We start from the raw sequence: 68,408 nt of genomic DNA on the forward strand, positions 1-68,408 counted from the left end.
TGAAATAAATTAAATGTTAAGAGTTGAAAAAAATAGTTTTTTATTCACTTTTCATATAAAATCACTTCATTTACAAAGTTTACTTAAAAAAATATAAAAAATATTTTTAACCAAGAATCAATTTCTTTAAAAAATTACTCCCTCTAAAAATTTTGGAGCATAGGGATTTCTACCAAACTTTCCCTTGCTTCTTTCTCTTCAAGAAAACGTCGAGTAGCCCCAGGATCGAATCTCGCCCGTCCATTTCGCATCATGCGGCACCCGACACCTTCCCACCCAGCGTCGGTAAATACCACCCTCCTCCCGGCCCCTTCCACCCCATTTTCCACTCCCAAAAATCCCCTTCACATTTCCCCCCACCCCTCGCCGCCGGCGCCGTCTCCTCCTCCGCCGCCAGCCATGGCCGCCGCGGGTCCCGGGATCTACTCCGAGATCGGGAAGAAGGCCAGAGGTCGGGGCTCCTTCTTAATTATTCCTGCCTTGGGGGATTCGGGGGTTTTCTTCTGCTGATGTTGGGTTGTTTCTGGGGATTGGGGGTGTTTGTTGGTGCTGGTTTCAGCTTCTGGGTTGCTAATGCTTGTTCTTTCCGTTGTTTCTTGGTGGGTTTTGCAGATCTCCTGTACAAGGACTACCACACGGACCAGAAGTTCACGCTCACCACCTACGCCTCGAACGGAGCTGTGAGTGCTCGCTTTGTGCCTTACTCTGCGTGTGCTTGTCAAGTTCTCTTGTTATTTTGGCGTTGGTTTAGTGTGATTTAGTAGATGCTCATTTGTGGTGTGCTACTTTGGTGGACAATGGATTGCGGTTTAGGCCCTGTACGATCGAGTTTCCAAGGCACGATTTGTGTAGTCATTGAATCTGTGGTTATGGTTAGGTTTTGGTTTCCAAAGAACGATTCGTGCAGGAACGCGGTGTGGTTGGTATGACATTTTCAGTTATGCGTGTTGTTCCCGTATGAATCTTGGCTTCGGTGGGCTGTGATTTAGGGGTAGAGAGTGTGGATTGGCTTGTGTTCAGTGACTCCTGTTTTATAAGTATTTAGAGTGGATTGGCTTGTCCAATGGCTTTTGGTTTAGATGTTGGGAGTGGATTAGCTTGTCTGCGGGTTAGTTTCAGGAAGTGGATTAGCTTGTTCAATGACCAGCGAGTGATTCCATCTGTGATAGCATCTTTGTACTTGCAATCTGTGGATGGCAAACGGGGTGTGTTTGTCACTGTTACTAAGTGTATTGTCCGGTAGGGTGTAGCCCATGAGTCATACGTCACAAGTGCTAGTGCTGCAATGACATGTTCAGTTGAATAGTGTAGTCTTTATTGAACAGATATCGTAACTGGTATTCTATTTCAAAGCTACTTTTGCTCATCAGTGCTTGGCTTACTCATTTCTTATGTTGTTCCAACGAATTCACGCTGGATTTCCTCACTAATTCAGTAGGTATGATCATATGTAGGATGTGGCTAGGTTGTTAACATAGAGGAATGTGGCACGACTATTGCCTTATGATTATTTAGGAACCATGTTTTGGGTGACATTTTAGCCTAGCTAGTTAGATGGAGAATCCATAAATTGGCTTATATGAGGGTTGAAATTTCTCGTGAGTTGTAACATGTCCTTGGTTGTTGACCTGTTTGATATGTCACTGCTGCTTTTTACAGAACATAAGCACATTGCCTGTGTGTGGGTTATATGTCGTTTGTGGATTGAAACCATAGAATCACTAATGATTTGCTTCCATGTGTACTGGTTTTGCTCTTTTCACTTAGACTTGATTTTTTTAGTATGAGCTGTATGTGCCTCCACTCTCCAGTTACTTATTTAGATGCATGTATAGCACATGTGATGCGCCTTATGGTACTGTACTACATATATGTATCTGTCTTTCTATCTTTGTCCATTTCTGATGATTACATCTGTTTTTACTGTCAGTTGTTTATTGGTCTTATGAATCTGGTATGCTTGATGATGGATAGCTGTTTTTTTTTTAAAAAAAATCTTATCCTGACTTGGTGCTATCATGCTGATTTAAGATGCTTTCAGTTCTTATGTTGTTAGGGCATGTTTGTTTCCACTACATATTATGGAAATAAGCTTTTATAAGCTGAAGTAGAAACAAACAAGCAGTTTTTATAAGCTGGATTCTACAATATGATTGCTAGATTATCACAATCCCACAATCCACTCTCCATCAGCTTTCCTCAGCTTTTGATTTGCAAAAGACCAAACTGTCCATTAGGATTGAAGTGGAATTACCCACCACTGCCCCTCCTTTACCTCCGTACTCGCGCGACACCGCCAGACGTCGCCGCCACCACTCTCTTCTTCACTGCCCCCTTTGCACCACCCGCTCCCTCAACTCCCTCCTCGCCGCCCTCTGCTCCTCCCCGATATTCCTCTGCATCGCCCCCTCTGTCCTCCTCACCTCTGCACTCTGCCGTGCCAGTCAGCCCTCAGTCGCTGCCGACCTCCTCCGCTACATGCCCGCCTTCCTCCTCGACCCGGATCCGAGCGCTGTTGTCATTTCCCCGCCGGCCGAGCTCGGGCGCAAGCCATCTTCCCCAACCTCGGCTACCGTGTGAGCTTGACCATCTCCTCACTGTCGACCGGCCACTCTATAGCTCCTCCGCTGCCACGGATCCCTCGGTGATCTCCTCGGAGGCGCCTTGATGCTCAAGCCCTTCTCCTAATGCTCTCCCCGTGACTCCTTATCCTCTCAGCCGTTGCCGCCGCACAGCTCAAGGCCGTCGTGCCACCCTTGCCGCCGTCGGCTGAACTCCAGCGGTCCCAAAGTGATACCTTGGACGGATTCTTATTGCGTGCCGGAGCCCCTTCTGATTTCCGATTGTCGAGCTGCATCGCCAATCACCGTCGGCGGGCTCGAGTAGAGTCGCCATGGCCGCCTCTTGTCGATTTTGACCGGGGTCAACAAGGGGGACCTGCTGGAATTTGCGTAATTTGATAAATGTGTTGTAATTGGTTAAATCCATAATTAAAAAGCCTAAAATTATGAATTCAATTTTGTATGAATGATGTATCGTTTGTAATTTAATTATGCATTTTCGTATTTTACAAATAAACTACAAGTTCGATCGAATGAGAAACATGTCACGAAATGATAAACATGGCACTCAAGGCAAATGAGGGCATTTCAGACTTTTGACATGCACAAACAGCAATCGAACCTATCCAGAATCTAGGTTACCAAACAACTCTCAGTTTTTGAACCCTTAGCTTTCCACAATCCGGCTTTTCAGAATCCAAAAGCTGCTTTTCAGAATCCACAGCTAAAACAAATAAGCTCTTAGTTGTCATGCTGCAAGCCTGCAACTGCATAGCATGTCTTAATCCATATAGATCTTTGTCTCAGTTGCGATATTCCTTTGCCAGTATTCTCTTTGGAAGAGTGAATGTACTATTGTGTCTGATCTTTTTACCAAGGCTGTGATAAGTTATGGTCACTTTTGTCTTGTGTAGGCCATTACTGCTGCAAGCACGAGGAAAAATGAAGCTATCTTTAGCGAAATCCAGAGCCAGCTGAAGAACAATAATGTGACTGTGGATGTTAAAGCAACTTCGGACTCAAATGCAAGTTCAAACCTCTGTTAACTTGTCTATCACCATGTCTTTACACTGCCTGAAACAGTTGCCATCATTTCTGTATCAGTGACTCAGTAGTCTTCCCTTTTACCAGGTGACAACTACATTCACAGTTCATGATCTGGGCATGCCAGACTTGAAGGCAATTTTATGCATTCCTTTCCCATACCAGAAATCTGCCAAGGTATATGTCTTTTCTTTTCCATATCCAGCAACTTTTTAGCACTGAATTCACACCCCATCTGATCCCTCTCTGTGTTTTTAGGCTGAACTCCAGTACTTGCACCCTCATGCTGGTATCACTACCAGTGTTGGCCTGAATGCAAACCCTGTTATTAACCTTTCTGGTGTATTCGGAACTAAAGCTCTTGCGGTGGGTGCTGACGCTGCGTTTGATACTTCAACTGGGGACTTCACCAAATACAATGCTGGACTGAGCTTCACTAGTGATGAAGACTTCGTTGCTGCAGTGACTCTGTAAGTCGTTTCTTCTAATGCTTAACGTTTCCTGTTTGGAGCTGTTATTTACTTCCCAGGGATCCCATTTGCCCATAGCAGTCTTTCTAGGGGATTTCTAAAACAGAATAATTGTGAGGGTCTAGAACATGTATGGTTTCTGCTTCTTATATTATCTTCTGTATTTTGTAGATGCCAACTTAGCTTCATTTGTAGCACAGATTGTGACAAATGTACAACAAATATTTTAGGTTACGACACTAAGCTGATTTTTGCATTTCAGGAACAACAAAGGAGACAGCCTTGCTGCTTCCTACTACCACTCGGTGAATCCATCCACAGCTGTCGGAGGAGAGCTGGCTTACAGCTTCTCGAGCAATGAGAACACCCTCACCTTCGGGACAAAGCATGCCCTGGACCCTCTCACCATTGTGAAGGCGCGCTTCAACAACTACGGCATGGCAAGTGCGCTCGTCCAGCACGAGTGGAGGCCCAAGTCATTCATCACCGTCTCCACGGAGGTCGACACCAAGGCCATTGAGAAGAGCTCCAAGGTCGGGCTCTCCCTGGTCCTCAAGCCCTGAGGTCACCAACTCTTGGTTTAGGATGTTAGCTTTTGATATCAGCTGCTGAAGTCCAGTAAACAAGCATGGACTAAACTTGTAGGCATAACTTTGGTACCGTGGCATCTTGATCCCACAAACTTAATCTTTGCCTCTTTACCCTGTTCCAAACTGCCTGAGGGGTTCCTGTTACCAATTAATTCATACGACTACTGTTTTTGCTATACACGGGCTTATTGAAGATTCGAGTCCTGAAATCTAGTCAAGTTGCCTATCATTGAATGATATTTTTCTTTGGCTCACTTGTTCAATCTGCAAAAAGTTCAATTTGATTCAAATCACATTTTTCCGGATCCTGGAATTATTTGAATGCTTCTTGATTCACAAAAGTTACAGTTGTCTCGTGCCTGTGTTGCTGTTGAAATTACAGCTCCATGTTTTTACTGATCAACCATAATGGCTCTCGCAACTTATGTATGAAGATGATCACTCCCTGTTGATCATAATTTGACTCAGTAAGTCAAGCTTAGGTTACAGAATACATACTAGGTACAAGCCTGAGCTGATACCAAACAAACAGAACACGCAGTGGGATTTATCATGGATTAACATCTCTTTGCTGGTCGATGAAGTTTGCGAAAGGAAAAACTCGGTACTAGCAATTGGAAGTAACTCGAGGTTGAACTTAATTTACATACGACGGCATTGTGCCCTCTAACACAATTCCACAGTATTGTAGAGGTGACATGTTTCCAAAATCACTCCAATTATCCACTCTCGCCATCGTCGTAGCACGCGATTTCTCCATGAAATCAAGCGTTCCAAGCGTGGCCACTGCCTGGCGAGAACAGATCACACATGTCCGGACCGTCTCCCTGGAAAAAGTTTTGGTATTCATAGGCTTCTCCTGGATGAGCACCAGGCTCTCTGATGACCCCTCCTGCCTCTTCTGCATCAGAGTTCTTCTCAACCAGCTGCCTGAACACGGATGACTTCAGCAGCAGGCTGAGCGCAGTGGATGAGCCTCTCTTCCTCATGCCGCCGGGAGAGATCACAGGGGCCTCTTGATTGCTGCTACTGCCCGGCGGCGCATTGTGGTCTAGGAGAAATGGATTGCTTCTTGGGAGCATCTGGGTTTCTGCTGGGAGGAGTTGCTCGGTCGGAGTGGTTTGCATCACAAGAGCTTCAGGGTTGAAAGTGACTGGAGCGCTGGGCTTCAGCCATGTGATGTATGATCTCAGGTCGAAGTTGGTGACTGCGTTTACGCCTTTGTACTCTATCGCGGCGATGTCGTATGCACGGGCAGCCTCCTCTTGAGTGCCTGGAACAATTTCATTTGGATGCGAAATTATGCCTTGTTGTGTCAAATGCAGATATTTTGTTGGTCTACTCACTGTAGGTTCCTAGGTAGAGATACTTGTTTCCGAAAACCCGCCCAATTCTTGCTTCCCATCTTCCATTTTGATGATGCCTGAATCATTTTGCATTGGCTTGAACATTCGATGTGCAAATGTATATTTGGAACTGTTGATGGAAAATTCGAAGCATTTTCTGTCAAAATATACCTGGCAACCCCTCGGTACTTGGACACTCCTCTTGAAAAGCCACTACTCTTCCTGTCACCAGAACAAAAATATCCGAGTTTAGTAAAGTGTCATGATATGAAGTGGAGAACTATTAGATTCTAGCAGTGTTAATACGCACCTCCTCAATGATGCAAGGTACTCTTCCTTTGTAAGGTTCTCCATTATCTTCAACTCCTTTTCATAATCCATGACCTGAGACATAAAGTGAACCAAATCGCTAACATTGACATGCAAATGGCAAGACTACTTCACTAGTCCGTTATAATTGCGCATTGTTGTTTGCAGACTGAAGCAGCTTGCCATACCGGGAAGTTTGTGTAGGTTGTTGGTCCCCAGTACTTGAGAGCAGCAAGGTCGTAAGCCCTTGCAGCTGCCTCCTCTTCATGGTATGCTCCCAGATATACTGTTACGCATCAAACAACATATCCATCACTGATCATCTGTTGTCCAACTATTTTTTAAAAAAAAGAAAGGGACATCTGATGTTTCGGAATACCTACCCTGCTTGCCCTTCTTCCTCTGTGTTGGATTCCAGGAGTTCTTGTCCCACAGATGCGCTTCAAAACGACCCGTCCATCGATGCCTGCGTATCAAGACGCTCTTGTCATCTGATCAGGTTCTCTTATTCCGAGCTGGTCTATCAAGAAAATACGCAGTCACACGTGTTGGTTCAGTGCTTCTGTTACCTGCTAACTCCACGAAACCTGGAGCTCCTCTTGACGGTGATGCTCGGCAACGGCTTGCCAATGCCGCTGCCGTTGGCACCGCCATTGATCGGTGCGAGCAGGGCCGGCTCCCTTCTCCTCCTCCTCACGACCTGGCACGCCTCGCCGCCGTCCGACGCGTTGATCATCACGGCAGGAGCTGACCACGAGTAGCTCTCGATCTCGTTCTTGACTATCGTCATGTTCTCCATGGCTTCGGCTCCTCCCTGCTCAATGACAGCCTCGAATGTACTAGATGCAGCACCGAACGAACGGTAGAAGCATTGAAGCTGCAGCTGCGAGTGCGAGGTGAGACGCCACTACATGCCCGCGTGCTTATATACAGATGCACTACTGCTTCGGCTGGTGGCAGGTTTTTGTTTGCTGGTAGGAGTAGGACAAGACGTTGATGATTTTCATGGAGTTGCGAGTCACGCTCCGTCTGTCTTTACTATGTGGGTTTCGTCAGTATTCCTGTTTGGAAACTTTGATTTTAACTGCGGTGGTTTTTTGTCTGATGGCGGCTGAGGAATGCTTTATCTTCGTGAAATCAAGTGTGCTTTTTTACGTTTCCTTTGACAGCATATTTGCGTTTCAAACAAGAAGCCATGCATTATTCCCAGGTGAGTCCAAAACACGACTTGGCGCCATGTCCTGGAAAGACAAGACAGCAGCAGCGATCTGAGAAACCTGTGCTGCGCTTTGGCTGGGCTAAGCTTGTCTGCTTTCGTGTCCCCGAAAAGGTGACGTACTGACATCTTGTACGGTTCACTGGACTAGCAAGTTGTCTCACGGTAATAAGTATGGCTAGACTGTTATAATATTTTATTATAATAATTTTTATTAAATTAGTCTCTTTAGTTTTTTACGAGTTAGTATTATTTAGTTATAAAATATATAAAATTAGAAGAAAAAAATAAAAATTATGTTACTAGAAAATAAAATTATTTATATTCCAAATTTGTACCGAATTGTATACACGTATTCGTTAATTCATATATGTTTTGATCAACTGTTAAAATCGTGCGTTAGGTATAGGCAGTTTAACTAAAATCAGAATAGATTTGCCTTGCTTGCGTGTTATGACTTGCCTGCTGTCTGCTTGATATGACGTACTTGAGCTACACGGTGCTTCTTAATCTATTATCTTAGTAAGAATTTTGAAAAAAAAATTATTATGAATTTTAGCTATTGATTAATTGTATTTTACATAGACTCTATATTTAGGTATTTGATTTTTATAATAATTTAATTTTTTATAAGACTATATTTGATATAGATCCTTATATTTTCTATTATAACCCCAATTTTAATTATTATTTATTTTATTTTATTTGAATTTTTATTTAGATATTTGGCTTTCCAAACTGTATGGAAATCGAACTGCTAATTTTTTATAATTTTTAATTCCGAATTTAGGTATTTAGTAATCATATTTCATATTGACTTTTTGTTTCTGAATTTAGCTATTTATTAATCGTATTTGATATATACTCTTTGGTTTAATCTAGACCGTTAGATATTTATAATAATGAGTGATCTAACTTTTTTTCTGATTAACGAGATAATTTTGTGACCTTAAGAATAAACGTGACTTACTTTCTCTATCAAATAGATAGTTTGAGCTGGACAAGTACGAACTGTCTTGATTAGCCTGATGGCATGTCCCGGCTTCAAGTCATGAGCGTACGAATGAGACCAACTAGGCAACTCCGTCGGCCGTTGCAGCGCAGCGGGTGCCTGAACCGTCTGCCGCGCCGACCCTCCGCAGTCACGTGCGTCAGTGCATCCGTAGCGTTCCCAGTGCCGTTGGATCTGAAAACGGGCGCCCGAGATCTAACGTGCAGTCTCGGTTGCAGCTGCAAACTACGAGAATTCGCTGCGGACCACGACGACCTTGGCTAAGGTTGACCATCCCCGCCTTGCCTGCGGGCACAGGCAGCCTTCGCCGGATCCGGCGGCCCGAGTGCGCGCCTCGAGACAGGCAGGACGACGCTAACGCAGCTTCCTATCCGGCTGCCGTCTTCCTTTCGCGATGGCTAGACAGGTCGCGCCACGGCCACGAGCGCCGCCGCCGGCCCCCACGGCAGCAAGATCCATCCCTCGCCCATCCGTGCCGTCGACGCCGTCCGCGTCGTCGCCAGGCGCCCAGGCGAGCGGACCCTCCCGTCATGCCCTGATGGTGCAAGCCACCTCCCGAGCTAACGTGGCCGTCAACCTTCGCTCGCATTGACCAGACGCGAAAATGGTCAGCCTAAAAATAATCATAGTATAGTTGAAAACATCAATGGATAAATGAGTATTAAATGAGAGTGAACGTGCGTGCACAAGTGCATGCAAAATTGCACAAGTGAGAGAGCTGAGACCACAGTGCTCTCAGCCCTCTCACTTCCTACACAGATCGTTCCACTTAGTAAATCTGCAAATGAAGTTACAGGTTGTTTCACAAAGTAAATCTGCAAATGAAATTCTCTCTTTAATGAACCGATCGCGATCTCCAATACAAGGGAACATTAGTACATAACAGTAGCAGCCTATAAGATCCTTTCTGGAGGGTACAGAGAATGCCAAGACGGGCAAATTATTCAGAACAACTCGTTTTCAGTTCCTGATTACTCCGGCCTCGCCCGCTTCTCTCCCTCTTTTATTCTTGATGCCAGTTCTTCTTTTCTTCTGCTAGCGAAGCGATCCTCCAGATATTTATGTCGCGGAAGGAAGAGACCAGTTCTTGGGCACGGGTCCGATGTCATATATGATCTCCCTGTGGCAAGACCAAACAAGTTTGATGGCCTCTGGTGTTCCGATCCCAGCACCTCTTGGGTCCCCAGCCGGCCCAAACCTGAAATGCAAAGGAATTAAGATGTTACTTTGGTCATCACTCATATACAGATGGTAATCACAGATGTTGTCAGACTGATATTGGGTCTTGAGCTCACCAGTGGTTCTGCGGAGCGCCAGTGGTTCTTGCTCGAATTCCGGCATATGTTGTCCCGTTAACAGATCTCCCAAGTACTTCCTGAAAATAGAGATAAGAATAAAAAGTCACTCAGCAAGCTGAGGTCATTTAAGTGTTTGATAATTGAGACTAAAGGATTGTGCAAATATAGTGTAGAAGTACTGGTCATCCAACTGGTTTGCTGATGACTTGAGAGTTGGGGAATCCCAACTCTATCTAACTTGTTTCGTGCCAGAAATGGAGAATTTCAAGATAATCAAGCAAGCAAATGAATATAAATGACAACACCCAACCAACTTGCCTGCAGGAATAAAGGGTCGTTTGAAACTACTGCAGCTGTCAGATGTGCATTCATTCTTTCACAGGCTTCTAATACTAATTCAAGCTGATCCTCAGAGTATTCTGTGACCACCTGGATTATGAACTCAGAATAGGTCAGTGTATTACCAGAGAATTACAACTTAAAACCATGTACACTAGTAGAATACATCCGTGCCGTAGAAACGTAGTTACCTCCCAACTATGCATAAGTCAGTAAGTTGATGAGTAAGGATGACAATAAAGATTGTTTTAGTGTGACAACTATTCACGGAGGTTAGAATGAATGTAGGCAAACACTATAGGTAGATTTCTGAAGTCCATAACCAAGAATAGTATTTTTTTTGAAGTATGCTTTTTCATAGTCACAGCCTCATGGTGATGGGATAAGTCTCTGTGCTGCGTCTCTGTACTGCGTCTCTGTGCTGCATATGGTCTTTGTGGGGCTGCTTCAGATGGTACTTGGCTGGTCTTTGTGGTCCTTTCTAGAGCTACAGCATCTAGGACAGCATCTTAGCATCTACGACAGCTAGGACAGCATCTAGGACAACATCTTAGCATCTAGGATAGCTATGACAGCATCTTAGCATCTAGGACAGCATCTTAGTATCTAGGACAGCTAAGACAGCATCTAGGACAGCATCTTAGCATATGCTTGGCTGGCTAGCAGCCTATAAATATGTATCCTCAACCCCTCAGGTTGGCATAGCATTTGTGTGAGAAATAAACCAGAAAAATTGCCCCAACTCCTAGTGTCATCCTCTCTCGATGAGAGTAAGAATTCAGCTACTACCAAGAGTAAGAATTCAACGACTAACAAGTGGTATCAGAGCCGTAGTATCCTGTAGCCTGAGCATCTCCTGCTCACCTCCTTTCCCAGCCGCGCAACAGCCCCAGCTGGGAGCAGCAGCAGCTCCGGCCGCTCCTGCTCACTTCTCTCCCTCTGCGCAGACGAGCAGCAGCTCATCTGAAGCAGCCCTCTCCCCACGCAGCAGCCCCCGGGTAGCGCGTCATGTCCGCAGGGCAGTCTCAGCGCTCGGTCGCCTCGAGCACGCGGCGTCGGCAGGAGGCCGAACTTGCCGCGGCAGAGGAACGCGAGCGAGCGGCGGCAGAGACCGCTGCGGCGGCGGCAAGGGCGTCGAGGCTGGCAGCGGCGGAGCTGGCAGCAGTCAGAGCGGAGGCGGAAGCAGCGGCGGCGGCGGATGCAGCGCGTGCGGCGGCAGCAGAGGTCGAGGCTCTGCGCGGCAGCATCAGCAGCTCCGTTTCTGCTGACAACAGCGCCGACGCGGACCTCGAGTTGCTGGGGAGGGAGGCAGCGCGAGCGCGGGCGGCGCAGTGGGCAGCCGGGCACGCCCACGAGCGCGGCGGCAGCCCAGACAGACGCGGACGCGCCGGCGGCGCTCCTGGAGGAGGCGCGCACGGCGGTGGCGCTCCTGGAGGAGGCGCGCACGCCGGTGGCGCTCCTGGAGGAGGCGAGCACGGCGGTGGCGCTCCTGGAGGGGGCGAGCACGGCAACGGTGGCGGACGGGCCGATGAAGAGCGCGGCCTTCACAGGCAGCGTGGCTCTCTCTCCCCGGATCGGTACCGTGGTTACCACGGGCTCCAGGCCGTTGTCAGGGACGTCGGCTCCGGCGGTGGGTGGCCTACCCTCACTAAGACCAACTATGTCGAGTGGGCTGCGGTGATGATGGTAAAGCTCCAGGTGCGGCACATGTGAGAGGCAGTCCGGTACGGCGACGTCGACTACGACCAGGATCGACGGGCGCTGGATGCCCTCATCGCTGCAGTCCCGTCCGAGATGCAGTTCTCGCTTACCAATAAGCGGACTGCCAAAGAGGCTTGGGACGCCATCGCTGCGGCACGCATCGGCAGCGACCGCGCCCGCAAGTCCACACTGCAGGCACTTCGCAAGGAGTGGGAGAACCTGGCCTTCAAGCCAGGTGAGGACGTTGATGACTTTGCTCTCCGTCTCAACACTCTGTTGCAGAAGATGGTGCAGTTCGGCGATGACACCTACGGCGAGGAGAGAGCTGTCGAAAAGCTCTTCCGTTGCGTCCCCGAGAAGTACAAGCAGATGGCTCGCTCGATCGAGTCCCTGCTGGATCTCTCCACGATGTCGATCGAGGAGGCGATAGGTCGACTCAAGGTCGTCGACAGCGATGAGCCATAGTCTCTCTCGGGGCCCATCACCACTGGCGGGAAGCTCCTTCTCACTCGGGAGCAGTGGGCTGCCTGCCAAGGTGACCGGAAGAAGGGGGAGCCTTCTTCCGCGACAGGTGGCCGCAAGCGTGGCAAGCCGCGCAAGGCGCGCAGAGACGCCCAGGCCGGGGCGCGAGGACGTGCCGAGGGTGATGCCCGCGGAGGCGCCCAGGGCGGCGCCGCTGGCAAGTACAAGCCAGCACGAGACGACACCTGCCGCAACTGCGGCCAGCTTGGCCATTGGGCCAAGGACTGTCGACAGCCACGACGCGGCCAGGCCCATGTCGCACAGGCAGAGGAGGAGGAGCCGGCTCTGTTCATGGCACATGCAAGCATCGAGCTACCTCCAACGGCACCGACCGCAGCGGCTCTCCTCCACCTTGACGAGCCAAAAGCACACGCCCTCCTCGGCGACGGCTCCGGCAACGACAAGACTGACGGGTGGTGCCTCGACACCGGCGCCACCCATCACATGACCGGTCAACGGGAGTTCTTCACCGAGCTTGACTCTAGCGTCCGAGGCTCCGTCAAGTTTGGGGATGCCTCCGGCGTGGAGATCAATGGCGTCGGCTCCGTCATCTTCACCGCCGTGTCTGGTGAGCACAGGCTGCTCACCGGAGTCTACTACATCACCGCGTTGAGGAACTCTATCATCAGCTTGGGACAGCTGGATGAGAACGGTTCGCGCGTGGTGGTTAAGGATGGAGTCATGGGGATTTGGGATCGCCGTCGTCGCCTTCTTGCCAAGGTAACCAGAAGCGCAAATCGACTCTACGTCCTTAACGTGCAGGTGGCACAACCCCTCTGTCTCGCTACTCGTCGGGATGACGAGGCGTGGCAGTGGCACGAGCGCTTCGGGCAACTTCACTTCGAGGCCCTGAAGCGGCTCAGTGCCACGGAGATGGTGCGAGGCCTGCCGTGCCTCGACCATGTGGAGCTGCCCTGCGACGTCTGCGTATTGACGAAGCAGAGGCGACTCCCCTTTCCCCAGCGGGCGAGCTTTCGAGCCAAGGAGAGGCTCGAGCTTGTGCACGGGGACTTGTGTGGTCCGGTGACACCGGCCACACCGGGAGGACGACGCTACTTCCTGCTGCTCGTCGACGACCTCTCCCGCTACATGTGGGTGATGGTCCTCGGCAGCAAGAGAGAGGCTGCGGACGCCATCAGGCGTGCGCAGGCTGCTGCAGAGGCGGAGTGCGGCCGCAAGCTGCGCATGCTGCGCACCGACAACGGCGGCGAATTCACGGCGGCTGAATTCGCGTCGTACTGCACTGATAAGGGCATTCAGCGCCACTACTCCGCGCCGTACAGCCCGCAGCAGAACGGCGTCGTCGAGCGACGCAACCAGACGGTTGTGGGGATGGCTCGGGCCCTTCTCAAACAGAGGGGGATGCCGGCTGTCTTCTGGGGAGAGGCGGTGGTGTCGGCCGTCTACATCCTCAACCGCTCGCCTACCAAGGCGCTCGACGGCAGGACGCCGTACGAGGCTTGGCATGGGCGCAAGCCGGCGGTCTCCCACTTGCGAGTCTTCGGCTGCCTCGCGTTCGCCAAGGAGCTTGGCCACATCAGCAAGCTCGACGACAGGAGCACTCCGGGAGTGTTCATCGGCTACGCGGAGGGCTCGAAGGCCTACCGCATCCTCGACCCGAAGACACAGCGTGTGCGCACGGCGCGCGACGTTGTGTTCAACGAAGGGCGAGGATGGGCGTGGGACAAGGCGGTGGACGACGGCTCTGCTCCAACGTACGACGACTTCACTGTCGAGTACGTCCACTTCGAGGAAGCTGGGGGAGTAGGCAGCTCTTCTTCGACGAGCACGTCTACCCCAGTCCCCGAGCCTTCACCGACCCCGGCGCCTGCTACTCCGACAGCACCACACTCTCCAGCTAGGACCTCGGCTGCGATGAGTTCTTCGCTGGCTCCACCACAGCTGGCACCAGCACCGACAGGCACCTCTCCGGGCACGTCTACTCCAACACCAGCTCGTGTCGAGCACAGCCCGGTTGAGCTCGCTACTCCGCTCTCTCACGACGAGGAGCGCATCGACGCGTACCACGACGGGGAGCCGTTGCGGTACCGTACGATAGAGAACCTTCTCGGCGACCAGCCGGTGCCGGGACTGGTGCCTCACGACCTGGAGGCGCAGTTGCACCTTGCGTGTGACAACAGCGAGCCTCGGTCGTTTGCAGAGGCCGAGAGACACGCGGCATGGCGCGCCGCGATGCAGTTGGAGATGGATGCGGTTGAGAAGAACCGCACCTGGGAGCTTGCTGACCTTCCTCGTGGTCACCACGCGATCACCCTTAAGTGGGTGTACAAGCTGAAAAGGGATGAAGCCGGCGCCATCGTCAAGCACAAGGCCCGCTTGGTGGCACGAGGCTTCGTGCAACAGGAGGGGGTCGACTTCGACGACGCCTTCGCTCCCGTGGCACGGATGGAGTCCGTGCGACTCCTCCTTGCGCTAGCTGCCCAGGAGGGCTGGCGTGTTCATCACATGGACGTCAAGTCGACGTTCCTTAACGGCGACTTGAAGGAGGAGGTCTACGTGCACCAGCCGCCGGGATTTACGATCCCCGGCAAGGAGGGCAAGGTGCTCCGCCTGCGCAAGGCCCTCTACGGCTTGCGGCAGGCGCCGAGGGCATGGAATGCCAAGTTGGATTCCACGCTAAAGGGGATGGGCTTCGAGCAAAGCCCGCACGAGGCGGCCATCTACCGACGGGACAGTGGAGGAAATGCTCTGCTGGTGGGTGTCTACGTCGACGACTTGGTGATCACCGGCACCAAGGATGCGGAGGTGGCGGCATTCAAGGAAGAGATGAAGGTCACTTTCCAGATGAGTGACCTGGGGCCTCTCTCCTTCTACCTGGGAATCGAGGTGCACCAGGATGACTCCGGGATCACGCTTCGACAGACCGCCTACGCCAAGCGCTTCGTTGAGCTAGCTGGGCTCACCGACTGCAACCCAGCTCTCACTCTGATGGAGGAGAGGCTGAAGCTGAGCCGCGACAGCACGACGGAGGAGGTGGACGCTACGTAGTACCGGCGTCTTGTGGGGAGCCTTCGCTACCTCGCCCACACACGGCCGGACTTGGCATTCTCCGTCGGCTACGTCAGTCGGTTCATGCAGCGACCGACGACGGAGCACCGACAGGCTGTGAAGAGAATCATCCGCTACGTTGCGGGGACTCTCGACCACGGCCTCTACTACCCTAGGTGCCCTGAGGCGGCACACTTCGTCGGGTACAGCGACAGTGACCACGCCGGCGACATCGACACCAGCAAGAGCACGAGCGGGATCCTCTTCCTCCTCGGCAAGTGCCTCGTTAGCTGGCAGTCAGTCAAGCAGCAGGTGGTGGCCCTGTCCAGCTGCGAGGCCGAGTACATAGCGGCCTCCACCGCTTCAACTCAGGCGCTCTGGCTCGCTCGACTGCTTGGTGATCTCCTCGGCAGAGACACTAGAGCGGTGGAGCTCAGGATGGACAGCAAGTCCGCTCTGGCCCTGGCAAAGAATCCCGTTTTCCATGAACGGAGTAAGCACATCCGGGTGAGGTACCACTTCATCCGAGGCTGTTTGGAGGAAGGGAGCATTAAGGCGAGCTACATCAACACCAAGGACCAGCTCGCGGACCTGCTTACCAAGCCTCTTGGGAGGATCAAGTTCCTTGAGCTCTGCTCCAGGACCGGGATGGTTCAACTTTCCCACAAGACGACGCACAAGACTTAGGGGGAGAATGATGGGATAAGTCTCTGTGCTGCGTCTCTGTACTGCGTCTCTGTGCTGCATATGGTCTTTGTGGGGCTGCTTCAGATGGTCCTTGGCTGGTCTTTGTGGTCCTTTCTAGGGCTACAGCATCTAGGACAGCATCTTAGCATCTAGGACAGCATCTTAGCATCTAGGACAGCATCTAGGACAGCATCTTAGCATCTAGGACAGCATCTTAGCATCTAGGACAGCATCTAGGACAGCATCTTAGCATCTAGGACAGCTAGGACAGCATCTAGGACAGCATCTTAGCATATGCTTGGCTGGCTAGCAGCCTATAAATATGTATCCCCAACCCCTCAGGTTGGCATGGCATTTGTGTGAGAAATAAACCAGAAAAATTGCCCCAACTCCTAGTGTCATCCTCTCTCGATGAGAGTAAGAATTCAGCTACTACCAAGAGTAAGAATTCAGCGACTAACACATGGGACCATCTGAGGTAAATGCTTGTGGATGAGGTTAGTACTTAGTACTTACTAGCTTGATATTTGTGTCATAGGAATGCCAGGCAGCCATCAAAATTAAATTTGTTTCTCTGAAGTTTGATGCAACTTGGAATAAAATGCAGGCACGAAATCTACAAACAAAATGTTGAGGTTGGGGTCCATAACCAAGAACAATGCTATTCAGTCACCATGGGTCCATCTGAGATGTATGCTTGCAGTAAGAGTTTAGTAGTACTTGTCAGGAATGCCAGGCTGCCATCAAGTATTGCTGTATTTTTTTCTTTATGATAAATTAATTGCATATGGGTCTATTACCTGGAACGGACCAAATATCTCCTTTCTCACAAGCTCAAAGTTCCCACTTTTAAGGATTTCCTCTAGAGGAACAAATACAGCAGTTGGCTTCAAAGCACCATACATTTCTGGAATCGAGTGATTCTCCAAAGGTTCACCACCAAACAGAACCTTCGATCCTGGTATTTTGAGAAGGTTGTTCATGTGCTCTATCATGGCTTTTGTAGTAACCTGGATAAGAAAAGGCAATGTGATTAGCTAATTCTAAATTGCTTATACTGCCCATCCAGTTGTGCAACCATGTAAACAGTTAACACACAAAATTCAATGATGAATGGCAACACGTTCTTTTTCTCCACACATGTTGACCTTTTAGATGGATACCAGCACTGTGCAACGAAAATTCCTTTCTGTCTCCTTGTATACACACTAATTGATGACTGGACTTCACATCTATTAAAATAACAGGAAACAAATATTGTTACCTGGACCCATTTATTGTTTACTTAAGCTTTTAACTGGTAAATGCTGTGAAATCACACCATAGAATGGAAGTTTTGAAGAACAGTAAGTGATTACTGGCTAGAATTGTCCACTTACTGTAAGGACTGGGCCAATTGTCAAATCTTTAAGCTTCCTTCTTTCAGAAAGGTTTTTCATTTTCTCAAGCAGCCCACTAGAAGACCAATTCTGCAAGTGGAAGCAAATTATAAAACAAATTAACAAAGATGCACAGAGTAATTTGATTGCAATGTGAAATATGTTCAAAGGGGATCACAAGATCTCAAATTGCTCCGGAAGTTCATAAACATCTATTGCAATTGCACCCACAAAATTCTTTTTTTTAATCCTCTTGAGCATTGGATCGATTGTCTTAAAATAACAAAACCATTAGACCAATATGATTAGACAGGTGGTTTTTATCCTAGCATCGACCAAGCTACATGACAAACAAGAACCGAAAGACATCAACGACTGTGACTACAATTCATAGATCAACCTACAAAGAAACATTATGCAGCATAAGTGATGAACACAGTCCAGGATCACAACCCAAGACAACTAGCAAAGCAAGGCAAAGAAATGGCAGCCCTTAGTCTTTACCTTATGCATGAATAGAACAGACTGAGCAGAGCACTTCTGACCACTGCAAGCATAAGCATCCTGATCGCAAACCCATGAAATATAATCGACCTGTTTGGGCACAACATCACAACATCCAGTCAAGTCACAATTCTAATTGCGAGTATATGATTTTAAATGTTGAAAGAGGTGACTTCAGACCTCTTGAACATCTGGACCAAGAATTTTCCAGTCAAAACCAGCATCTTCCAACTTGATTCGGCCTTTCAAATCAGCGGCCAATTTCTCTGCTACCCGTGAGCTCCCAGTGAAAAGGGTCATTTTCGGATTAGCCTAGAAGACATCACGAAAAAAATTCAAGCATAAAATTTACCGCCTGTAAGCAGAGCGTAAGCCCGCTTGGTCGACATGGACTTTTGGCATTGAACGGAAAACTAGCAGATGTATTTTGTTCTGTATAAACTTTTTAAAACCTCAATTGCTGAAAATGATACGCCACATACCAACAAATAGAAACTTTACTAGATTAACTGTAACACAACATACTGGTGCTTATCGGTGACATGAACAGCCCTTATTTTTTAAACTAAAAATGTTAACAAGATGAACAGGTCTATGTTCATACATGTCACAGAACATAGCAGTGGTTATATTAGGAAACAAACCGCAAAGAGTGTTCAGAACTCCAAATAATCAAGTTTGTTATCCCAAAGCAACTTCCACGGCAATTCAGTGATAATGAACTGGTTCAACTTCCATGGCATACTTGCAAGAACTGGTTACTCTATCTTGCTGTAACTTATATTCTACCAATAAGTCGCAGAATAGCCATTTGTACCTCTAATAGCAGCTTGTTCATTGTGACACCATCAGAATTTATGAAATCCATATCCTCTGCTGGCAATCCGCATTCATGAAGCAATCTGAGCATTTGTTCCATCACAATGCTAACTTTGCTGTCAACTTTGAGGACTGGTTTATTTCCCATGTATAGTGCTCCCATTACTTGCAGTAAGGGAATCTCCAATGGGAAATTGAATGGTGTGATAATTGCAACCTGCTCAGATCTAGATCATATTAGCTCTAACTAGTAATTACTTTGAATAAAAAAACTCGCGTTGTTATACAGCATATAACAGGATTACATCATCAGTTAACATGTGAGTATGCATGCAAATATTGAAGGGAACAAGTTATGACACTCGAGCATACAGACATGGCAACAGCCAATTTGAATGGCATAGTACTCAACAGAGATGAAGTGGTTCTGAAACTGAGATTGGAATATATCACTCAAAGGAACAAGTACTTTAACAACCCAGGCTGGTTTATCATGTTACGATATTTGCTCCTTGTAAATAAACTTGATCCTCTAGAAAATGATTTATGCTAATTAGACCTGTTTGGCATGGTTTTTTATGTCTTCTGAAGAGTAAAGACAAAAAGAATCCAAGAAACCTCAAATACAACATTTTCCCACTAGAGGCTGTTTAGAACACTTACCGGGCCATATGGCCAACGGTAGCCATTACTTATTTGTCCAAGATGGTTGCCAGGTACAGCAAATGACCGAGCCAGAAAGCGTACCTATTACACCAGAGAAAGAGATTATGTGAACGATGAGAACATGTGATTGAAATTCTTTCTATCTGCAAACTGGAGCATTTCCTTCCAATCTACAGACTAGAGAACTTTGCTAGCTATTTGGAATTGATGCGTGCCCTCGACACACTGCAACTACTAAGAGCAACACTAATGGATAGATTCTCATATATAGACATATAGTTACATCATAGCTTTTTTTTCATCATGCAAATGAAGAAATGATATCTCCAGAACATATAAAAAGAAGCAAACAGAGGCTGAATTAATACCTGGTCTCCACAAAAGTTCTCCAAGAACTTTTGAGAAACTTGAACTTCTGCAAGAGCTTGTTGATAGCTCTTTGGGGATACCCTTTGGATAAGTTTAGCAAAGAAATCTGAGACCTGCATTCAGCAATTCAACAACAGTGAGTAATAAAGAGCAAGTTATAAGAAAAGCAAGTGCTAACTTTATCTCTTCTCAACATGGCTTATTTTACAATGCAGATAGATCCAAGCATATTAGTGTCATCTGCAGAATATTCCTGAGAACAAAAGAAATTTGAATAATTTTGGTATCAAAATGGCATACCACAGGTTGACCAAGCATATGTGCAGCTTTTGCAGATATATCTCCATACATGAGGTACCTGCATATTGGAGTTTACAGAAAACATCAAGAACATAATGTTAAAGGGACAGTTGAAACCTGGGGACTATGAAAATTAAAATGCAACAATAATTTGTGAATTTAGGACGTATAAAAGTATATATTTGTATCAGTTTCTATTGGTGAGGTGGGAACACAAGTCAACGAACTAGGACATCGTGGCAAGAATATGTGTAGCATAGCATAAACTTCAATGAGCAATCTGGTGATTTTGATGAGAGATTGAGAGGGTAGACATGTGGATCAGGCTTACGAAAATGTATGTTAGTTTTCCCTTTTTTGGGGAACCAAAATAAGTTAGCACTGAAACATGGCTCAAAATACAAGAAAACTACACAGACCTCTTTGGAGCTCTAAGTGGGTTGTGAAGTCCATGTTTTGGACATTTAGATAAACTCTCAACGAATGGCTGCAGAAGACAAAAAGAATACACATATTGTATGAGAACATACTTACAGCAGATTCTAGAATAGACACAGCTCTATATTCACATAGCAATGTAATAATATCAAACAAGTTTAAATACAACTTTCCACAACCGACAACAGTTCTGTCTTTGCGGTTTCAGAGTAATAACAATGACGTAAAAATCAAGTTACATTTTGAATAAAAATAAAAGAGCGTCCATGAGTAAGTTGAGGAAAGTTGAAACAATTGAATTTAAATGAGTATGCTTGCACGACTGCAACATGGAAAATATAAGAGAAGCATCCCTAAGCATACCTTTATTTCTGTTCCCTGAACCTCAGCAACTTTAATGAATTTTTCACCATTTAACGGATCAACTATCCAACTCCAATTAGCAGATGCAGTCCAGCTACCCTGTACTGAACCATTGTGGATTTGTGGTTGAGGTACAAGCAACCCAAGATCAGATTTGCATTGCTGAGCATTTAAATGGAGAGCTAAAATAACATGTTTTATTTCAGCGGGGAACACTTGTTGAGTAGATGAAGACTAGCATGTTACAAAACAGTCATATGATTCCATTTCCATGTTTTTTTATCTATGGCAAAAACCACGAGCAGAGCCCTTACCAAAGTTCTGCACTTCTGCGGGGCTGGAACCTGAAATCTCCTGGGGAGACACCGTTGCAAATGACGGCGTGTGTAACCACCTGCGAATCACCCAAATAATCAGATGCAGACCGAAGCGAACTTTATCACCTACAGTTAGCGCGGACTCGAGTAGTAGCGTCTCAATCGCACGCACGCCGCCGCAGCACTGCCAAGTACGGAACTCTATCGCCACTAAAGCCGCAAACGCACACTGCGCACTGCCCATCTGTGAGATCCCTCAACTCGCATCAGATCACACTACGGCGCATAAACAACTCGCAACAGATCGCGAAAACAAAAGGGAGCGGGGTGAGGGGCGGAACACCTGGACGCGAACGCGAGGGGAGCGGATCGCTGGACGGCGGCGGAGGCGAGGTGCCGCCGGGAGAGGAGGCGGCTCATCGGCGGCGAGGTCGCTGCGCTCGATTAGGGAGTGGCTTGTTGGCTCTGCTCTCTACAGACTCCACACTCCACAGACTCGTCTCAGCGTGGCCTCTGGCCTCTGGCCTCTGGCTTGCAGGCGCTTTTAACTTTCCACGTGGCCTCTGGCCTCTGGCGTGTGGGGCCGCATGCGACGCCATCGGGGTGGTCGCGTGATCGAGGTGATTGGACTGCGCGGATCCCGAAAGATCCGGCCCACTATGACAGATATTCCGGTGATTTTGGCCCACCACACAGAAATGACATTTTTTTAATTGTACATACAACCACCTTTTCAGCCGAAGTACTGTTCAGCATGTTTTGTAGCGGCCTCGGTGCACTCACGCAGATCGCAAGAGCTCCAGTCCACTACAAACACAACCCTTTCTAGCTGTAGAACATCTGCACGCATCACTTGTTCTGTCACTGGTTGAGGCTTGGGCCAGACTCCGGCAAATTTGGCCCATCTGTGCAAATTGCGATACCTGCAAATTCCGTTTTCTTTTCTTCGGTTGCTACCGGTGGAGTTTCGAAACGAAATTTACGTGCAAACTCACAGTTCGAACCTCCAACACGTTGCCCTCTATGGAACAGGCACGGCGGCGCGTGGCCCAATCTGTCCCGCCGGCGCACGCAACGCGCGGCCGCGCATGAGTCTCTCGAGTACGCGCCGGAGCACGAGGCCAGAACCCCAGATCAAATCTCGCTCGCCGTACTAGCTTTCTCAACGCTCCACCCTTTTTTCCCTCGCTTCCCGTGCACCTCGTGATACAAGATAAGAGGAGGGAAGGGAACCGAAGAAGTGATCGCCGCCGCATTCGTCGCCCCCTCGCTGGCCGTTGGCTTGACTAGTTGACTTGGATTGGTTTGGCGAGTGCAGGGTCGGGAAGACGTCGCTGATGAACCAGTATCCTTCAGCTTGGTAACTTCGATCGGTGCGTTCTTATATGCCTTTGTGATTTTTTTTTTAAACTCAATATTAGGTATAAGCTGCAATATGTGAACACACACTTTAAGATGCATGTCAAATCTATAACGTATATACACGTTTATTGAAGAGATTTATAAAACCTCAGACTCTGCTAACGACAAGCGCGTCGTACTCTCATTATAGTTGATAGGCGCTTGAGACTGTTTAGAAGAATATTTGAGGGCAAGCCCTGGTGCGCGCTGCGGGATCGAGCCAGCCAAGTAGCCTCCACAATGGGAGTACTATCAACAAAGCTGAGCTCGGTTCTCACGTACCTTTGCGATTTGAGAAGTGGCAAAACCGCTTATGAGATTTTTAGTTAAATGGCTGCATTTTTTGTTTCATCTATTCAATTGATTTGTTGAGCTTTTTCGTGCAAAAAAAAAATGTTGAGCTTTTGCTTAAGCCAAAAAGGTCCGGTCTTTAGAATTGGAAAGTTGCATATATATGTGAAATATTCATCATTTCGATAACTGCTTGTTAGTATGCTTAAAAAACTCATTAATCGGAAATGAATGCTGTGTGGCCTGTTTGTCACAGTAATGGGCTTTGAAAGTGAGCCTTCAAGGTGTTCGACCTATTGAGACATGATTAGTGACAATGATTAGCTATGTGAGCAAGAAGTTTAGCCAGCAGTACAAGGCCACAATCGGTGCTGATTTCCTCACCAAGGAGGTCCTCATTGAAGATAAGCTTGTCACCTCGCAGGTGATCATCGTAATGCTCATTTGGATTCTTGCACCACTAAGAGGAAACAGACTATGCAACTGTCGTCATTGTGCATTGCTCTTTTGCAGATATGGGACACGGCAGGGCAGGAGAGGTTCCAGAGTCTTGGCGTAGCGTTGTACAGAGGCGCAGATTGCTGCGTTCTAGTTTATGATGTCAATGCTAAGAGAAGCTTTAATACACTCAATGCCTGGCATGATGAGTCCTGAACCAAGTAAGTCATTTTTATCTCGCAGTGCCATTTTTGTGTCAGATTCAGAGTTTCAGACAGCAAGATGTAAAAAAACAGCATTATCTAACAGCTTGATGAGATGCTGTGATCACATCTTCCACAAGTATGTATCTTTCTGATTTTCTGTTTTGCAATAGCAGCTACTTATGGACTTGACTTAAAATACATACATTGGTCCTTTGCAATTGAAGCAGATAATCTTCAAACGCTTTGTATAATCATCGATAACAAGTTCATTTCAGTTTGTGAAGGCTTCATGTTTTTACCTCCAAAACCAAATGCATTGGTTAAATTCATTTGCAAATTAAAGAAACATGTTCAGACTTTTATCCCATCAATCTACTTTTCTGGTGTGGTATTTAAATTGCCACAATCTTTACTACGTTATGTTTTCGTTGCTTATGACTCTACAGCGTATGGCATCGGGATACTCATACTCTAACTGAAGAATTCACCATTTTCCTTTTTAGGCCATCCCATCAGATCCTAAAAATTTCCCGTTCATTTTGGTCGGGAACAAGATTGATCTAGAAGGTGGAAGCAGAAGAATGGTCAGTTTCTTGAACGTGCAAACTTTCATATATAAAATTGAAATATTCTGCAATTTCCTTTGCCATATTCCAGCAAGTTTTTTAGAAGAAAAAAAAGGAATGGTGTGCCTCCAAGGGCGATATTCCGTATTTTGAAACCTCTGCAAAAGAGGACTACAATGTTGACACTGCTTTTCTATGCGTTGCAAAGCTTGATTTGGAGAATGAGCATGATCAAGACATGTAAGTAAGCGAATGCTCGGTTTCTTGTTTGTGTACAAAAAAGTTCAATCCTTGTTGTTTTCTGCCTTATGGGCTCAAGAGGCTTATTTGCAGTTTGAAGTTCTACCAGAAAGGATGTATTTTACTATTTTAAAAAATAACTTGTACTTGTACATTTACTTGCAAAGATATACAAGGGTTCAGGTCATCCTCTGTATGTTCATGCAAGTTGCCAGATTCTGGCAATTCCCTGGTTAATTTGCTGTTCTAATCATTTCCATTGGTTCTGTTTTTCGTCCCCAGTTACTTCAAGACTGTTGCAGAACAAGTCCCAGCGGATACTGAACAGAGAAGCGGATGTGCTTGCTAGCAGTAATGCATTTCTGTTCACCGGCTGAAATCATTTGCAAGCAATGCAGGGCACTCTTTAGCTGTCACCGCATACAATAAGCTCACATAGCATCTGTTTCGCTAGCTCATGTAGCCATTCTTGATTGGAAGTACGACATTAGTGGCTGTTACCTAGAATGGCAGCTGGGGGTGTTTGCAAGCTCTGCTTGCGCCTGCTCTCCTAGAATGGCTAGGACTAGGACAATAAAAAGTACACCCTCGCAGAAGATAATTCTGGCCAAGACATGTGTAGCAGTCGAACTCCTCGTCAGTTGTAACTTTTTTTTTAACTCCAACTTTTACTGTATCTTGACTTCTTGATGCAAATATCATGCATAATACGTGTAAAACTGTCTCCTCGGAGACATCCGATACACGTAAAACTATTCACCGGAACTCTTGGATTCATGTCCTTCACATCACTGTACTGTTAGAGCCTTTTAGAGTACGTTTGCTTGGCACATCTGATGGTTCGGACTGTTCAGAGCTGACCTTTCCGAGTACTACTACTTATTCCAATCTTGAAACTTGACGGCGGCCGGTTCGGAAACCACGCAGCAGGAGTTTGTCCACGACGGCGCGACAGTGCGGCCACCAGCCGCAAGAGGGGGAAAAGGCCGAGCGGGACAGTCTTGACCCCCTCGCTTCCTGGACCCTGCTGACCGCCTTCTCGGATCCTGCCGAGTTGCCGGCGAGAAACTTCGGAAAAGGGGCGGGGGAGGTCAAACCTTTCGATGCGACGTTGGGCTGTCGCCGTCCCGCATGCCTTCAGAAGAGGGCTCCTCTCGCCGGAGTCAGCGGTGGCCACACACCACATCCATCCAGTGATTCAACTCGCTGACGACTAGCCGCTGTGGCATGGTTTTCTACTGCCATGTGTGCATGCAAACATGCGGTGTGGTGTGGTTCTGATATTCAATAGCGAGTATGCTGGATACTGCTGGTACGGGCACACAGAATTCACGATTGACCGCGGTTCCTTGTTTTGGACTTACAAGTGCAACATGGACAAGAAACCATTATCATGGCGTTCCAGTATTTTCTTTTTTACAGCTAGCCCTCCTTTTATTCAGGACTTTTTTTGAAGTCTTTTACAAGATGAGATGCGGGAGGGGGAATCGAATCCCCGGCTCACCACGCCCATGTGGGGGTTTCAGTATTTCAATATCAGCTTGTGCTTGCTCATATGCTGCTGCAAATATTGATAACTTTTTCTTGCACACTTTATGCCAGCATATTTTCTGCAACTACTAGAATATTTCAACACAATTTTTACAAAATCTCCGGAAAACATTGAAAGTTCAATTTCTTATGCTCTAAGGATTTGTGGGATACAGAAATGCAGCAGGAATAATAAGACTCTTCATGGAATTTATATTCCTGCCTAGCATGAGGAGCTGTAGCTCGATGAGAATATAAGCCACTCTTTGCGGTGCTAGCGAACGAGATGGTTTCAGCTGGATAAGGGTGGGGGCCACGGCCTTACAGGAGTACGTGCAAGCATGTAAGAAAATGGTTTGAGAGGGACATATGATCGATACAAATTTCATTATCAGAATGTACCAAACAAAGCTACAATAAACGCAATATCTTACGTTAAAAGAGTTTCGCAGCCCCTTCTTAATCGCACGTGCTTGATTATCCAGACAAACAGGCTCTAGCTAGGTGGAGACAAAATGAGGCTTCTTAGTGCTTACGGAAAGGTTTAAGATATTGTGTACAATCACTAAGCCCTTCTAGACTAGCCAAGAAAGAAACTGCATTCAAACATGGGGAAGCATCGCTTTTGGTCATTCTTAATGACTCTATCTTTGTTCTTTATTTTAAAGGGGCAGCGGTGAAAATATGATGGATATTTTTTGTCGTCCGATCTAAGGTTTGCGAAACAAATATAGGTATAATAATGGCTATTTAACATTATCCGTGTCTGACTCTGAATTTGAGAAAAGAAAATAGAATATAGGATGACTGGTGTCTATTCGAAGTATTCGAATATTAGTTGCTACGAGAAAGTCTATTATGATTTTATTTAAAAATATAATAATATATAGGTAGATTGTCACATATTTGTAGACAGATAATATTGAATGATCTTTTTTTACATATCAATAATCACTATTTTTGTGCTCATTTTGATTGCACCATTATATTATTTAATGTGTTGTGTGGGGATATAAATAAAGTTAAAAAAATTGTCCATCCGACTAACCAAAAGCCTACGATACTATCCGTTCTAACTCCGACTTTGAAAAAAAAAATATAAGATATGATATGATACATGATGAACAAATAATTATTTGATACTATCCGTTTTCGACTCTAACTTTAAAATAAAATAAAATATAATACAATAAATTATATCTATTCGTATCCAATCTTATTATACCCCTAGGAGGTACGGTGGAGCTTTTGTTAACAAAGGTCGCCACATCAGTAGATTATTTAGTACAACTTGACGGTATATATGCCCGTTCAAAGTAAGAAGAGCCACACGTAATATTTTATATATCTTTCTGATCACTTTTCAAAAGATGTACTAGCATAAGTTAGCTTATATTGCATACTTGTCGAGCTCTACAAATAGTAAAATACTTCCTCTGATTATAAATATAAGTCGTTTTAGACTTATGCACAAGGATTAAGAAAGTAGATTAAATGATCTTGTTATCTTTTATTTATTCTGTATTGAAAAAGATAACTCATTTATTTGTGAGAGTGGTAGCATTTATTAAACAAGAGCAAGACGAGAATAAAAAAGAAAAAAGCGCATAGAAGTTCGAGAATGACTTATATTTAGAGAATAGTTGAAGAGACTAAAACGACATATATTTGTAACCAGAGGGGTAGGGTTTACTTGAAAGGGTTAGCGAGAAGGTTTGCAAAGATTGTTATTATCATTCATCTTCCAGTGACATATATAGTGATGTGATGCTACTTGGACGCCATGTAACCAAACATCTATCTCAGAGCTAGCTCTAGTTTCCAGTACAAACACTTCACAGTTCCACAGATTTATAATCAATTAATCACGCACGAACAGTATCTGCCAAGCCTAATCAAGCACCAATGCTACAAACATCCTGTGTCTATCCTATGTGACAAGAAAAGACTGTCTTCTTTTTCGCACGCACCTGTATATGTCGGCACATCTATCGTACTCGCCTGTAACGAAGCTAGTGTTACCCAACGAACAACGTCTCCTTTCAATTGCTTTCTCGCTGATTGGACAGACGAGGGCAGAGTATAAACAAGGCTCCTGCAACCGCAAGCAGAGTGAGCGAGTGATGCACTGACGTACTAGCTCCGCTGCGCTAGGAACCGAACGGGTTCCCGCGTTCGTTGCAGGTTCCGATCGAGAGCAACTGCGACGTGACGTGAACTTGATGCCCTGGAGGTGGAGCCGTGCGTACCCATCCCGACAAGGACGCCCCGGCGGTCGAAAGCGCGCGGCGGCGTCCTCTGGGATCACGCCGAACGCTTATCAACGCTTCGGAAAGGGACGGAGACCGGCACGGCGACAGGCCGGCGCTGCTCTGCCTACCCAACTACAGCGAGAATCGCAGCTACACTATGATTTTATAAGATCCGGTTTTACGAAAAACACTCTCTACATATCCATTTACTCTTTTTTCTCTCCAGCTCGATCATTAGATCACATAACATATGTCATAGATAAGATCTTACTTGCAGCTAGCTCTTTTTCGGTCGCTGCTCCGCGCGTACCGATCGGCGGAGCCTTCCAAGAAGAGAGGAAACGGCGATGGGATCGAATCGCTGGGTTAAATTCGGGAGGCGCGCGGGTGGAAGCTTCTGATGGTTGGTAGTAGTACTTGGTGCGTAGCTCTTCTACTGTCGCTGTCCTTTGCTCCAGCACTGGTTTGCGGATACAGAATTTGGCTGTGTTATTGATCGTCTTACTACTTGAATAGGACATTAGAAGATATTGACTTAAACACAGACGTGTTCATACTTTTTGTCATAAAGTGGTGCATCTAGTGTAAGTATGACCTAAATTGATCTTTCTTTTATCGGTATGGAATCGGGTTGTGTTTGCTAGATACTTAGGTCCCATTTGGTTGTAAGAAACATTTTAGATTCTCGGATGATTCTCCAGAATCTCTACCAAACGTGTTAAAACGTGAAACGTTTCACTTTGAATCATCTAAAATATTTTTCATTTTTAACACTACGAGGAGAATAATTCAAAATGGTGTTTCACCCGTTTCGAGAATCACTCAGATCATTTTTCTTCAAGAATCCAAATCCAGAATTCCAGCCAAACGTTTTAAGAAAATTGAGGGTGATTCACCATAGAAATATTTCTAGAGAGAATCTAAAACCGAAACATTTCTAATAGAATCTGGAGCCCTACCAAATAAGCACTTAGATACCATATATCGCTATAATAAAAAACTAAAACAAACAGACTAATTTTGAAAATTGATTCCCAAGCTGATCCGGAAAAACTCTTCTTATTCAAAATATGATGTTTCGAGTGTAAGGTTATAATATTTATTATACACTTCTCAAAATCCAATCCATAATTAGCTTTTTTAAAGACACACTCCAAATCAGCTTTTAAAAAACCACAACTAAGACATGTGCTACTACCATAGCTCCGTGAATGATCCCCGCCGTATGGCACTAGAGACATGGAAGTGGATGAGAACGACGTTAACAATTGCACATGAAATTAAAAGACACAATTTACACTAAATATCTCCATTGCAATTGTTTGGATCGTTTTATTGCCACTATATGCGTGATAAATACAAGCACTAGTTTTTTATGGGAAGAATTCGCTCCCCCTCCCCACACACACACAAAAAAGAGAGAGAAAATACCTTACTTGGTTGCTATTACCTTGTTATTGTCTCTAGGCCTTGACTAGCTGTCACATGGTTAAATTTGATCCAATTCTCACCTGATTTATAGGTCGATTGATCCTCCTCCTTTTATCTCAATTAACGATCGACCATTTTATTTCTCCTCCGACTTCGCTCCACGAAGCTAGATCTCAACCCCGCTCCGCTCCATCGGTGAGCTCGCCCTCGCCTTGCCCTCCTGCCGCGTCTCCGGCGGCTCCCCGTCGCTAGATCCGCCTCCGCCACCTACTCTCTCGCTAACCCCTCTCGTTTTGAAGCTCTCATCGTTCTCTTCCCCGCCACCGACCCTGCTCGCCGCTCACAGCTCTGGCATCCCTCTCGCCTCGCTACACCATCAAGCCGTAGCCCACAGCCTGTTCGATCGTCGTTCGCAGTCTTCTTTTCTAAGACCGTCCACACACCCGAAACCTTAGTCCTCGAACCTCAAATCTTTAACCCTAACCCTAAATGCTCGCCGAAGTTCGCCAGAGCTACAGAAGAAGGAATCGTCGGAGACGGCCAGAGCTCACCGGAGAGGGAGAAAGCGGGGAGAGAAAAATCCGGTGAGAGAAGGCTCTGTTTTGGTCGGGTAGAGTTTAGCAATTGCGTTTCTCTAAAGGTCGTGTGCTGTTTTTGTCTCACTCGAACAGTTACGCTGCCACGCACACTTCGAATCATCCATCCATCAGTTGCGTCTGACGCTTCCCGACCCCTCAAAAAGGCGCTAGCTTTCGCCGGTTGTCATCTGGACGGACAAGAACAGGGTGACGCGTCACGTGTGCCCCCCTGACATGACGCATATCAGCAGCGCAGAGACGTCGACACATGCATCCTCATCCGCCCGCATCCTGATAAAACGCATGTGCTCGCCGCCACGCACCAGCCGAAGCCATCAGCGTCCCGGCTTTCTACTCAAGCAAGCGATCGGAGTGGCGGCAAGCGTGGTCAGTCCTCATCGCGTCTGGGTAGGGTCCCTCAAAGCTGCAAGTGAAGCAAGCAAAAAAAACCAGCAAACGTCAGCCGTGCTCGCCAGTCTTCAGCCACGAGAAGATTCGGCGGCGAGGTACCCCACGCCTTCATTCGGTTCGATCGGCGGCACATGTGTGGTGATGGCCTGATGAGCGCAGTGAGCCTGCGAATAAATTTACCCAGGAAGCTGCGCAGAATCTGACTAGTCCACAGTCTAGATTGAGCTTCGTAGGTGATCGGTCACGGTGCACGTTTTTACTTGATTGTACAGTAGATATTACTTGATTATACAGTAGGTCGTACTATTTTTCAGTCGTATGAAAATGGTACTTGCTTTTGATGATAGATTTCAGACGTCCGATTGAGATGCAAGTGTTTAGACATTATTTTCTTTCTCTGTCCTCATTACTCTCCGCTTGCTTCCACCTATCATCCGTCTCCAACCACAGGGATGTCGCTGGATCCGCCCTAGCCTCTCCGTTTTAGAGTTCTCACGTTTCGCATCAGCCCACCAATGATTCGTCGTCTCACCTATGGTTTCTGTCACCTCCCTGCTCTGCCCCAACGCCTGCCCTACCTACCTCCCGTATAGCATCTTCTAAGTTCGGTAACCATAGAGAACTCTTGTTGATGACCGTCGTTCTTTATCGTTTGAAATCGAGCTCGTTTTCAGGCGTACGAAGAATAGGAGGATTGTTATACAATTTGAGAAGACGATAACATCTGAGTTTAATATACAATGCAAACAGCGACCTGAAAGCTTTCCAATTAAAAAAAACCAACGACCTAGGCATATGAAAAAGATGTCGTTTTGGATATTAAGGTTGAGAGCTAACATCCTTCCAATGATTGAATTTGTGTAGGCCGTCCGACATGAAGGGACAGTGCCGGATTGCGAAATATTCACGTATGACTTCCTATGAAGACACTATCCAAGCCGTCCGCACTGTGCATGCGCCCTCTCTACTCTCCCCTTGCTAGCAAAATTCCTCTTTAGATAATCTCTAATCATATCCTCTTCATTTCGTTTTCTTCTCAATTATTTTTCCCGTTCTCATTCCTTTTATTTTCTCTTATCTTCAACAATTTTCCTTCAAGCAAAATCGCGAAGAGAAAAGAAAGAAAATCTCATCCTGAAGGAAATGATTTTGAAAATCTTTTCGTGACAAGAATCGTGAAAGGAAACAGTTGGAACGCTAAAGAAAACGAAAATTACTTCGTGATGAGATTTTCGTTCTCGAAAGAAAACTATTGGCCGTGATCTTAGAGTGAGTTTCTCCGCTCGTGGACCACTCCGACAGTCAAGTTATGGTTCACAGGAGCCCGCTCTAGACAACCCATATGAGTCTATTGATATACCAGTAACTTTTCTTCGTAAATTTTTTTAAAAAAATTCTCGGCAATTTTTAAAGAAATTTAAGCAAAACTTTTCCTCGTCAAAAAGGTAGGCGAGGAGGGCTACTCGCGCGCACGAATTAGCAGCATCCCCTTGCCAGGGCATCGCTAGCTCGCGCCACAACTTGCCCACAAGGCAAGTTGCGCAGGAAGATTTCCTCCTTCATCTTCGTGAACACCTATGGCAGCGACGCATGTGTAAAACTCTCTGGAGACAACTCTTCTATGCCACCAAACTTATACATTTCCGTCGCATGCCGTCGAAAAATTTGACGTCCCTTCGTTGCCACTGCCACTGGTTCATTTTTTCCCATGCCCTTGTGCCATTTCCGTCACCTGGCCGTGAGGACACCGTGAAGTTGTCGTGAAAAAGACATTTGTGCCCCTTGGCCTTCTTTCTCTGGCCTGTAGTCTGTACAGAGCAGAAACTTCTAAGCTTCAAGCATGGAGATGGGATGGTGGCAATATGGCGATGGGTGGCTCTTGTTAAATATCTTGTAACTAAAATATAGATTAATATGACTTGGCCTGGCTATAGATAGACAGTTTAGATTTGATTCTCTTGTATTAGGCTTGCCGGCTAAGTTATCTGGACTATATATTCATCTCTTTACTCTGCCTGTTTAATCTGGCTGAAATAAACACGTAGACGCCGCACCGTCGGTGTTCAACCCATCTAGCTTTCGTCCTCTGAATTTCACATGGTACCAGAGCCTATCTGAGATCAATTTGATCTTTGACATGGCTGGATCTTCCACCGGTGCTGTCTCCAATCATATGCTCGGCTTTCAGATCTCAGAGAAGCTGAGCAAGCAAAATCATGCGCTATGGAATGCGCGGTACTTGCTGCTATACGCGGCGCAAGATTGGATGGCCACATCGACGGCACAATTGTGGCTCCAGCAAGACAGATCGAGCACAAGGAAGACAACAAGGTGACAAGGATCTCCAATCCGGCCTATCAGGAGTGGTTTGCCATGGATCAACAGGTCCTTGGCTTCCTCTTCTCATCTTTGTCGAGAGAAGTCCTCACTCAGGTCGCTTCATCAAGAACGGCGGTCGAAGCTTGGCGCGCCATAGAGGGCATGTTCGCATCTCAAACGCGTGCTCGCTCTCTCAATGTCCGTCTCTCCCTCACGACGACACGCAAAGGTAACATGACCATCTCCGAATACTTTGGAAAGATGAGGTCTCTCGGAGATGAACTTGTTGCATCTGGGAAGCCAGTAGATGAAGAAGATTTGGTGGCATATATATTGAATGGTTTAGATGATGACTTTGAACCTGTTATCTCTGCATTGGTGGCAAGGGTTGAACCCATCACCATGACAGACTTATATTCTTAGTTGCTGAATTTTGAGAACAGGCAAGCTCTTCGCAGTAGTGGGTTTTCAGTGAATGCTGCAAACCGTGGGCGTGGACTGCCCACCCGCGGCAGAACTGGACGTGGTCGCAGTACGCTTCGTGACCGGGGCAGAGCTGGACGCGGCAGGGGCAGCAACAACCAGCAGTGTGTTGACAATCGACCTGTCTGCCAGGTGTGCTACAAGAGAGGTCATGTGGCCTCAGAATGCTGGCATCGTTTTGACGAAAACTATGAGCCTGAAGAAAAGCATGTCGCTGCTGCAACCCTTGCTTATGGAGTAGATACTAATTGGTACCTTGACACAGGAGCAACCGATCATCTTACCGGTGAGCTGGACAAGTTGGCTATTCGGGAAAAATACAAAGGGAACGATTAGATCCATGCGGCAAATGGTGCAGGTATGGAGATTAAGCATATTGGTCATTCTGTTGTTTCTACCCCTAGCCAAAATTTGTATCTAAATAATATTCTTCATGTCCCACAAGTTACAAAAAATCTCATATTTGCTCATCGCCTTGCGATGGATAATTTTGCTTTCCTTGAAATTCACCCCAAGTATTTTTTTTTATTAAGAATCGAGCCACGAGGACCACGATTCTTAAGGGAAGATGTCACCGAGGTCTTTATCTCCTTCCTTCTTCACCGGCAAAGCAAGTCTCCTTGGTCACGCCATCCTTCTCAAGGTGGCATAGTCATTTGGGTCACCCATCCACTCCAGTTGTTACAAGTGTTCTTAGCACAAATAATCTTCCATGTCTCTCTGAGTCCAATAAAGAGTCAGTTTGTGACGCATGTCAAAAGGCTAAAAGCCATCAACTACCATATTCTAGGTCATTAAGTGTGTCTCACCATCCTTTGGAACTTATTTTCTCAGATGTTTGGGGTGCTGCTCCGAGTTCTGTTAATGGAAAGAAATATTATGTTAGCTTTATTGATGATTATAGCAAGTTCACCTGGATTTATCTTCTTAAGAATAAGTCTGAGGTGTTTGAAAAATTCCATGCTTTTCAGAAATTAGTTGAGAGACTTTTTGACCGTAAAATCATAGCTATGCAAACTGACTGGGGAGGAGAGTATAAAAAACTTCACCCTTTCTTTGATAAAATTGGCATATCCCACCATGTCTCTTGTCCCTATGCTCATCAACAGAATGGGTCAGTAGAGAGAAAACATCGCCATATAGTAGAGGTTGGTCTAGCCTTGCTTGCTCAAGCTTCTATGCCACTCAAATTTTGAGACGAAGCTTTTCTTGCCGCCACATATATCATTAATCGTATTCCTAGTAAAGTTATCAACTTTGATACTCCTTTAGAACGGTTGTTCAAGCAACGACCAAACTATAACTCTCTTCGAGTGTTTGGATGTACTTGTTGGCCGAACCTTCGTCCCTATAATACCCATAAGCTTCAATTCCGGTCAAAGCAATGTGTCTTTCTAGGTTACAGCACAATTCATAAAGGCTTCAAGTGTCTTGATCCCTCCTCTGGCCAGGTGTATATCTCTCGGGATGTTACATTTGATGAAAATGTGTTTCCTTTTGCTCAAATGCATTCAAATGCCGGTGCTCGATTGCGCTCAGAAATATCTCTTCTTCCATCCACCCTTGTTTTTTCACGGCTGTGATCAAGGGGGAGAACATCATCAGAATGATCATATGCCTCCTAATGTCGTTAACAATTTTTTTGAAGAAAGTACAGGTGACGGCAGTGGAAATATAGGAGCTCTGCAGCAGCAAATAACAAGTTCTGGAGATGGAACATTGCCGCTGGAAACTTCATCGGAGTTAGTGCCCGTTCCTGCTCCGGCTCAGAATGGTGCAGTCCTATCGGAGGCACCGTTGGAGACTTCATCGGAGTTAGTGCCCGTTCCCGCTCCGGCTCAGAACGTGGCTGTCTCCTCGGAGACGTCTGCAGACGTACCTCTCCCTGCTCAGGTCGTGCCCTTTCCATCGGCTGACACTCCACGACGTGAATCCCCGTCTGGTGCAGCTGTTGCTCCCTCAGGATCTTCTGAAGAATCGCTGGGTGCTAGCGGCGCAGAAACAGCAGGAGGAGACACATACACGTTGGAGGTTGATTTTCCTGCAGATCCTGTGCCGACCAGACCCCATACTCACCTGCGTAGTGGAATACGCAAAGAGAAGACATACACTGATGGTACAGTCAGATATACTTATTTTACATCATCCGGTGAACCTCAAACTGTAGATGAAGCTTTAAATGATAAAAATTGGAGAGAAGCAATGGATGCAGAATACATGGCATTAATGAAGAACAAGACTTGGCATTTGGTTCCACCTCAGAAAGGAAGAAATATTATTGATTGTAAATGGGTCTATAAGATCAAAAGAAAGGCAGATGGAACTCTAGATAGGTACAAGGCACGTCTGGTGGCAAAAGGTTTCAAGCAAAGGTATGGCATAGGTTATGAGGATACTTTTAGTCCTGTTGTTAAAGCTACCACTATCAGGATAGTTTTGTCTATTGCTGTGTCTAGAGGTTGGAGTCTGCGACAGTTGGACGTGCAAAATGCTTTTCTTCATGGAGAATTAGAAGAGGAGGTGTATATGAGACAACCTCCAGGGTATAAAAAATCCTCCTTAGTTAATTATGTTTGCAAATTAGATAAGGCGTTATATGGACTGAAGCAGGCTCCTAGAGCATGGTATTCAAGGCTGAGCACTAAACTACAAGAGTTGGGGTTTAAGTCCTCAAAGGCAGACACATCTTTATTTTTCTATAGTAAAGAAGGTATTACTATTTTTGTGTTAATCTATGTTGATGATATTATAGTAGCTAGTTCTGTATCTAGTGCAACCTCAGCTCTGTTACAGGACCTTGGGAAGGAGTTTGCCCTGAAGGATCTGGGTGATCTTCACTATTTTCTTGGTATTGAAGTAAGCAAAATACCTTACGGAATATTGCTAAGTCAAGAAAAATATGCTTCAGATATATTGCGAAGAACAGGAATGAGTGACTGCAAGCCAGTAAGCACACCTCTATCTACTTCTGAAAATTTGTCTGTTAATGAGGGTACTTTGCTTAAACCAAGTGATGCTACACAGTATAGAAGTGTTGTTGGAGCATTGCAATACTTGACATTGATAAGGCCAAATATCTCTTTTCCAGTAAATAAGGTGTGTCAGTTTCTTCATGCTCTAACCACAGAACACTAGGCAGCAGTAAATTTTTTTTTTTAGATATCTCAAGCATACTGTTAAATTAGGACTTAAGATTTGTAAATCCTCATCTTTGCTTGTGAGTGGTTTTTCGGATGCAGATTGGGCAGGTAGTCTTGATGATCGCCGATCTACAGGAGGGTTTGCTGTGTTCTTGGGTTCAAATCTTGTGTCATGGAGTGCAAGGAAACAAGCAACAGTGTCGCGCTCCAGTACAGAAGCTGAATACAAAGCTTTAGCAAATACAACTGCTGAGATCATGTGGATTCAAATTTTGCTACAGGAACTTGGGGTCCAATCGCCTCAAGCTGCCAAGATCTGGTGTGACAACATTGGAGCTAAGTATATGTTTGCTAACCCAGTATTTCATGCACATACTAAACACATAGAAGTTGATTACCACTTCGTAAGAGAAAGAGTGGCAAGAAAACTCCTTGAGGTTGAATATATTTCTACCAAGGATCAAGTTGCCGACGGTCTCACTAAAGCTCTTGTTGTAAGACCTTTTGAGATGTTCAAAGAACTATCTAAATCTTGTGAGATCAGATTAAGGGTGAGTGTTAAATATCTTGTAACTAAAATACAGATTCATATGACTTGATCTGGCTATAGATAGACAGTTTAGATTTGATTCTCTTTTATTAGGTTTGCCGGCTAAATTATCTAGACTATATATTCATCACTGTACTCTGCCTGTTTAATCTGGCTGAAATAAACACGTAGACGCCGCACCGTCGGTGTTCAACCCATCTTAGCTTTCGTCCTCTGAATTTCACAGCTCTTATCATGGAAAAGTGGCAAAATGGAATGCTCTTGACAAGAGGAAGCTGCTGCTGCTGGTGATTCTCAGAGAGGAAGCCGAAGAGTAGCCAGCAACAACGCTCGCCTCGCGCAGACACCATGGATTCCTTTCTTTTCTTCTTCGATGCCTCTTCTGTTCTCTCTCACTCGACTGCGAGAAGATGAGAGAGGATGCCACGAGACCGAAGCCGCGCTGCACTCCAGCACTCCTGAGTTCCTCCAGCCGCCCTGTAATCCCGCCAGCATCAAGGTCCCCCGCCCGCGACTCCCCCCAAATCCTTCCTCCCAAGCCGCCCCCTCCCCTAGAATCTAGTCGTCGGCCGTTGGATCTGGTCCATTCGCCGCCTGCCCGATCCTGTGGTCTTGCCCGTTAGCCGCCTCGGCGCTCGGCGGCCGTCGTGCCTGGCTTCCGCGCCCGCTCCTAGTCGCCATGGCCAGATCTAGCCAGCAGTAGGAGAGAAGAAAAATAGGTGAGGGAGAAAGAGTGGGAGCGCAGGTGAGCTGTCCGTGCGCGAGAGGAAGAACGGGAAAGGGTGTACAGAGAAGTAGATTGGGAGTAGTTTGGTCATTTGTTAAAGAATCTGACAAGATTCTTAGGCTAACAACAGAAAGTTGACGGAAGGGGCAACGAGGGGATGAAAAAACTGAACTAGTGTGATTATAACTTTTCTGGTGGTAAAATAAAAATTTCGTTATTTTTTAATGGCATAAAAAAATTTCTCTCAACTCTCTGTGTTACGCTCGCTGCATATGCTCCATGGCGCTAAACATAGTATAGTCATATTTAACAATCTCTACGTGTATAAATGAGATATGTTTTTCTACTATTTAAAAAATACATAGTGATCTGTGTTCTATCTCCTCCATCCACTAATCTGCATGGGGCACGAATCCTTCAGCCGCTCAGCCCAACTGCCTCCACCTGGTTACTATCACCGCGCCTGGACCTTAGCTCCAGGCCAGCTCACGCCTGCGCTTGGCTCCACGCACAGTCCGTTTGATCTTCCCTCTAGACCACGTACACAAAACACCTGCCAACCGGTTCACTTATTGTGCGGCAGGTTACTCCTAAGCTCACGCGAACATGCTGCTATAGCCCACCATGCTCCTATATTGCATCACTATGCGAGGGAGCCATACATGTAACAATCAACATCTATTTCTACTACTATTTAACAATCAATTATAATCTCATAAATTTTTTTACTCTCATTGTAACGTACAGGCAATTGACTAATTGGTTAAAAAAGATAAAAAATTTCAGCTCTCGTTATAACGTAGGCGCAATTAACTAGTTGGTTAAAAAAAATAAACGAGACCTGTTCAGCTCTAAATACTAGAATCTACGTGGCGCATGGTGCAATTGATCTGCCATCGTCCGACTCCCACCAACCAGTTCCACTGTTCCGCGGATGGCCGTCGAACCAGCAGCTCCAGCACCAGAAAAAGGAAAACGGCTTGAACCGGGCGGACCATCCATGCGATCGAGAGGTCCCACCCGGCCACGGCAGTACGTGGCGAAGACCTTTCAAGTCTTGCCTCCGCAGACATTTCCGCCATCCCTGCTGCTCCAATAAGTGGCACGCCGCGAAGGCAAGCGGCGGCGACCACCGCACCAGCTCCGAACCTTCTCACTGCCCAGGAAGCTCACCGCGAAGCCGGCCAAATCCCCCCCAAAACGCACACAAAATCACATCCCCGCGCGCCTTCTGCTACAAATCCACCCGCCGACGCATCGATATCTCACTCCCCATGCACGCCAGCAGTTTGATCCTTAGAGTTCAACCTATAAATACAAAGCGTCCCCGCCGGTGGTGTACCCGGTCATGGCGGCAGTTGGAGCGCGCCCAGTGCTGTACCACCACCCGGCACCGGCGGGCGACGCCCTCTCCATGTCCTCGTACTTCTCCCACGGAGGAAGCTCCACCTCCAGCTCGGCGTCCAGCTTCTCCGCCGCCCTCGGCCCCGCGCTGCTCTCCGACCCCGCCGCGCAGTTCGACATCTCCGAGTACCTCTTCGACGACGCCGCGGCGGCCGGGTACGCCGCGCCCCCCGTCGTGCCGGACGGCGCCGCTGCCGGCGCAGGTGCAGGCGCAGCCGCACAGAACGCTAGGTGAGTGGCGTGCGTCACTTGGCAGCTGGCACTAGCACGTCTGGGTTTTCAGCTCATCATTGGTCTGAACCGACCGGACTCTTTCAATCGGACATTTCAGGAGCGCGGCGGAGGCGGTGCCAGAGCGGCCGCGGACGGAGCGGATCGCGTTCCGGACGAGGTCGGAGATCGAGATTTTGGACGACGGCTACAAGTGGAGGAAGTACGGCAAGAAGTCAGTCAAGAACAGCCCCAACCCAAGGTAATTTGATGAACCAATCAACTCTGCAAAGCAGGGACCAATTCCCAGTGCTCGAAACTCATCCTGATCATCACATATGCACGGCAAAACGATCAATAAATCATGCGAGTCTCTTTCCAGTAATGATCGATCAACACGTTAGCACATTTCGCGACCCGTCTCTAGTAATCGACGACGACTGATAAATTTGTCGTGCCCGTGCAGGAACTACTACCGTTGCTCGACGGAAGGGTGCAACGTGAAGAAGCGAGTGGAGCGGGAGAAGGACGACCCCAGCTACGTGGTGACGACGTACGAGGGGACGCACAACCACGTGAGCCCCAGCACGGTGTACTACACCAGCCAGGACGCCGCCTCCGGCCGCTTCTTCGTCGCCGGCACGCAGCCGCCAGGCTCCCTCAATTGACCCATCGATCGATCGATCGGCGGAGCAGCACGGGTGTCCAAGCTAGCTAGATAATAGCTAGTTAATAGGGTAGGTGATCTGGGTAGGTTTCTCGAGGTGGATCGTTTCGGATCCTAGCTCGTTTTCCCCGTCCTTTTCCTGTTTCGATCATGGAAATGTCCGGCAGCTGGTTGTTGCGAGATGTTTCCCAGTTCCCACCTATCCCTTATTCCCTTCATCCCTTGAGCGGAGTTAAAATAGTCTGGGAAATGTAGCATACATATATATACTGCTTAACCGTGCAATAAGATGTACAGAGGTCGTCCAGTGTCGATCGCTAGGTTCTCTTTCTTGTTTACATCTTTATTCAGTGGATCTGTGGAACCTTTTCTTTTTTTACTAATTGATCCGCGTGGAACTATAATCGGTACGTGCAAGATTGCATACGCACAAAATAAACAAACCCGTCTTAATCATCTCGAGTAAAAATTGGGTAATAATCACCTCAACATACACAGTGAAAGAAGAAATGAACGAAAACGTCGCTGTGATTGTCACAACCACTTAATTCGATCGCTCGCCGTGTCATTCTGATATCCTAATGGACCCACCAGAAGTCCCCCCTCTTGGATTTGCGTGGCACAGCAAGTTGCACCGCATCGGAACCGGCTGCTCAGATTCGAGGAGGTAAAGTCAGAGGATTATAGCTGTATAAACAGTATTTTACGAGAGAATAAATAACAATTTACAGCGAAATATTATAGAACGAGCACTGCTGTATCGTACTGTAGTATTACTGTATGACTAAATCTTGACTTCTATTTCCAATCCACCGGCTCGCAACGGACCAAAATCACATACTGTAGCTCTATGATTTTGCTCCCTCAAATTAGAGAAATCGGTTCCTACCGCATCGATACGTGATCATCTTTCATTTCTCTTGGTCACTGACACATAAGATTGGATTCGTATGCAGCGAGTGTGCTGTTACGACGGAGAATCCGTACCCCACCACATTACCATCATTTTTTTTTTGCGAGAAAAGGATGAGATTTTAATAGATCACAGCAGGATTACAGTCTGCATCAATAAGATGCAGATATTTCACTTCGAATTTGTTTCTCTTATAAAAAAAGGTGCTTAACCCAACCAAACTTTCGCCATTGTACGTTTTACATAGACCTGCTGATGGATGACTGCATGCGTGTTACGTCATTTATTCATTTATGTGATGCCAGCCAAAATTGAGATTTTATTAGATAACTCCAGAGGCGGCACACCCCCACAATACATTGCCATTTTAGCAGCAGTTTTGGCCGATAATGATACACACGGGTGTGGATTTTTCATGCAGTTATGAGCTACAAGAGATGAGACAGCCTCATTAGTCATGTTCACATTCGTGCTTACTATTGTTGCGGTTATCTCAAATTATTTTTCAATAGATTTTTGTCATGAGAAAATTTTGAAAGACGCTATGCCATTGGGTGCGAGGCTAACATGTAGGTCCATACAATCTAGAGGGGCATATTTAAAAATCCATTTCCCCGAGACCCAAGTATTAACTTGGATAGTAAATGTGATTATATTTTTACTCGTTAGGTATTAAATCTTAATTTGTTTCTTGTGTGTCTTATAAGATGATTTTTTTCAGTGGTAGGTTATGTAGTCATTCGCAGTGAGATATCTATGGTGATTTTGTTAATTTTTAAATTAGATGTTATATGAGTATGTGTGATGGTATGTATGTGTAGTGATGTAACCGTCAATAACAAAACGTTTTTGATGATTTCATCAATCTTTTAGCTCCGTAACTCTGGTGTTTAATAAATGTTATATGAATGCGTATGTATACATCTACTAATTGTTCTGATGTCGTTCCGTGCTCCCGTTCCATACATCTACGTTGTGCTCAGAGTTTGGTTAATAGCTCAGCTGCACGGAACTAATTCAAATTTGGTGCGTTTACTTCTCCGTTCCGTGCTCCCGTCCCACCAGCATGGTCAGTAACTTACACCCCAACGGACACACCAACACCACGCCGCAGCCTCATGAGTCATGCCCGAAGCCCCGCGCCATCATCGATTCATCGCGGTCGCCCGCTCTTCCCTTGCGCCCGCTGCCCCCCTCCTCCTCGGCTTTCGGCGAACGCGACGGTGGTAGTGGCGGTGCGGGTGGCGCCCAGAATCGCACGTTTTCGAAGCCCGAGCGATCAGCCAACCTCCCACCCCAACCCAGTGCCAGAAATAGATGGGAGGAATCGCCTCTGGTTCGCGCTCCCATTCCCCTCCGCCCCCTTCCCCCCGCGCGCTCCGCTGCTGGCATCGCGCCTCCGCACGCACGCGCTTCAGGCGGACTTCACCGCACCGGGTCCCAGCTGTTCCCCCGCGGCCGCAAGGCGATCGGTGAGCGGCCCGCATTCCCCTCCGCCCCCGCCTCCTACCGCGGGCTCGCTGCTGGTATCGCGCGCCTCCGCACTCGAGGCGGACCGCACTGCACCGGGACCCGGCTGTTTCCCCGAGGCGGAGAGGCAACCGGCGAGCGGCCCAAGGGAGGGAGACACCTCCAACACGCCCGCCTCGGGCCGCCGCCCGACCCGGTTCCCCCCCCGCTGATCGAAGGCTGCAGCGTTGCGGTGGTCGCGGGACTCATGGTGCGTTGTTTGATATTTTGTGCTGTCATTGTCAGATAAGCGATGGTATCCCGTTGTTTTTGTTGGCGCGATGTGCCGTGCGCGCGCGACTCGTCGTGCCGTTTTGCCTAGTCGTTGGCCTCGTCGTAGTATGTCGGGCTAGGTTCAGGTAGAACATTGTGGAAATGGTTGGTGGCGAGCGCGAGGGAAACGCGGTGGATTCCGATTGCTTCACTTTGTGTTCCAGATGAGAGGGCGAGAGGTTCGATTTTGGAAGATTTGATGCACAAGTGAGCAGGGGCGAAGCCAGACGGTGGTGCCCGCACGGATACTGTTCAAACCCGCCTCCCACAACGTGGCTACGCCATTGAGTGAGCCAACTGGTTGGAGTTCCGGAAATGCTCAGTGCACTCGGTCCGCATTTCATGTAATTCTGTAGGGTAGTTGAAGTGTTTGACTTGTGGATGAGGATTCAGACTATGCAGCAAGCAGAGTCGCTTGCTAGAATGCACTTTCAGTTAAAGCCCAGCACAATTTGCTCGCACTGGAAATGCATATGAGAAGAAGCTATTCTTTGTTTGTGCATGTGGGGATTTGCTAAATCATTGCTTTTTCATTTTTTGGTTCACTTTGGAGAGATGAATCCATATTTCTAGGTATTACTATGGTAGGATGGACTTAAGTGTATGCCAGAATGAGTTTTAACTGAAATATAGTCTGGTGATCAAATTAACTGCATACTAGTAGTTCATAGTCTCATGTAATTCCCTTGAAACCAGGTTAGGTATCACCGATCAAGGGAATTGTGGACAAATAGGAAATTAACCGAATGCTATCATTTTCTTATTCATGACAGGTTGTGATTTTAGTCAATCTCAGCCCTAGATTTGTGCCTTAGTGTACATCATTATTTTATTTATACTTATACAGTATTACCCATTCTGTTTTCCATGATTTTTTCTTACTTTATGCTCTTTGTTTCAATATGAATCTGTATCATTTGGCCCTTTTCTGCATGGCAACCTTCTCTCGTCATTTGAAATGCCATTCTTAGGTTCAGCTAATTCCAGCAATGATCCGTGTGTCTTGTTACTTTGTCACCATTATAATATGTAGTAGTATCTTCCTAAATCCTAATGATGTTTTTGTCCTTTTGGCATCTATTGTTATGAAGCTTTATACAGAGTTGTACATTCATTTTATCTATCAACATGGATTTGTCTGGCATGTTGGAGATTTTGACTTGTCACATCTGCAGGCTGCCACATTAAAAATTGTAGTAGGCTCCCATATATGGCTGGAGGATAAATATTTAGCTTGGATTGATGGCGATTCCAAATTGAAGATTGAAATGCCCATGTCCGTGCTACCAATGGAAAGACGGTATGTGTGACTAATGTTGCTAGTGTATTTGGGGTAATAAAGCTCATTTTAAATTGCGCCTTTGTCTTGTCATTGTCATGGTCTATTACCGTTCTATTTGGGGTAACATTTGTTGATGTATGATAAATTTTGAATGCACCATCAAGAGCATCACGGACAGCGCATTGTGTTATGATGTACAAATTGAAGGAGCTAAACCCATTACTTGAGTTGTGCATACAGGTACTGCCTCTCTTAAGGGAAGTAATCATCCGCTGTGAAAATTTTGCCTATTGAAAAATCTGGGAAAATTCTAAATCTTTAGGACCCAAGAACTTCTCGCTCGAATCAAGCAAAGGCCTCTCTGTCTTCTGCCAGTGGCTTGGGCCAACAGGACCAACTCATACAATAGCTGGGCATTGTGAAAATCCTCAACAACTATTTGCATCTTCTCAGAGTCAATCATGTATGTGCTGAATGAACACAGACATCAATGCAGTATCCATTTGCAGGTTTACGAAACAATGTCCTACTCTGTTTATTTTGCAGTTCCATCAATTTTGGTCCATAAATTGCTTACCCAAATATTTTATATGGTCAACGTTCAATTATTTAACAGGTAAGCTTTTATTTTTTGCCGTCCTATCATATTTTCTTGTTAGATGTATGAGCTGCTATTTAATTCTATTCCTGGGCCGTCCTCTTTCTTATTTGGAAACAGGCTCCTCTTGCGGCGTGAGTGCTGTTCCTTCAGCAACGGGCAATACATCAGAGCTGGACTAACCCAACTTAAACTTCGGTGCGATGATGTCACTCGAGAGGTTGTTCACTTACCTGTTATTCTGTTGTATCAGGATAGATTTTCAAGAGTAATTTACAGAAGACAACAGTTTCTGTGGTCTAATTCCATATTTGAAAAATCCCACCCAAGCTGACAAGATGGGCCCATCCGCAGTGCCATGTTGTTGCCCCTCCCCTTGGCATAGGAAATGTGGAGCTGCGGGTGGGCTCAATTTATCAGCCTAGGGTTGGATTTCATTCAGGTGGGACTTCGCGAAACATTAGGGCCGTGTATCTGTGATTATATGCCATAACCTGGTTTATAAACTATGGCCATAAAACCTATGTTTTTCTGTAACGTACTCCTTTTTAAATGATGTTCTTTTTAAAATAAAACTCTAAATGCTGTTCTTTTTAAAAGGAAACTTTAAATTCTGTTAGCTTATGATTTGTATTGACCCAGTTTGCAGATTCTGCATGTGTAGCACTGAGGCATATAAGGCAAGCTGTTGATTTCCTGGTTTGTATCACTAGCGCATCAACCCGTGCGATTGCACAGGCTAGAAATTTAGCTTACGGCTGAATTGTAGATATTTGTGTTAATAATGGTTGTATGCTAAGATACATCAACTATTTATATTTAAATAATAGAATGTAAAATATAAATGTAATTTTTGTTCATAATATTGAAATCATGTTTATTTTTTGTGAATAGATCTAATTTATAATTTTCATTTTATGTGTTATGCAAATTGATTTTTATTTGTTTCTTGATTTTTTGAAATTATTATTATTTTTAATGTCGTCACCGTATCTCATATTATTTTTTTGAAATACATTATAAATTCTTTGATATTATCTTTGTGTGATAATCCGTAATATGTTTGCGTTCTGTTGTTTTAATTTTGTAATGTTTGATTATAATTAATTTGAAAAAGTGTGTTGATTGCTAACGTAACTAAGTTGGAGTTTGCTAACGTAATCTTGTTGAACAAATGATATCTACAACAAAAAAGGGAAATAAAGGCAATGCAAGAAGTAGTCTTGGAACTGGACTCTATGATTTGTTTTTTAATCTTCTATGTTATTTCGTCTGGTTGTTGATCTATGATTACAGTTAGTCAATCAATTAATTTGATGGTTGGATGTTTTGTTTTTTTATGAGAATTTTTAGAATTTTCTTAAAATTAACGTGGAGCACTAAAAAGAGTCTCTAATTAGTAAATATAAGATAGTCCCTTAAGAAGCAAGCCTTTGTGACTCTTGTACAGAAACTGAACTGTATGAAGCTTATTTTTCTCAAATATTTTCCCTACTCTTTTTATTCATCAGGTATTTTCTCTGAAGCCAATAAGGACGTGGGAAGAGATACGCAATGATGCGAGAGAACAAGCTTCTTTGCAAAACTACTTCATACTATATTACTTGCCGGTTGGCCGGGAAGTGTTATTGGCTTTGACCAAGAATCTTGTATCGTTTTCCTTAACTACGTATTTCATAATCATTTCACTATTTGTTCAGGCTCTGAGCTTGCAGCAGCTAGAACGGATAGTTGGCATGTATTGGGACGATTTGAACGGCACAAACGTTACTTCAACCGAGGCAAGATTACCATGCTTAGTCCGTTAAATCTTCATCGTTTGGTTTGCTATTCCATTTGAAATGTTAGTGACTTCTGTTTTATTTCCTTACTATTTATAGTTTATATCAAGCATGAGAGCTACCATGCATGAGGAATCAAATAGCGTCTCCAGCTTTTCAGTCCTTCTGGATGATGATTCCAGGTTTTAAGGTATTGCAAACTTTATATGCTCCAATCCCATGCCCTTTTAAATTGTTCCCTAGCAAAAATTTATATGCTCCGATCCCATGACCTTAAATGCTGTTTACTCGGTTACACTTAATGTTTTGTTTCTCTTCGCAGCATACCTTCTCCGCTTGAAGGTATTGCAAAGTCGATGCCAGAGCCAGACATCGAGGAGACGTGAGAGAATGACCTGCTGCCTTTTAGCCGTGAGAACCAAAGCTTTGCGTTTATATTGCATGTTAAGCTATGCGTAGCTCTCTCTTCACGGAGCCTTCACCGGCCAACCAGTAGTGCCTGCCTCACTGTACTGTGTGTACGTTACAGTGTGATTCCCGTTTTGTAGCAGAATGCAAGCCTAAGGAGTTTATGCATTTGAATTTCTAGGCTTTTGAGTTGATAGATTTGTTAAGTAGTAATCATTACAGTCATAAATACTAGACCTTTTGGATAAGATTTGATTAAACTTTTGAAATTTTAACTATCAATAACTTTTAAAATACTTAGTTTGAAAATATGAAAATTGTATGGATAGATTTAGCTTTAAAAAAACTTTCATAATCATAAATTTATTGAATTTTATTAATATGTTTCAGTAAAAAGATAGAGATCCAAGATACACATTGAAAATCATGTTATATCCTAATTCTTTGCTCAATTCGTTCCTTCTTTCCGCACTCTGCGTGGGATAATATACACACACAGGACACCCAACACAAGGGACTCGCTGAACAAACTTTCGTTAGATGCAACCTGTCGGTGATACAGGAATCAGTGGTCCTGAATCCCGAGGTTAGATCAGCAGAGTGTCACATGGCGTCCTCTCGCAGGGGTTATCTCCCCGAGGTACGAGAAGGCCAAGTCCCAGGAGAGGGTGCTCGGAGCCATGAACAGTGGTCCCCGAGCACCCGAGTTCCCCGACGACCCGAGAAGATTAAGCACCGGGAATAGAGTGCTCGGGGCCGCAAACAGTGACCTCCAAGCACTCAAGTCCCCCGACGATATAAAAAGCCAAGTGCCGGGAAGAGGGTGCTCGGAGCTGTGAACAGTGGCCCCCGAGCACCCGAGTTCCTCGAGGACCTTAGGGGAAGTCAGTTCCGGGAGAGAGTGCTCGGGGCCGTGAACAGTGGCTCCCGAGCACTCGGTTCCCCGAGAACTCAAACAGCCAGTTCCGGGAGAGAGTACTCGGGGCCGTGAACAGCGGCTCCCGAGCACTCGGTTCCCCGAGGATCACGAAAGGGCATATCCGGGAGAGAGTGCTCGGGGCTATGAACAGTGGCCCCCGAGCACTCGGTTCCCCGAGAGCCTAAGAAGTCCTTCGCCGGTAGCCTCCACGGAGGTCTAGTGGTGAGGTGTCAACTGGTGAGAGGCCTGATGCCGCATTTAAGAGGGCGCGTGGCCTGTCACTTCCAACTGCTCCCTCACGCTTGCTGACAGTCCCTGCCACGGCCTGGCAGGGAGGTGTGAGGACATTTAATGCATGGGTCTCATCCCGCGTCATCCGGCACGCCTCGGGATAGTATCGCGAAGCCTAAAACGCCCCGCCTGCCGTCCTGCTGTGTCACTCCCCGCGGCGCCCGTTGAAAAACGGCATGACTTACCAGACCGAACGAGGCGCGTTTTTAACTCTCCCTGTCACCTCGCGCAGCAGTCCATGATGGTTGCTTTCTATTTATGACGTCTTGAAACTCACGTCATCCTTTCTGGGTACGCTACCGCCCCGGCAAGTATTTAAGCTGGACGGGCTCCCCAATGAAAGAAGAGGTTAGATTGAGCCGAGCTGAGATCAAGACAGAAACCAGTTTAAGAGCACCGAAGAACAAAAAGTACAAAGCTCTAGACTAGACAAATATTCTTCTAACCCAGCAAACACTCAAAGCATTTATAGCATACACACAGGAGTAAAATGTTAAGCTCAATACAGCTCGAACATGTCTAAAAGTCCCCGAAACATTTACTACTTCCTGCATCCGACCATTCTATTCCACCTGCATCTTATTACTCCCATTTATTTTACCCGCAAAACAAATTCAAAATCATCCCAACCAAATCTCAAAAGAGTCTCTCTATGGGAGTTCAACCCTCCGACACAACCAGTTCAGGTAATTTAGTAAGCCTTGAATCATGAAAGGTGACAACGATATGTTAATTTTAGTGACTGTCTCAGCCGCTTGGCTCTTCACAAGTTCGACTATAATACAGCATTACATCTCGTCTATAATATCAAGTGCCAGGGCTCACGGTTGAAGCTGTCTGGAAAACATTTTCACCACCAGAATCCAGAATGGGGGCAAACATCATAACCCCTAGTTGAAAAATGCACCTAGCATATACATGTACAATTCTTGAGGCCCAATGAAAAAAACTGTGGGTCAAGTCTCATGCGGACGACCAACTAGCAGTATGAAATCTTTGGACATCATGGTCAGCTACTCAGATGAATCCAGGCCATGTTAGGAGTTGTTCTTGAGCTTTTTTCGAGGTTTCAAGTCGACTACAATGACAGTGATGTTGTCCTCGGTTCCTTTCTTCAGTGCCAGCCTCATAAGATAATCAGCAGCTGCTTGTGCAGCAGGATCAGTGGATCCATCACCCTCATCAGACAATGATGTTGCAATACTATTGTTCTTGTGCCACAGCTGGATCTGTCGTCGCGCAACTTTGCAGGCCTCTTCGTTTGACATGACGTCCCACAGTCCATCACTTGCAAGAATGAGGCAGTCATCATCTTTCGCCCTAGGAACAACCATAACTTCTGGTTTGGGGATGATGAATGGCCTCCAATATCGGTCCCCTGCAACATCAGAGTTTTCCAGTTCATGTTAGCAGAGAGGGCACGGAGTTTACAAATGCTATCCAACGCACAGAGAAGTCAGCTGAACTGTTGTCAGTTGAACTAAATATTCAGGTGAAATTGGATAAACAATATTATCCAAGTGTTTAAGGCAATAGTGTAGCTGATTTGAATAGGGCAAGGAATGTAAACAAGTCCAACCAAGACCGATTGTTAGCCATGGTCCAAGTTGCAGGTGCCACTTGCATGAATCATGATACAAGGTACCTTTGTAGTGTCGATAAAAGATGGCTTTTCTACTTTGGAGAGGTAACTTCCTTTCCTAATCATCTCTGCATGCTCAGTTCTATCATAGAAATGCATTTAAGCTCATTTTACAACTTCATTGGCAGGATTAGTGCCGATATCCAGGCAGTCAAATCCCATGATTGGAGAAGAATATTAAGTTTAACATACTTCCTATCTCCGATAGAAACAAGTGGGTCTAACCCAAATTGCTGATAGAGTAAGCATATCTTTTTTTTTTAATATGGAACAACATATAAAATATAACATCTAGCAAAAAATACAGAATCTAGCAAAAATATAGCATCTAGCAAAAATCACCAGGCGGCTCACTATTAGCACAATACAAGGTCTTTCAACAAAATGACCAGAGGAAATTTACCTAGATCAATATGAAATAATACTCGAATCAATTGATTAAGATGCTTCTCTAGATCCCAAAAATAACAATAACACCCCAGAACTTAGTGGCTTCAGATTTCATAATCTTAATATTATCACATATAGCAAACTTAATTCCTACACCAACCAGTAGCCTAGATTTGATCTCGGAATGATCTTAAGAACTTCAAGGACAATCCTACTTCACCATATTAAGTTACTTTACATCATGCAGCGCAAGCTTCACAACATTCTCATGTTTTGCAGCAACTATACTTCTAGTTCACATGAAAAGGAAACTAGTTATTCTACTTAAATCTAGCACAGGAATCAATTTGCATACCAATTGATCGCGACATAGCGAGTATACCGGACACCCGGTAACCGTTCCATTGGATGACCTTGCCTCCTTGGGCCTCAATCCTCGCCCGCTCATCCTTCCTATCAGGCTGAAACGACAAGTGTCAATCACAGCAACTCTGGACGTTTCACGACTTCAACAAAAAACCTCACCTTATGATCAATTGACAACGGCACCGGCTCCTTCCCGCGACAGAGCACGGAACGTGAATCTCCACAGTTGGCGACCACCACATGAGAGGAGCACACGATTGCGACAACCACTGTCGAGCCAACGTTCTCCGGGGCAACTGGCAGACACTGTTCAACGCCATCGATGAGCCTGCTCGCTCGCCCTGACACCTCGTCATCTACCCTCTGGAAACAGAGACGGAACAGCTCGTCCCAGTGCTCCTTCATATCCACCTCGCCCATCTCCACCAAATCCTTGCCGCGCTGCCTCAGTTCCTTGCTCAAGAGCACCTGGAGCCTTTCCCGGCAATAATTCGCCACCTATACAGCAACACAAAGCCACAAATAATCAAATCATGAGTGATGCTGCCGGCAGCGACCGATCGAATGCTGTCGAGGGTTCCAAGCCTGTGTATGCACCTCGGCACCGCCGTGGCCGTCGAACACGCCGAACAGATGCGCCGGCAGCCGGAGCGCGTCGGCATCGAGCCCGAGCCCATCGAGGTCCCGGCGGCTGGCGAGCAGGCGCACCGGCACGTCGGCGAACCGCGGGGCGGCCGCGCACGCGTCCTCCATCTCTGCGCTGCGGCCGCGCGTCGACGCGCAGCCCCAGACCGGCGCGCAGTCCATCAGGTACACGCTCCTCTTGCCGCCCCCCGCGACCCCGGCCTTCCTGTCTCCGCCGCCGAGATCCAGCTTCTCGATCCCGCCGCCTGTGCATTCCGCCGCGGCGCACGCCACCTCGTTCTCCACGCAGATCGCCGTCGCCATCTCAAGATCACAAGACCAACCCCCCTTCCGAAGTCCGAACCACTCACTCTCGCGCCCCCGCGTCACCAAAGAATAACCAGCAAGACAGCAACGGAGCCGGCGCCCACGAGACGCAAGCGGCTGCAAGAAGTGCCGGGCTTCGGCTACGAGGAGGCGTATAACTAGACTTGGGTGATGGGAGGCGAGGCGAGGCGGGGTGATGTGCGCGCGCGCGTGTGAGTGGAGGGGAAAGAAGAGAAGGGGAGAGAGAAGGGAAAGGGAAGGGGATGGGATGGGATGGGTGGGAGGGAGGGAGGAGGAAGCGAGGTGGGAGGAGGGGATTGGACGGGGCGCGCCGTATCGAGCAGGTCCCCCGGCGCCTTCTGCTGGAGGGGTCCGCGTGGCGCTTGATATATTATCTATTCCCAGGCCTTGGTTTCTGCTACCTTCACGCCACTTCAGTACACCTGTTGTGCTCCCACTCGGTAGCATGTGGATTGTTGTGATTCGTGAGCAGTCGCGCCGGTTTGTCAATGAAGGGAAATGTTAGGGGCTCTTTGGTTACGGCCAAAAGGAAAGCTAAATTTTATGTGTGCTTTGAAAATTTAGTTTTTTTATTTGAAGTTAAAATTTAGTTTTTGTTTGATTTGAAGTTGAAATGTTTTTAAAAAAAAATTAAGAGCTAAAATTTTTCTATATCGTTTTTTAAAATCTCGAGCGGCTATATCGTTCATCAAAATTTGTAATCAAATAAATTTTAATTTGTCCTCAAACCAAACATTATTTTAACAGTTAAAATTTGACACTACAGTGTTAAGAAAAAACTAAACAGCCCCTTATTCTCAGAAGAACTGACACTTCGAGTATGTGTTTTGTTTCAAACAAGCATAATTATGCTCCGAGCTGCTCGACTAGATTTTCAAGTCTAGCGATTACGAACGGGAACAATTTCTTGCGAAGAAACTAGATATAATACTCGTGTAATATCACTCGAAGTTTATCTTCTATGGGAAAATTGCTTGTGCTTCTGTTACACGGGTTGATTTGTGAATTTGTAGCCCCACAAGCAAAATAGGTTTATTTTAATCCCAATACTTTTGATATATATTCCTAAGTACCCAATATGTGAGATAAATTATCTACGAAACATTAATTCTGTTCTTTTTATGTTATAGGGTTGACCAAGCTACAAGAAGAGTATAAGATGACGACATACACTTATCAATTACGTGTTATTCCCTCTGATCGTAGTAATATGTCAAATTAACAAGAACATCTTTTGTCCATAATTATACTATTGAACTTAAAAAGCAGGTAGCACATTTTTCAACATAAGTATTCCGGAGTCGGTAAAGAATACACGAGGGCTGTGTTAGGCTCTTATATCTCTCCTGTTCTGAGCTAACGGATACTTAGAATATTAAAAGATCTTTGTTTAGATTAAAAAAAATTATTTAGTTACATACATTTACGGTTACAGTCTAACCTAACAGAAATAAATATACAATATCATCTTAGCCCAGCGAATGTAGCTTTTGAATTCGCTCATATAGACGGGACCACTTATTAATACCATAAAATCATCTTTATACGAGTAACTAATCATAATCTAAACTTTTATATCCGCTCATACATCTTATATTAATCAAATAAACAGAAACTCAGCTCAACTTATCTAGATAAATACAACTAATCAAGCATTCTTCTTTTCAACAAACTAGCAAATATTGAGGGTTAATTCCTGACAATATATCCGGGATATACCGAGCAATGGACGAGTTGATCTATGTTTCTGGCAGAGGTATGTGCGTGTGCTGGAGGGATTAAGAAGGTCCGGAGTTATTCAGGTTCAGACTCTCATAGGATAATAGCTCTACGTTATGTATATTTTCTTGTAGAGTATGTCAAATGGTTATAGGGTGTCTCTTTTCCCATCGCAGTCGCCACCTCTTTATATATCAGGGAAGAAGATGTTGATACAAATGGATCATATCAAACTAGACGACAGACCTATACTAGATGCAACTCAGCTATTCCTACCTTATCATGATGGTGGATATGCATGTTACCCTACTTTGATCACCTTACACGTCCTGTATCATCACTCGTTAGATCATCTTGTAGCATTAAATGTTATGAGACGAGTCACTACTATGATATGTTGTCCCATAATCATGAGTGCTCTATATTTTTTCTTTTTACAGATTAACATGAAATTTTCGTAACCTTAAAAACGAATATAATAGTTTATTTTCCCCTTAAATATTAAGATAATAAATATAACTTTACTTAATCTATTTTTCTCCTATTATTTATACTATGCAGCTAAAGCTTGTCCGGTAAACAAACACATCGGGAGATATCTCGCGACGCTGATCGCTCGAGCCTTTCGGGATGGGTGACCTGTAGTGCCTGCCTCAGTAAACCTGACAAGCGAAATAATAGAGGGTGACCATGCGTCGGCCCCCCTGCGGGCCGTGTAAACCGGTGTGCCCCATGAGATCTCCCCCTGCTATTCTTTTCGCCCTCTAGTGCCCAACGCGTGACACGTTGCCATTTGGTGAGGAGGCTGCCTGCCCTCCGGCAGAGTCCGAGTTCGCATCTTTCCAGGGAGCTGGGCCCCAGGGCCCCTCCAGCCAATGGCGCCGCGCCACTTGGCCACGTCGGATGCGGCCGTATGGAGGAGGGGACGCGCCGGGAAAGATTGCGTATTCCGGGAACGACTGCTGCTCCTGCTTTCTGTGCCCTGTAACTTTATGCCTGTTCGTCCCGTCCGCCTGCCGCCGGGTGTCGATCACCAGTCGCCACCTGTGAAAAATTCCCGGATAGCATTTGCGTGCACCGAACCGTAGCTGGTAGAGAGGCTGATCGTAGCGGATACGCACGACAGGTCATGAGTGTTGACAGCGACGCGTACGTTGATCGCGACTGGATTGTACGGGTCCACGAAAAGGCCGTGTGACTCATCTACTGATGGTAGTAACAAGCCCAATCAGATGTGCACAGCGCTCAGCAGGATGCTTGATGGGGATATTGTACGTGGATGAGTCATGAGTGTTGGTCGAGCAGTTGAGCTGTTGGGGCGTGTCGGGTCCAGATCCAACCGAGGGCTCCAGAAGCACAGATCAGCTGTTCCTGTTCTCGTCGTCGTCATGAACTTCTGTAGCAGAAAATTCTACCAGCCGGCACCAGGCTGCTGCCTGCTGAGAGAGTAAAATTTGTTGCGAACAGATATTCTCTGTTAAACATATGATTAATTAGAGATTAAACTATAATTAGCCGTTACAACTAAGTGATACCTGTTTGGATGGGACCGTCATCCGATCGGATATGTTTTTGTCCCTTAAACATGTATATATATATATATATATATATATATAAACTCATCAATCAAAATGATTTTTCTGATTCTTTTGATCTACTTTTTTTTTAATTTCTATTTGAAATACGTTATCATCGTAAGAGTTCACCACTTAGCGATAAAATCATAGAAGAAGAAGAAAATGACCAATCAGCCTCACCATCAGAGAAGGCACGAAGGCCTCTCCTAAATCAAAATAAAGAAAAAGATGGATCCTTCACCTTTAACCACCGTAGAAGTTCTTTGTTGTTTGATGGATTTAGAGGCTACCATTCTCCATCACATCTTGTTGCTCGGCCACACTTAAAGCCCTAGCCATTCACGTGCTCGTCGTTGTGCTAGTGCATGTGCTTGTCGCCGTTATCGTCACCACCGCGGACCTTCAAGAGCTCTAGCCGCCCCTCCAGTGGCTCTTGCAGCCACTCTTGCTGTTGGACCACCGCCAACGATGGCAGCACGTCGTAGTGCTGCTCCTCTCTTCAACGCTCTACCAGCGATGGTGGTGCCTTCCTCGGAGGAGGATGAGGATCCGGAGGTGCGTGTTTGGTTGTACTCTCTTAAGTACACTCCGCTGCCTCCTCCAAGGGCTGAGACCGCTCGCTTCATTCAAGTGCAAGCCACTAGAGCCTCCTCTGAGATGGCATAACCGGCTCCATAATCTTCCAATGTGATGATCGCCCGCTGCAACTGGATCTTCCGGGTCCGCCGAGGCAGGAGCATTCCTAGTGCAATGGTGGACTATGGTCCTGCTTTTCTTCCCATGGCATCGACCTCCACATGTCGGCCGAGTCTTCCTCTGTCGTGCCGATCTTCATCGACTCTAGCTTTGAGGTCGAGGAGGCTCTCTCTGATGAGTCTTCAAACTCCGCCTCCATGGACACCGCGCCGTCCACCTTAGCTAGAGGAACGATGACAACGCGATGTGGTTCTCTCATCTCGACCACCGGATCCACAGCGCATGCCCCTACTTCACCGGCTCGCCGCACCCTTCGTCGATTCACCACAGCGGCGGATCCACAGCGCATGCCCCTACTTCACCGGCCCGCCGCACCCTTCATCGATTCACCATAGCGGCGGCCAACCGTCGTCCGGGCCTCCGCCCGGAGTCGTGGGCCCCTGCGGCCTCCGGCTTTCCCTCTGAAGGCGCCTAAGCGCGCCCAAGCATGCACGCGTGCTTGGGGAAGGAGCTCCACGACTTCCTTCATGCACGCGTGTGACGGGAAGGGGGCGGCACACCCTCTCGCCGGCGTCCTCACCGGTGCGACGCCATCCAAACCGGATCGGGGCAGGAACTTGCGTTCGAGTCTTTGACGGCTATCGGGACCTAGATCTTGATCAGTGCTGTCTAAATAGATCGTGCCTAGGGAGCCGACCCGAGGTACAGTACTGTAGGTATGGTCCAGGCATGACACGGCCTAAGGGGTAGGTAGGCCGGGCCAGCACGGCACAGTTAGTCGGGTCGTGACTAGGTCGACGCCTCGGTATGGCGGGTTAGCACGTTACGATCCCGCCCCACCACGCCGTCGTGTGCCCCGTCCCCCCGCCGTGCCGCTGCGCCCCCGCGCCTGCCGCTGCGCCTCGCTACCATGCCGCCCCGCCCCTCGACCTCTCTATCCCACCCCCGCGCCGCAGCCTCACCCTCCCCGCCGTCTCGTCGTACCCGTCAGGCCATCGAGCCAGTCGTGCCGTAACAATGCCCGGGCCAATTCGACACGACACGTTAACTGACAAACCGTATCGTGCGCTGTGCCTTTAGCACATGAACCGGCATAGCATGACCCATGCTGGGCCAGTCTTACCGGACCTATCGGGCTATCTCTAGTCGAACCCGTGTTGGTCCATAGATCCATTTGGACAGCACTACTTGGTGAATCAGGCGGGCGCCAGCGCGATGATAAGAAATTAAGCAGCAGGACCAGGAAGGTCGGTTGTATCCACCGATGAATAGAGTGGTAAAATGGCACTTTCGAATTGACTAGGAAATAAGTGAAAAAATTCGTCGTTGAAGGGAGGAAGAAACTGGCCTGCAAGGATATATATCACGTACGCGTCATTTTCATCGATCGGTACGTGTTCCTCGTGTGGAGTTTCCATTGGCCCAACTGTCCAGCATCACTTTTGTGCGTGTGAACGAAGCTGGCATGACCAGCATCTTCCTATAATTGCGGGGATGCGTAGCTTTCACAGGAGCGGACGTAATCTCACGTACCGCTAGCCAGCTCATTTTTGAAGCATAGTTCGTGATTGTAAAATCGAGCTCCGAATGGCGCGAGTTGCTAGCATGAAGAAACGTGTATCCACAATTTTTTTTTAAGGAACCGGGATGGTTTTTATTGATATAACATGAACTTTACAGACAACCGGTTACAAATACTAGATTTTTGATTCACTATTTGCCTAAACATCCGTACATTACATCGTCTCGCTGGAGATAGACGGAACACATCGAAGATGAAGCCGGGACCTGTCTCTTCGAACGACAAGGAAGCGTATAATTTTTACACCACATGAGACAGCCCTTGTGAGATGGGTCTTAGGATTGCCGAACGCACTAGCTCCGCCCAACGGCCATCGACCATTACCTCGCCGGATAAAAAGAAAATCGACGCTTCTAGCTTCAACTTCGGTGCAGACTTCACCTTCGACGAGCTTAAACAACAACCTCCGCGACCACCGACACCAACGCCGACGATCCAGAAACAAAACCCACCAGCAGCACCAACTGCGACACTAGAGCTCCGGTAAAAGCAACACCTAAAAACACACAACTCATTTCTATATATCAAAAGCACACTGCGCCGAGACGCCTGTGCTCATGGCCACCACGACCTTTTTCTCCTCCCAAACGGGTCGACGACCAGCACCGCAACGCTTCGGCCGGCGCCAAGCACCACATGCCGCAACCGCCGACAGGAACAGAAGAAGGTGGTGGCCAATAACGCGATTATTCAAAAACTACTAGCCTAAATACTGCTTACATCTAAAGAGGGTGTGTCTGCAAATCTGATGGATTACATATTTACAAGTATACATGCTTCGAACCAAGATCTATCTGCACTCATTCGAGGCGCAGTATTTAGGCTAGTAGTTCGATGAATTCTGGCAAAAATCCGTCAAAGAAGGCTCAGTTCGGCGGTCCCCGGTCGTGCGCGGCTGCGGCAGAAAGGATCGGGACAACGAGCCGTGCACGGCATGGAGCGCAAATACGTGGCGGCACCGGCCGTCAGCGGCGCGTGGTGGGTAAGTTGGAGCGTGGCGTCCGGTCGCACGTGCAGAGGTAGGGCTGTCAAAAAATAAAACTCGAGACTTGTCGGTTCGGTACAGTTCGATTCGAGTTGGACTCGACACGAAATCAAGCTAAGCTCGAGCTCAGGCCTAAGCTCACAAGCTTTTAACAAGCAAACTCAAATAACTCGATCAATCTCGTTGATTTTCTCCAGCAACTCGGCTCCAATCCCACCACTTCGGATCACCTAAAGGCCCAAGATCTTCTAGCTCAAGGCCCAAGCAGGTAAACTAACAACATATGTCCAGGCCCACTCCTGTAACTTCCATCCCAAGTCCCTCGATGCCAAACCAAACAAGCTCGAGCCAGCGTCGTCTTCATCACGCCCAAACCAATCCCGCCTCTCACGACCGAGCCAGCACCGTCTTCATCACGCCCAAGCGAGTGTCGCAAGGTCCGCACGTCACCCCTCCCATATCATCCACTGCCTCTTGTCCCACCTCACCCTCACCCTCACCATGTCTTCCACCTGCCAGCTTTGAAATACAATGCCATGCTCGCCCCCCCTACCATGACGAGTTTTTAGCACGCTAGTAATCTCCTCACTCTATTCTCCTCCCATGTTCTTCTCAATTCGTTGGCTTGAGTGGTTCTTGAATCTTGGTTATTGTCTCTTTTGCAATTGAATGGATTGATGATGTAATTGGATCGGATACAGACAGATATAGCTCATCATGTATCTATCTTATTTTTTTTGGAGTTGGAGTCGGACACAGATAGTGCCGGATAATTATTTCTTCATCTTGTATCATATTCTACATTTTTTTGTCGAGGTCAGAGTCGGAGCGGATAGTCGGATAGATATCGGTTAGTCAGATAGATGGAAGTTTTTTTACTTCATTTGCATCCCCACACAACACATTAAATAATATAGGGGTGCAATCAAAGTGAGCACATAGAGAGTGATCGGTGAGATGTGAAAACAAGATCATTTAATATTATTTGTCTATGGATGTATGATAATCTACCTGTATATTATCATGTTTTAAATGAAATCATAATATATTTCTCGTAACACCTAACATTCGGTTACTTTGGATGGATACTAGTCATCATGTATCTTATCCTATATTTTTTTTCGGATCCAGAATCGAACAAGGATAGTGTCGAATAATGTCGGACATGGATATCAGTCATCCCATATTTGCTTCGAACCCCTTAGGACGGTCGAAAAATATCCATCATGTTGGCACCCCTAATCAAGATCCCCTTTTCTCTCCAAGATGCCAACCTCATAGCTACTCATGTAGTCGATCGATGCTGACGAATTTGCTATTACCGAGCTTTTTTGAGCCGAGCTCAAGCTCACTCAAGCTTTGTTCGATCCAAGCTCGAGCTCGATTGCAAGCTTGGACACCAACTTAGGCTCGCTCAAGATCGGCTCGAGACCGTGACAAGCTCAAGCCTAGGAACCTGGGCTCACTCAAGCTCAGCTCGTTAATAGCCCTAGCCGAGAGCGCTCGACAGGGCTACTTGAAGGGTGTGGGACTACGCCACAGGCGCAGCAGGTGGGGATTTGGCCTTTGGGCTATTGGTGGGCCTCCGTATACTGACGGCATCGGCCTGAATCGGACAAAAAGGTTGAAACTCTTTTCATTTGGTCCAAGATTGTGAGGAACAGAACAAATAGTATTCCAATTAATCATCAGAATGATCACTTGCTTAATCACTATCATGATGATTAATCGGAATACCATCCCGGTAGTCCCGACACGTGTTTTGTGCCTAAGATCGAAACACATGCTTTTTCAATATATAACATCAAAACAAAGCTTAAGAAAGAGCGAGTAATTAAATTATAATACAAGTTACTAAGCATTTAACCATTTATAATAATTTACATTAAAAGGGAGCAAGGAGGATAAAGAACATATTACCTCATAACCAACTAGAAACTACGCAGCGAAAGATTATCACCTATTAACACCAAAAGCTATGTGAAACTATATACCCTTAGGCTCCACATAAAAGCACGCCACATGAGTAGTTTGCACTATTCATTCCCGTCACCTACATCGGTGAACATAAAGTAACAAAACACGAGCTCTTTCTCACCGGTAGAACCTAAAAGAGCAGCGTGAGTACGAAGATACTCTCAAGATTTAATCCATAATAAGTACATATAATAACCCAACTCCAAAGATTATGCAATTGAGCCATTAAAAAGGAGTAGGCCACAAGGTTAAATGAATTCATACGCATAAATAACCTGACACCTATGTGAGAGCACCTATACTTAACCACGTATATCTTTCTACCATGTAACTACCAACTTACATATAAATGTAAATGGAGTCATCTCATGAACATAACTGTAAGTTGAACCATCTCAAACCCATACCAACATACCACACCATATCATCCCACATTCGTAATTTTACGACCAATGAAAATGGACAGAAGCATGCTCATGATTGAGAGCACGGCAATTCAAATTATTTTACATCCTGCAGGGGTGCTCCTTTACCTACACGACTCGAGAAACATTCGGCTCACGTGTCCACACGGGTCCACATAAGGGGGTACTTGTGTCAACCTTTCCCAATAAGCCCAACCGTTTGATCATGCACCGATAGGTGCATGGGTCATCTAGAATTACTCTCGGAGCAAATTGGATACCCCTACAAGCCTACTATACCCACGACACCATCGACTTACACGCCAAAAGACCACAAATACAATGATATTCAGCTTATCGTTCCCATATGCGACATGCAGTAAGTACAGAAAGTGCTAAAGCTAACTGCATCGATGGACGGTGCTTAAATGATGCAAGCGGTCTATGGCATCCGGATTCATCTCTTGAACTACACCGAGGAACTCCTCCAATACAGAAGGTACTCCTAGCACTGTCCACATCTCGCCTCATCCTCGCCTCTCATACATCCCACATCATTGTCATTGTATTTGTAAACAATAAGTAAGCCATTAACTCGCAAACAATGGTTGTACAATCGCTCGACTTCTACTAGGGACATATGCATTGCTAAGCATTTCAAATAACTCTTAAGTTAGAAATCAACAATGTTATCAAGGCTACAGGGATATGGATAATCAATAACTCAATGTAGAGGTAATGCAATTTAATATAGGTTCTACCCATATAAACCTAGCATCGACTCGCTAACCATGCAATGATACGTAAGCGACAACTTATTAATTTAGACTCCATTCAATTCAAGAAAGGTCCAATATGCTTAGATGCTTGCCTTGCTGCTTTGGTGATTGCCTGATACTCCCAATGCAACACTCACAGAACTCTGCTAGATTGGTAAGCCTTCATTCGCTTGGATCGCCGGTGTAACGCTCTCTAAATGAATCAAGAACGCATTGCATAAATAATCAAATGATAGAAAAATGTGCATATGATGCATGTTTGAATATTAATAGAGCGTAGTGTTTCTAAAACATTTGCAAAAGATCATCAAATGATTAGGGTTCTGAAGATTGAAACCCCGGATAAGACAACCTAAGTGCATATTGCTTTAAGTGGCTGGCGGTCAGACCGGTGTTGAAGTGGCGGTCAAACCGTGAGATTCTGCCAGCGCCACTTTATGAGGCCGCCGCTGAAGGCTCCAACGAAACCTTCGACCACGAAGGACACCAAAATACTCTATGGGACTAGTGGAGTGTTTCTAAAGTGATTTGGAAAATATTCACCGAGCTAAACTCAACATACCCCATGGATAAGCCCTAGGCTAGGGTTAAGCTTGGGTCTAAATATAATGGGGATCTATTTTACCTCGGGAATGGTGAGGAAACGATATGGGATGTCTCACCTTAGTGTAGGAAAGCTTTCTAGCGGATCAATCCACTCCAGAGAAGATCCGATTTGGTGATCGGGCCCTGGGGTGGCGTATGGACTTGCGATTGGATGAACTTTCCTCCAGCGAGGGAGAAGAGGGGAGGATCTTGGAGGAACTTCCGGGAAGTTCGAGGGAGTCCCCTCTGTCGATCTCTGGTCATCGAAGCCGACGTGGTGATCTCTCCTTCTCTCTTGGTGTGGGTGAAGGAGTGAGTGAGAGCGAGAGTGTGTGAGAGAGTGAGTGTGAGAGAGTTAGCCGATTTTCTTAAGTGGAGCCTCTGCACTGCGGCGGTCAGACCACATGATTGGTCAGTCAGACCGCGGGAAGTCCATGTGGCTTCCCCCTAGTGGTTAGACCGTGGGTGACCCTGATCAGACCATGCGGGCAGTCTTTTCCCCTTTTAATCCTTCTTCCATCCTTTTCATCTCCAAAGTATTTGGGGCTTCCTCAGTGTCCCTAAACCATCTACAACATGTTTTTTTTAACACGTTTAAAGCTTGAATTGCAAACAAACATGTATAAACATAACGTTATTATGATTATGCATGCTTGATTACGCAATTAGCGTTTCGGTACGTGACAAAGATGGCCTAGGGGGCATGGCCCGACAGCGGATCAGCGACCGAAATGAGCTGATATCGTCGTTTACTTACTCAAAATATAGTTTGATCCATATGTTAGAAGTTGATTCTATCACTTACCCACATGGATTTAATTTAATGCATATGTTAAATTTACTGAGGAAGATGGTAGAACTACATTGGAACATATTGGTTAATTTCTTGCATAATTTGGTGTAGTTGTTGCTAGTGATGCTTTGAAATTAAGATTATTTCCTTTATCTGTATCTAGTACTACAATTACTTGGTTTATTGCTCTTGCACTAAATTCTATTCATATATGGTCCTAGTTAGAGCAAAAATTTCATGAATATTTTTATATTGGTGATACTGAATTGAGATTATCACATTTAACATTGGTTAGGCAGGAGTAGAATGAACATGTTGTTGACTACATTAGAAGGTTTAGACATAAAAAAACTGATGCTTTAATCTAGTGATATCTGATAAGGATCTTGCTAAGCTAGCTTTTTCTGGATTACTTTTGCATCTTAAAGAAAGGTTATAACGGCAGGTATTCCTAGATATTAATCAAGTTTTACAAAAAACTTTGGCTTAAGAAAGTCGTGCTAAAGAGTTTAGAGATTTTTTAAAAAAATAATGAGAAAAATAAGGCTATTCAATATGGTGTTAATCTAAAAGAATATGATTCCTGGTCATCGAATGATGAGAGCGTAGATATGTGTTGTTGAATGGGCATGAGCTTTAAAATCTAAACCATTCGTTTGTTCAGCTTTAAAGTCGGTTCCCCAAAAAAAAATCAGTAAGAAGAAATTAAATATATTTTTGATGTTGCTAAATACGATAGAATCTTTGACTATTTGCTATAAGAAAAACAAAATAGATTGCTTGATAATCATGATATACCACCACCTGAAGAATTTAAAAACCGTGCATATTGTAAATGGTATAATTCTTATTCTAATGCCATTGATGATTGCAATGTTTTTCATCGGCAGGTTCAATTGGCTATTAATGAAGCACGATTTAAATTTACTAAAAGTTTGAAAATGCAGCTAGTCCATAATCCTTTTCCTATCAATGTGATTGATTTTGAGAACAAGAAAGTGTTTATTCGGCCATCTCAGGCCCAATCTATAAAAGATAAGAATATGGTAGTAGACGAGGGGGCACAAGAACGTTGAATTCTGTGGCTATGCAAAGTGTTTGGCCAGAGATAATTAAATTAAAAGGCTCTAAAGTTGATAGTTGGAAAGTTAACGAAGATAGAGTCAAGGTCATCAAAAACATTGAAAAGTGAAGCCCGTATTTAAGGAGGAAAATTAATGAGGATGGCAAGACCCGTCAAAAAGGTGCTAGTCAGTTTAAGTAATCAAAATCACCTCCAAAGCAAGGGTTTGATGGTTAGAAGAATTGACATGAGAGTTTTTATGCAGCAGCGCCATATCCTCCCTTCAGGCTATCAATGTTCATGCCATGGGGACCTCCTCCTGCTGTTTTTCCTCCTTGTCCACCATGGGGATCGTATGGTCCATGGATGCTGCCACCTCCGATGTCTTTTGGACCATTACATCCAGGTTGGACAGTTCCAGGAAAGCCATTGTTTGATAGATTTTCATGCCCTAAGTCAGACCAATTTGAGCCAAGAAATTGGTCTAATGATAAAGTAGTGAAGAAAGTTTATCAGTTAAAGAGAGAAGTCGAATTCATTTGGGGGGGGGGGGGGGGGGCAAAACAACAACAGGCATATGGCAAGATGCATAGAGTATTACATGAAGATATAAAATGGCCGATATTTTATCATCATCCTGAGAAACATAAATTAGATGGCCAATGTTTTGTTTACCATCATTCTAAGGACTGACTCGGAGTATTATTTTTGGAAAATATTTGTTTGTTTACTAAAAAAATAAGGGGGCATATGTTGATAGAAAAATTTGGCAGGCGAAACCGATATGGCAGCCGTTTATTTTTACGATATTGCTCAGACTCGATCGTTCGATGCTCGACAACAGTCCCAGACGTTCCATCTCCGTTCAAATGAAGTTGTAGCTGATGGCTCCTAGTATAGGAGGGTCCATGTGAGAAAGCTCTAGATTGGACCTAGAAAATTCATTCAATTAAGTTAGTGTGTTGCTTTCTACGTCCGTCGAATCCTCGAGAGCTCCGTCGGTCCTCTTCTCTGCTGCTGCTACTTCCCCTCCTCCATGCCTTTTTCCCTCACGCTCCTCCAGAGCTCCATCCAAGCTCCGCTAGAGATCCATCAACACCGTGCGATGTAGATGCAGAGCTCGCCAATCACGAAAGCCGTCACCCGAAACAACTATCAGACTACCCCTTCCTCTACAAGCTCTAAAAGCACTAGCCGGAACCTACACTCTCTCCCCCACATTTTTTTTCTCCGGTGAGCCAAAGCTCCAGCGAGCTGCCTACCCTTCTCCTCCACCTTCTTCTCCGGTGAGCCAAAGCTCCGGCGAGCTTCCGGCAACCGAAGAAATGCTTCTGCTCCTTCCTTTTCGCATGGATTCGAGCATGTTGTTCGTTAACGAGGCGTTGTCTAGGCTGTCCACTCCATTCCACTCTGAGCTCTTAACCATCCCAACCATTCCCCACCACCAAATACACACCACATTTCACACAGTTGCAAAAGCATGATTGAATGCCGTCCGGACGTCCGAACCGCCTAAAACAAATCGGACGCTGTTGTGCAGCCCCATCCACATGATTTCTTCCACTCGTTGCTCCACCTCACCACCTGCCTGCCTTATCACTTCCAGCACATTCCTCTGACAACGAGCCCAACAAAAAAAAAAAAAGAGCAGCGGTGAAGAGGAAATGGGTGGTGAAAGCTGCAACATGTGATTTTTTGATGTTTTTTTCGATGTTGCATCAACCTATTTAAGATGTTATGATTAGTGTTTTTTATGTTGCAATATGTGATTTGGGATGTTTTTTTTCAGGGATGTTGCAATTGATGATTTCGGATGTTGCAACATGTGATTAAGGATGCTGCAACCAATAATTGGAGATATTGCTACATATGATTTAGTTCGACTGATGTTGCATATGTGTTTTGGGACGTTTTAATATGTGTATTGAGATGTTAAAATAGTAACTTTTGGATGTTGCATTTGTTTAGGGTGGCTGATGTTGTATTTCGGGGTGAGAAACTCGATTTTATATATCTAGGGTTTTTTCATGCTTTTTTTATAGTAAGATTAGTTAAGAAGTCGATCTCATTTAAGATCTACTGTATGAGCTAAGGTCAAATGATCTATGGGATTTCATCTAAAAATGTTACGTGTAACATGAAGTGATGTTACGGTAAAAATCTTCTCCTGAAATTGAGTGCATACAATAAGTTACTTTAGTACATATTTTTCAATATTGTAAATATTGATTTTCGATGTTACAGATATTATTTTTGATATTGCAATAGACTGTCCGATAGATCGAACTCTGAGCACTAGCAGTTCCCTTATTTTTATAGACCGATCCAAATACGATTTGGAGCCGATTCAGATACAAATATATGCAGACCAGCCTCTATATAAGTCTGCGAGGACGGCCGATTCACCGGCGCACCAAGCCAAAACAAAATCGTTCTTTTATTTTTTTTTCTACTTCCTTTTTGCATCTAGGTTTAGCTGTAATCTAGTCGTTTTTTCTTCCCCTTACCGACTGCTCGCGCGCCGCAGTTCAGGGTGTGCACCGATCCGCGCCGTGCGTCATCACGAGTTGCTGCTGCTGCCCATCTACAACGATCGTCATCGGTGCAGTCACGTGAGAACAGTCCACCGTTTTTTTTTTTAATTCGCCTAACAGCCCAACAAGAGACCGGTCGGCAGATTCTCTCTAAAGTGCTCTGTTCGTCCTTGTTCATTACTGTTCGCAGATTGAAGATTAATATTAAAGTGCTGCTCAAAAAATGTAGCAACCGCCTACTCCACCTCCATGCTCTGCCCTCCTCCCTTTTCCCTTCTCCGACTCCGGCAGCGCCGGACAGGCGGTCCGGGTACTTAACACTCGGAGGATATCGCGGGCGAGAGGTTCCGGTGGCAGGCGGCCCCCATCCCCCACCACGCCGTCGACCTCTGGAGTTTGCCCCAAGTTCAGGGTGTGCTAGTGTGGCTTCCATCTCGGGTCAAGGATTTGGTGTGGTTGGGAGACAAACTCGCTAATACAATCCATCGGCAAACTCGCCATCATCCCAATCCCATCCAAGGGATGCAACCCCAATTACACTACATTGTGCGTTAGTCCAGAGCTCTTCACACATCAGCAAAATCCTTTATACCCGTCAGCACCCCAAAAAAGGCAAAAACAAAAGCTTGAGTTCACTACAAATGGTCTATGGATACAATGTGGGTTTAGACAATGAGCCTTGCACTGGCAATCATGGTGGGATGGGTATTCAAAGAAGGGGGGCATTTGCATCTTTGTATAGCAGCATCGACTCGTTGACAAGCAAGAGAAATAACGGGCAAATTCACAGCACTGTGCTCCGTACACTCCGTGTAACCATTCTACTGTTATGAACCACATGTGAAATCTGGATCTTTTACCAAGTTGATAGTGAGCTCAGGATTTGGACCATGCAGTTCAAAGATTACCTGAAGAGAAAATAAGATAACATCACATACGTCACCACCTACTGAACAGCTAAAGATAAGCAGTCTAATCTCTTATGAAAAGAACTCCGCTAACGATAGATTCTTAGATGGTTCCTAAATTTTGTTGGCCGATTATTTTTCCTCCTTTTCTTTATGGATAGAATAGACAATAAGAAATTAATGGATACAGTAACGCTAGATGTTTGTCAGGTTTTTTTTCCTGTGCATAGATAGGTCGATTGATGCTATCTCTCCACCATTGACATAATATACAGTAAAAGCAGAAAAAAATCATAAACAAGGAGCACATTCGTGTAAGAATAGATAAAGTACATACAACGATGTTGTCTCCAGGTCTGAGGATTGGCGCGGGAACATAAAGAGCACACTGTGGTCCACGTGCCTGAAAAATCAGTACATTTTCAGCTCAAATGAGCAAAAACGTTAATTCATCAATAGTTTTCAGGACAGAATTCTCAGGTTGTTACCGGCCAAAATCTTCCGATGTTGAAGTTGTTCACAAAAGCAACACCCTTGTTCCAACCACGAAATGATATGAATGTATCCTTTATCTCGCTCTCAGAGTCAATATGGAAATGGCCTTCATAAAATTCAGGTTCTTCTGAAATGTTTTCTGTCAAAAGATGTTACAAGGACACTGAGTGTTAAAGCAGCAAGTTTTTCAAAACATCAATCAGATATGACATTCAGGTAGAAATCCAACACAGAAACATGTATATTACCACTTCTGAAAGAAAAGGTACCATTCAGTTGATTGTTCAATTCATGTATAGCTCAAAAAATATAACAAACGGGGCCAACCATGCCGTGAGATTCAGAAAGTAGTATGATCCTTACAGTCATCGTGTGAAGAAATTTGGATAACTTCACAACTTCAGACTGCTGGTTATTTTGATAAAATCTATGCAAACCTGAATCATGTTACCTCATAGGTACATCTTGCTCATTAAGATCACTACTATAGTATAGGTCAGCTGTTGCTCATGGCATAATGAACCATAGTTTTGCCTGACTATTTTACGATGAGCATGACTGCATGGGAATCAGTTGTATCTGACCATTTCACTACTTGCAGAATTATTTGAATGCAGAGACTTACCATTTGAATAGAATGACAATTCCTGCAATTTCTTCTCTGAATCACCATGAATGGACACGACACTAGCTCTAACATCAGGCATCTGAGTGATTACTTGGAGTTTTGGAAGGTTGTCCAGTGCATTGAATGAAAGTGGATACATTTTCCAATGATGGAGAGTAATGCCGTCAATTTGAACAGTAGATAGTATTCCCTGTATTTTGAAAGTGGATACCAATCAGCACAAGACGCTTATAACT

At 45.8% G+C, this 68,408-nt stretch overlaps 7 protein-coding genes, 1 long non-coding RNA gene and 1 other non-coding gene across 13 annotated transcripts in view; 5 read left to right on the plus strand and 4 right to left on the minus strand.

The window, feature by feature from the left end:
- Positions 1 to 308: 308 nt before the first annotated feature.
- On the plus strand, positions 309 to 4,841 carry LOC133885500 (mitochondrial outer membrane protein porin 2-like). The gene is made up of 6 exons (XM_062325220.1): positions 309 to 451; positions 613 to 680; positions 3,476 to 3,586; positions 3,693 to 3,782; positions 3,864 to 4,075; positions 4,338 to 4,841. Exons 1-6 carry the CDS (start codon positions 400 to 402, stop codon positions 4,636 to 4,638), a joined length of 834 nt encoding a protein of 277 aa, XP_062181204.1. The 5' UTR covers positions 309 to 399; the 3' UTR covers positions 4,639 to 4,841.
- A 442-nt stretch (positions 4,842 to 5,283) lies between these two features.
- LOC133885490 (AP2-like ethylene-responsive transcription factor At1g79700) lies at positions 5,284 to 7,766 on the minus strand. Its single transcript, XM_062325209.1, has 7 exons — positions 6,890 to 7,766; positions 6,704 to 6,786; positions 6,509 to 6,606; positions 6,322 to 6,395; positions 6,183 to 6,233; positions 6,012 to 6,088; positions 5,284 to 5,938 (listed from the first exon to the last, which is right to left on the minus strand). Exons 1-7 carry the CDS (start codon positions 7,117 to 7,119, stop codon positions 5,430 to 5,432), a joined length of 1,122 nt encoding a protein of 373 aa, XP_062181193.1. The 5' UTR covers positions 7,120 to 7,766; the 3' UTR covers positions 5,284 to 5,429.
- Positions 7,767 to 9,364: 1,598 nt separating this feature from the next.
- On the minus strand, positions 9,365 to 21,774 carry LOC133884737 (probable aldehyde dehydrogenase). 2 transcript variants are annotated; one of them, XM_062324277.1, is made up of 15 exons: positions 21,603 to 21,774; positions 21,257 to 21,336; positions 20,943 to 21,046; positions 20,561 to 20,628; positions 20,142 to 20,199; positions 19,841 to 19,954; positions 19,470 to 19,553; positions 18,805 to 19,023; positions 18,168 to 18,299; positions 17,988 to 18,077; positions 17,484 to 17,573; positions 16,905 to 17,114; positions 10,165 to 10,275; positions 9,844 to 9,923; positions 9,365 to 9,746 (listed from the first exon to the last, which is right to left on the minus strand). In XM_062324277.1, the coding sequence occupies exons 1-15, from the start codon at positions 21,677 to 21,679 to the stop codon at positions 9,608 to 9,610; spliced, it is 1,656 nt and encodes a 551-aa protein (XP_062180261.1). In that variant the 5' UTR covers positions 21,680 to 21,774; the 3' UTR covers positions 9,365 to 9,607. The 2 variants fall into 2 exon arrangements, with proteins under 2 accessions (XP_062180261.1, XP_062180262.1); XM_062324278.1 differs by having other exon boundaries at positions 9,844 to 9,919; positions 10,161 to 10,275.
- Positions 21,775 to 24,098: 2,324 nt separating this feature from the next.
- On the plus strand, positions 24,099 to 25,156 carry LOC133885336 (uncharacterized). The gene is made up of 3 exons (XR_009903214.1): positions 24,099 to 24,179; positions 24,253 to 24,401; positions 24,684 to 25,156. It is a non-coding gene; the product is annotated as an uncharacterized LOC133885336 (long non-coding RNA).
- Positions 25,157 to 33,222: 8,066 nt separating this feature from the next.
- Positions 33,223 to 33,361, plus strand: LOC133885962 (small nucleolar RNA Z247). The gene has a single exon (XR_009903293.1). It is a non-coding gene; the product is annotated as a small nucleolar RNA Z247 (small nucleolar RNA).
- A 5,567-nt stretch (positions 33,362 to 38,928) lies between these two features.
- On the plus strand, positions 38,929 to 40,441 carry LOC133884741 (probable WRKY transcription factor 50). The gene is made up of 3 exons (XM_062324282.1): positions 38,929 to 39,457; positions 39,558 to 39,698; positions 39,903 to 40,441. The coding sequence occupies exons 1-3, from the start codon at positions 39,171 to 39,173 to the stop codon at positions 40,102 to 40,104; spliced, it is 630 nt and encodes a 209-aa protein (XP_062180266.1). The 5' UTR covers positions 38,929 to 39,170; the 3' UTR covers positions 40,105 to 40,441.
- Positions 40,442 to 42,144: 1,703 nt separating this feature from the next.
- Positions 42,145 to 47,136, plus strand: LOC133884742 (myosin-9-like). 4 transcript variants are annotated; one of them, XM_062324283.1, is made up of 8 exons: positions 42,145 to 42,736; positions 43,974 to 44,098; positions 44,590 to 44,696; positions 44,799 to 44,898; positions 45,321 to 45,377; positions 46,190 to 46,459; positions 46,559 to 46,649; positions 46,782 to 47,136. In XM_062324283.1, the coding sequence occupies exons 3-7, from the start codon at positions 44,602 to 44,604 to the stop codon at positions 46,646 to 46,648; spliced, it is 612 nt and encodes a 203-aa protein (XP_062180267.1). In that variant the 5' UTR covers positions 42,145 to 42,736; positions 43,974 to 44,098; positions 44,590 to 44,601; the 3' UTR covers position 46,649; positions 46,782 to 47,136. The 4 variants fall into 4 exon arrangements, 3 of the variants coding, with proteins under 3 accessions (XP_062180267.1, XP_062180268.1, XP_062180269.1); XR_009903164.1 differs by lacking the exons at positions 46,559 to 46,649; positions 46,782 to 47,136 and adding an exon at positions 44,321 to 44,543 and having other exon boundaries at positions 44,627 to 44,696; positions 46,190 to 46,453; XM_062324284.1 differs by lacking the exons at positions 42,145 to 42,736; positions 43,974 to 44,098 and adding an exon at positions 44,138 to 44,543 and having other exon boundaries at positions 44,627 to 44,696.
- A 1,647-nt stretch (positions 47,137 to 48,783) lies between these two features.
- Positions 48,784 to 51,699, minus strand: LOC133884740 (protein phosphatase 2C 50-like). The gene is made up of 4 exons (XM_062324281.1): positions 51,073 to 51,699; positions 50,635 to 50,973; positions 50,465 to 50,570; positions 48,784 to 49,455 (listed from the first exon to the last, which is right to left on the minus strand). Exons 1-4 carry the CDS (start codon positions 51,421 to 51,423, stop codon positions 49,115 to 49,117), a joined length of 1,137 nt encoding a protein of 378 aa, XP_062180265.1. The 5' UTR covers positions 51,424 to 51,699; the 3' UTR covers positions 48,784 to 49,114.
- A 15,007-nt stretch (positions 51,700 to 66,706) lies between these two features.
- The window catches only part of LOC133884787 (beta-galactosidase 8), a 7,012-nt gene continuing 5,310 nt past the window's right edge, over positions 66,707 to 68,408 (minus strand). Inside the window, exons 16-19 of the mRNA XM_062324340.1 lie at positions 68,170 to 68,362; positions 67,538 to 67,683; positions 67,387 to 67,452; positions 66,707 to 67,049 (exon numbers count right to left, since the gene is read on the minus strand). Coding sequence (XP_062180324.1) covers positions 66,969 to 67,049; positions 67,387 to 67,452; positions 67,538 to 67,683; positions 68,170 to 68,362 — 486 coding nt within the window. The 3' untranslated portion in view covers positions 66,707 to 66,968. The remainder of the gene's footprint in view (positions 67,050 to 67,386; positions 67,453 to 67,537; positions 67,684 to 68,169; positions 68,363 to 68,408) is intronic.

Source organism: Phragmites australis, chromosome 11, assembly GCF_958298935.1.
Source record: "Phragmites australis chromosome 11, lpPhrAust1.1, whole genome shotgun sequence".
In the NCBI taxonomy this organism is placed as follows: domain Eukaryota; kingdom Viridiplantae; phylum Streptophyta; class Magnoliopsida; order Poales; family Poaceae; genus Phragmites; species Phragmites australis.

Coding starts and splice junctions, on each gene's coding strand:
- LOC133885500 (XM_062325220.1), top strand. CDS start 400: ATGGCCGCCGCGGGTCCCGGGATCTACTCCGAGATCGGGAAGAAGGCC. Junction 452..612: donor GATCGGGAAGAAGGCCAGAG/GTCGGGGCTCCT, acceptor TGGGTTTTGCAG/ATCTCCTGTACAAGGACTAC. Junction 681..3,475: donor CCTACGCCTCGAACGGAGCT/GTGAGTGCTCGC, acceptor TGTCTTGTGTAG/GCCATTACTGCTGCAAGCAC.
- LOC133885490 (XM_062325209.1), bottom strand. CDS start 7,119: ATGGAGAACATGACGATAGTCAAGAACGAGATCGAGAGCTACTCGTGG. Junction 6,607..6,703: donor GAGGAAGAAGGGCAAGCAGG/GTAGGTATTCCG, acceptor GATGCGTAACAG/TATATCTGGGAGCATACCAT. Junction 6,234..6,321: donor TACCTTGCATCATTGAGGAG/GTGCGTATTAAC, acceptor TTCTGGTGACAG/GAAGAGTAGTGGCTTTTCAA.
- LOC133884737 (XM_062324277.1), bottom strand. CDS start 21,679: ATGAGCCGCCTCCTCTCCCGGCGGCACCTCGCCTCCGCCGCCGTCCAG. Junction 17,574..17,987: donor CTGTTCTATTCATGCATAAG/GTAAAGACTAAG, acceptor TTCCACTTGCAG/AATTGGTCTTCTAGTGGGCT. Junction 10,276..16,904: donor AGATATTTGGTCCGTTCCAG/GTAATAGACCCA, acceptor TTCATAATCCAG/GTGGTCACAGAATACTCTGA.
- LOC133884741 (XM_062324282.1), top strand. CDS start 39,171: ATGGCGGCAGTTGGAGCGCGCCCAGTGCTGTACCACCACCCGGCACCG. Junction 39,458..39,557: donor GCAGCCGCACAGAACGCTAG/GTGAGTGGCGTG, acceptor CGGACATTTCAG/GAGCGCGGCGGAGGCGGTGC. Junction 39,699..39,902: donor AAGAACAGCCCCAACCCAAG/GTAATTTGATGA, acceptor GTGCCCGTGCAG/GAACTACTACCGTTGCTCGA.
- LOC133884742 (XM_062324283.1), top strand. CDS start 44,602: ATGTCCTACTCTGTTTATTTTGCAGTTCCATCAATTTTGGTCCATAAA. Junction 44,899..45,320: donor GCGATGATGTCACTCGAGAG/GTTGTTCACTTA, acceptor GTATTGACCCAG/TTTGCAGATTCTGCATGTGT. Junction 45,378..46,189: donor GGCAAGCTGTTGATTTCCTG/GTTTGTATCACT, acceptor TTTATTCATCAG/GTATTTTCTCTGAAGCCAAT.
- LOC133884740 (XM_062324281.1), bottom strand. CDS start 51,423: ATGGCGACGGCGATCTGCGTGGAGAACGAGGTGGCGTGCGCCGCGGCG. Junction 50,974..51,072: donor ACGGCCACGGCGGTGCCGAG/GTGCATACACAG, acceptor GTTGCTGTATAG/GTGGCGAATTATTGCCGGGA. Junction 50,571..50,634: donor CGTTGTCAATTGATCATAAG/GTGAGGTTTTTT, acceptor TTGTCGTTTCAG/CCTGATAGGAAGGATGAGCG.